A 72,089-nucleotide genomic window follows, 5' to 3' on the forward strand; every position below is an offset into this window, starting at 1 on the left:
AGTACTACTACTAGTACTAGTAGCACCACCGTCTGGATTTAGGAGTACTACCACATCCATCTGGATTTTAGTATTTGACTAGAAATATCTAGAAATGCATGTCACCAAAAATGTACTACTCCCTCTGTAAATAAATACATGGTGTTTTATTCCTATCGGCGAGAGAACTTAATGTTTTTTGCTACTCCTAACTAGAGTACTAATAGGATTACATGCAATGAACTAAACACTGCATGTCATGTTTGGTAGTCTCAAGTCATTGAAAGCATGCATGTCCCACATCTCTCATTGGTTGATATGTCACGAAATAAGAAACAAGGAGAGAGTTAATGCACCGTGCCTAAGTATTTTGGGATTATTTGGTTTTCGTAAGGTGACTTACACAACATTTTTGTTTACATGCATTAACATTTTATTAGTTAAATCAAAGGTCAAAACTTGGCGCAAAATGCAAAGGGGACCAATAAACCAGTAAACATCAAACTTCTCTCGTTTGGCCCCCACTAGAGGTCCGGTGAGATGACTATACTGCACCGGCACGGAGGGGGACGCAGCTTCATTGACTTACGTCAACTGCCTTTGGGTGAATGACATGTGGCCCTAGGGGGTGGCTGGCCCACCTATCATACAGCCAAAGGCAGGTGCAGTAGAGGGCCGAGGAGTAGTACGAAATCCTACGCACCTATGCACGCTAACCAAGGGATGAGTGATCACTCGAATCGCAAGATCAGTTGACTAGAAGCTACGCTAGACCCATGGAGGCGATGAGCGTGAGCATCAGCCGGCTGTGCCAGATGGTCCACGATGCCGGCCTGCGGCCCGGCACCGAGGAACGTCTCCAGATAGTATTGCTTGAGGCCGCCAGGGCGAGGGGCCGCTTGGATGACAACTTCGTCTCCTTGTTCGACGAGGTCCTCGTCGGTTTCCTCGACTAGTTCACTGTCGTCAAGACGCTTGCAGACGAATTTGACGTAAGCCTCCTGCCGACGCGTCCAGGCTCTGCGATGCCCGCCACCCTCAACGGCCACTATGGTAACAACCTCTTCGACGCACTGGTGGCCCTGCGATTGCCCGTCGTCGCGCCGGAGAATGTCCACCTCGAGGTCGCGCTCGCCGCGCAGCGCCTGGCGCAGCAAGACACCATCGACATAATCACCCACATCTACACGCAAATCATCCACAAGGACTACTACATGCAAGAGGAGGATGATAGGACGCTGGCCTTCTTGGAGCGCAGGGCAACCTTGGAAATCACTGTTCAGAAGCATGTTGAGCTCGCCGCCAACGCCGCTGCTCCTCACACGTCGGTTGGTGACCCGGCACACTAGGGCGTGAGGATGTCGTTGAATGTTGATGGATCCGTATGTATTTTTATATTTCCATAAAATCCATGTAGTAGTATATGATACTACAATAATTATCTTAAATTTCGCATCAACTTCATAATTTTCGTACGTACTCCATGCATGAACGGCGCCAGAACCAAAATTCTCATTACTCTAGGCAAAATCATCATTTTCTATCTATCGATCGTGCCATGGAGCAGAAACAAATTTTACAAGTTATGAGTTCAAAAGGAAAAGCCTGTCGTGTTCGCGTCGCACCCCCACATGGTTGGTCCGGCACGCCGCTCAAGCAGGAATGCGTGCGGTGTTGCATTTTCACTTACAAGTGGGACCGCAGTTGAGCAAACCGACTATCGGCAAACCCCCACCCCGCCCACCGTGCGATGGCTGAGAAAACAGGAGGGAGAAGAGATGGCTGTAGCACGGACTCCAAGAAAATTTGTGTCGGATGGGACTCATGTGGGTAGCGTGTGTCGTACTGCTAGACGTGAATGCTAGTTATGGCCCATGCCACCCCACTATATCGAGCCTATATCGTGGTACGTAGAACAAATTTCCTGCAGTCCGTGCTCAGCCCTCCTCTATCTCTCTTCTCAGCCAGCCAGCGGACACGCGGAGCCCATCGTCTGTTTGCTCACATGTGGCCCCACATGTCAGTGAAAACGCAAGAGGACCCACTGAACCTGCACATCTTTCACCTCGGCGTGCTGGTGATGAAAAACAAACCCAATAAAGATCTTCGGTGGCCGCTTTTGGAGTTACTCAAGAGTAGTAAGATTCTATTTACAGTTTAACCCAAGATGCACGTCTCGTGGGTTCAACTACCACTCTATTTTCTTTCATGACACGACCTGGATGCTGGATGTCCCACGTGTCAGCAAAAGGAGGAAGAACCCGAGAAAATCTTCGGTTCTGCTCTCGGATTAGACTAGTTGTGCTAACTTAACATTTTTATTGTGTACTCCCTCCGTTCCAAAATACTTGACTTCCATTTGTCCAAAAATGGATGTACCTATATACTAAGACATGTCTAGATACATATATATTTTGACAAATAGAAGGCATGTATTGGCAACGGAGGGAGTAGAATGGATGCAAGTTTTTGTATTGGGAAGAAGAGTACATCCATATATTGATAGAGCGCAATTTAGTAGATGTTCTATCACTTTTAGCTAGCACAGACGCAAGACCGAGCCTCCGCAGATCAACAATGAATGCATCGAGAAGGCACTAATCCAACTTACAGGAGTAGTAAAATGTATCCTTGTGGTTCTTGTTTTCTTTGGTCTTGCTTTTCTAGTCAAAATTATCGTTGGAGTTCGTGCAAAACGGAGGTGCGTTTGGGGTCGTGCGTTGGAGTTGGCCTTACAAGTGGGACCGTAGTTAAGGAAACCTACTATCGGCAAACCCCCACCTCGCCCGCCGCGCGATGGCTGAAGTTAGAGAAACGACGAGGTTGAAGAGATTGCTCTAGCACGGACTCCAAGAAATAATATGGTGTCAGATGGATGTCGTGGTGGTGGCGTGTGTTGTACTCCTAGACGTGAATGCTTGTTCTGGCCCATGCCACCCTACTACTCCTACTACTTACTCCTACTACTATATAGTGTACTAGTATCGAGGATTCGAGGTGCTGGTTACGTACAACAAACACATTAACATATGGCTACAGTAAAAACACCCGCCCGACGCGCGAAGCATGTGAAGCTAGTACAAATAGTGTACTACTATTGTTGATTGGCCTCATCCGATAACCTATTGCAATGCACGTACAATTATGTATTCGGAAAATATTTTTTGCCTCGTCGCACCACTCACTCAGAGAAGCGACTCGAAAGACATTCATAAATTTAGTAAGTTTGTCACAGGCATATCATTTTATTACATACAACAGGTCATCAACCCACATCGACAACGAGGATACATTATAAATACTAAAGTTTTCACCACACAACAAATAACAAGCCATGAAATGAACTTCAACTCAACCATTCCGCGGGTGTTGGAAACGCTTGCTTTGAACCACAAGTGATTCTCTGGGACGGGCCATCCGTTGTCGATCTGGAGACCAACGCAGGACTGATCATCCAGGCTGAAGCGGCCTACTATATCAGTACCAGGGTAGCAAACCACCCAAATGTCCGAGGTATAGACACAGTTGCTTCTCATAAATGTGTCAACAGTAGTTGGATCGCCTTTCACCATCATCGGATAGTTTTGTCCAAGGAAGAGCGAGTTTTCTCCAAGACTATCAATTCTGTGCCAGGGAGAAGGGGTTGGCGCTAGCACACTAGTATCCATCCCGAATACCATGCAACGGGTGTTGGAATAGGTCCGGAGAGTGCGACCATGGGAGACACCTGCTTCCTTAGCAGTAACATCATCAGTGGGTTGTATACACACAAGAAGAGGTGATCCATCGGAATTAGTTGACAGGCGCCATAGAGTATATGGGCGTTGCTTGTGATCATCACCATCGGCATCTCCCCCTTGGTTATAAAAATTTTCAAGTATAGGTGGTGGGATATTCACAGGACCTTGGAAACACAAGAAGAAGGTTAATTAGTAAAGGGAAACTTGCTAACCCACATGCATGTGGATGAAACAATTATAATTACGGTGGAAGAAAAACATACCGAAACTACTAGGATGCCATGCAAAAACAGTGCCACGAGTGGTGGCAGCAAACACATGGCCCTCGTATTGAATTTCATCATAGTACTCATCCGTGTACAGAAACTGATTTTTGAGCAATATCCATCGAGTCGAACAACGAAGGACGGCAACAAGCTTGTCGAAGATAGCAACAACTTGATAGTTGTTGTAATTCCAAGAGCGGTTGGGAACTCGACAAATTGCTATCTTCCGTAGAAGACAGTCACCATGATCGTATTTGAACGTGCGTACATTACCGGTGTGCTCAACCTCTGGGCAGTGTGCTGAGATTTTTGGAAGTGGAACCCGGTGACGATTGTACACATTAACAAGTTCCCACTCGCAGTTGGACCCAATGTAAACAACCCAATCTCCATTTGCGCCCACCCAAGCCTTGCCCTCAAGCGATGGCATCTTAACATCATGCGTATCATTATCAAGCGGCATCAACTGGCACAGGGCGAGGCCTCCGTCGTGCCGGCGCCAGTCATCAGGGTCACGGCGAAGAAGATAGGGGAGATCAAACCGCTCCTTGACTCTTGGGTTCTTTGTAATGATGTTATTAGTTGAGTCGAGAATGGGCTTGAACGAACCTGCCATGCTAGCCGAGGTGATGACGTCGCACTGATCAATGAGTTCCTCCACCACGTCATCTTTCAGATCGGGGCAAGAATAACGGGGTCGTTTCCGGCCTGTTCCTTCCATGGAGAAGACGATCGAACAATGGCAGAAGAAAGGGTGAAGGGCTGAAGGAAAATGGAGGAGGGAGAGGAAGAGCATGCGACAACAGTTCCAAATTGAGAGGGAAAGGCGAAGAGTCGGTGGACGGTTGCGAGTTTGCCACGGTTCACGAAGAGGCACCCCAGCCTACACGTCCGTTCGAAAATACTCCTACTACTCGCCGTCATCTCACTGATATGTTGGAACGGGAACACATGTCAACGAAACATGGTGTGTAATTTCTCGTGCAAAATGCGATCTGGCCGCGTTGGCCCGAGGTGCCGCATTAGTTATCGACCTTTATTTGTTTTAATGGCATGTTGATTAGTTTTGAAGCACGACTAACTGGTACTGTACATGGAGAGGATGACAGCAAGGACCCGCCAAGGTCATGGCAGTATGCAAGCAAGTGCCTCCTTATTTCAAGCCAATAAAAAAATGGCTCCTCCTAGTGGATTTCTGACATCTGGGTCCCATGTCATTGTCAACGTAGTCAATAAACGAGAGAATTGCACAACGAGCGGCTGACACCAGGGACCCAGCAGCTCGCCGAGTTATTTTTGTTTTGGGTTAATTTGATAAATGCCACTCCAAATCTGGTGTATCCGAGAAATGCCACTGCAATTTCCAAGTGGCATTTTTCAAAGTCTGGAGTGGCGTTTTTCAAAGTTTGCAAAGTGCAGTGGCATTTTTCAATGTTTGCAAAAATTGCAGTGGCATTTTTCAAAGTTTGGAAATTGCAGTGACATTTTTATGAATCGCCATAATTGGAGTGGCATTTATCTAATTTGTTTTTGAGATGGAAGCAGGGTGTCAACTGGGCTGTGCGGGACACTCTGGCCTGTCTAGACTGCGTTTTCTTTTATGTTTACCACAGACCAGCCCAGTAGTTTTTTTTCTTTCTGAAAATGGCTAGCCCAGTTCTTTTGTGATTTGTCAAGTAAGTCGCTTTATCAGGCCTGTTGGGCTGCAAATCTTTCAAGACGAGGAGAGCTTCATTCGGCTGGCCGAGAAAATGTCCTATCAGTAATGAGAAATGGGATGTACATTTTGAAAACACATCAAACCGGCAATTATTTTCAAATATCTTTTTTTCATTTCGAGATTTTAAATTGCATTGATTTTTATGCGTGGACAATTTATTGGATTTTATATTGATATACATTTATTTTTAAAATCAGTCTGAATGTGACTCAAAATTTTGGGATTAAAAACAGTTCAGACCGCACCGACATATGCAAAATTTCGTATAATTTTTTAACCGTGGCCACAATATGGGCTGTAATGCTAACATAAAGAATATGGGCTCCAAAAACCCGTAAGAATTAGCAAATGGGCTGTAAATTATTTGAAATAATGGCAGATGGGTTGTATGCTGTTTTCCACATATTTGAGGCTTTCCACGGATGGCCTGTATACTGTTGGATGTCCATCCAACGACCGTCGTGCTTCTTCAATCTCTGCTCTTCCTGGTCCAGCCGCTCAAACAAGCGCCGGAGGGACTGCCTGCTCCCTCCTCCCCGTGGCCGGCTATGCTGCCGCGCAGGCCTGACCGCCCCACCATACTCCCATCGCTGGCCAAGCCATCCCTCTATTCACCCACACCTGCTGTTATTCTCCGGCGATGGTAGATGAACCAGTAAACCCTCGTACAGTCGTACTCCCCTCCGCGTGGGAAACAAAAACAACGGCCGAGTCTACCCTGCCTCTGTGTTGTTCCCTTCCTAGGCCTCGCCGTCGTCCACCGCCCTGGTGCTCTCGGCATGGCGTGGTCAGCATGGTCAACGACCGACATGCATCTGAAGTGGACTGTATGTGGAGAGGATGACAGCTGGGTCCACGGCCACATGCAAGGAAATGCCTCCTTATTACACGCAAAATAATGATTTCCTCCACCTGACATCTAGGACCCACCGAAATGGCCTCTGTATTTCGCGAAAAAAATGTTACCGCCACTGACAGCTCGAACCCACCAGCTATATCTTCGCACGCAAGGAAGTGCCTCCTTATTATGCACAAAAAAAATTAATACTCCCCCAGCTAGCTGGGACCCAGTATAGTGGGCCTACTAAGTTGATGGGGACGAAGGGCTTTGTCAACTTAGTCAATATGCACGATTCTAGCTCGACTGATCGTACGATGTCCATCCAACGGCCGTAGTGCTTCTTCAACCTCTGGTCTTCTTGCTCCAGCCGCCCAAAGCAACGCCGGTCGTGCCGCCTGCTCTTGCCTCCCGTGGCCGGTTGTGCTGCCGCAGAGGCCTCACCTCCCCCATACTACTCCCACGGCTAGCCAGGCCATCCCTCCACTCCACTCACCCACACCCCCTGTTATTCTGCAGCGACGGCAGCGCAGCCAAACCAGTGAACCCTCGTACTCCTCTCCGCGTGGGCATCCACTGCCGCGTCTTCCCCGGCTCCATGTCGTCCCCTTCCTAGGCCTCGCCGTCGTCCACCGCCGTGGTGCTGTCGGCGCGGCGTGGTCAATGTGGTCAACGACCAAATTCCATTGGAAGAATACTGTACGTGGAGAGGCTGACAGCTGGGTCCACGGCAGCCGCAAGGAAGTGCCTCCTTATTACGCGGAAAATAATTATTCCTCCACCTGACAGCAGGGACCCACCGGATGCCCACCAGTATATCGTGGAAAAAACGTTTGCCCCTGACTGCTGGGACCCACCCGACGGTCCACCGTATTTCGCGAAGAAAACGTTCCCCCTGCTATCAGCTCGGACCCACCGAAAGTGCCTCCTTATTACGCATAAAAAATGAATACCCCCTGCTAGCTGGGACCCACCTTGGCGGGAGGCTGACTTGTGGGCATACTAAGTTGACGGGGACGGAGGGCTTTGTCAACTTAGTCAATATGCACGATTCTAGCTCTAGTGACCGTACGATGTCCATCCAACGGCCGTAGTGCTTCTTCAACCTCTGGTCTTCTTGCTCCAGCCGCCCAAACCAGCGCCGGTCGTGCCTCGTGCTCCTACCTCCCGTGGTCGGCTACGATGCGGCGAAGGCCTCACCGCCCCCTACTACTCCCACCGCTGGCCAGGCCATCCCTCTACTCACCCACACCCCCTGTTATTCTGCGGTGACGGCAGCCTCACACCGCAGTAAACCAGTGAACCCTCGTACTCCTCTACGCGTGGGCATCCACTGCCGCGTCTTCCCCAGCTCCGCGTCGTCCCCTTCGTAGGCCTCGCCGTCATCCACCACCCTGGTGCTCTCGGCGCGGCGTGGTCAACGTGGTCAAGGAACGGCTTCCATCGGACGTGGACTGTACATGGAGAGGCTGACAGCTGGGTCCACGGCCGCAGCAAGGAAGTGCCACCTTATTACGTGCAAAATAATTATTCCTCCACCTGACAGTGGGGACCCACTGGACGGGCCACCATATTTCGCGAAAAAACGTTTGCCCCTGACAGCTGGGACCCACTAGCTACATCTTCGCAGCAAGGAAGTGCCTAACAGTCGGGACCCATCTAGTCGAAGCGTACGTAGCGTTGTCATTCTGGTCACGAACGTGTACGTACATATATAGTGGTGGATGTAGAGGCACGCACGTGTCGTAGTAGAGGCGCGCACATAGCATGTACACGTACGTACAGTGGCCAGGGTGCAAGAAAGAAAATACGGCCACGTATCTGTACATACGGGCAGGGTCTCGAACGCCTACTCGCGCATACGTACAGCCAAGAATCATGGGGAGGCAACGGAATGCGTCGTGTTCATGGGGAGGCAACGGAATGCGTCATGTTCATGGGGAGGCAACGGAATGTGTCGTGTTCATCAGGAGGGCTTGGACAAAACAGGCGATGGAAACAAGGCCTGGCGTACCGCAGAACGGAGGAAACGGCCTTGTGTTCGACCGGCCATGTTCAAAACATGGTTCTGTTGATCGGGAGGGGTCTGGCGTACCGCAAAACGGAGGAAACGGACCTCCTACGATCGAAACAGGGGTCCTGTTCATCGGGAGGGGTGTGGCGTATCGCAAAACGGAGGAAACGGACTTGTGTTGGAGCGCTACGGTCGAAACGGGGGTCCTGTTCATCGGGAGGGGTGTGGCGTACCGCAAAACGGGACTCCACGGGATATTGTTCATCTCCACCGTCGACCCCCTCCAGCCTCCACGAGCTACTGTTCATCCACCGTCGACCTCCTCCAGCCTCCACCTGCGACTGTTCATCCACGGGCTCCTGTTCATCCAGCCTCCACCGCGCTACTCCACCGGCTACTATTCAACCAGCCCTCTCCACGGGCTCCTGTTCAACCACCCCTCCACGGGCTACTGTTCATCCTGCCCTCCACCGTCTACTGTTCATCCTGCCCTCCACGGGGTCCTGTTCCTCCAGCCCCAACCGGCTCGATCGATCGGGGTCCTGTTCATCCAGAGGCAATACCACGGGGTCCTGTTCATCCACCCCCACCGGGAACTGTTCACCCAACCCCCCCCCCCCCCCGCAACGCTCACTTTTCATCCAGAGGCAGCATCGATCGGCTTCGGTTAGCAGCAGTAGCGAAGAAATCGCTCGATCGGGTTCAGTTAACAGCCATCGATCGATCGCTCGGGTTCAGTAACGCGTAGCCTGTAGTGCAATCGCTCGGGTTCAGTTAGAGCCCAATGCCTTGCTCGGGTTCAGCTAGAGCCAACGCCTCGCACACACGCGCATACGTGTATGAGATAAGCGCGCATTACTCGGCCCCGACCTCCCACCGTAACCGGGAACTCCCCAAAATTTTCCTCCCCCTCGCTTCTACCATAGTTTTTTCCGTCATGGACAGCCCAAAGAATGTCATGCAGATGCGTCTCCGGCCTGCCCAGGATGAAAAGCCCATTTTCTGTCATGATTTTTTGTCATAGAAGTAGGAGCCCACCACATCTATGATGATACCGGGTTTTGTCACAATTATCGTCATAGAAGTGTCATATGTATGACAGGAAAAAAATTCGTTCGGCCCAAAATGTCACGGATGTGTCTTTTTTTGTAGTGTATCTATTTACTTTTATGTTGAGCCATCACCCTCTTATTAAAAGCACCAGTTGGAGAGCACCGCTGTCATTTGCATTCATTATTGTTAGTTTACATTGGGTGTGACTATGATTGGATCTCTTTTACCATGAATTACAATGTCTAGTCAGTCCTTGATCTTTAAAGGTGCTCTGCATTTATGTTTTGCGGTCTTAGAAAGGGCTAGCGAGATACCATCTTGTTATATCATATTATGATTGTTTTGAGAAAGTGTTGTCATCCGAGATTTATTATTATGGCTTGCTAGTTGATTATGCTATTGATATGGGTAATCATGAGACCTAAGAATTATTGCAAATATGATTAGTTATAATCTTTGCTGAAAACTTGAATGCTAGCTTGACATATATATAACAACAAGAGGAAACAGAGTTTGTAAAAGTTTTTCTTTATTTCTTTCAGTTTGTCAACTGAATTGCTTGAGGACAAGCAAGGGTTTAAGCTTGGGGGAGTTCATACGTCTCCGTTGTATCTACTTTTCCAAACACTTTTGCCCTTGTTTTGGACTCTAACTTGTATGATTTGAATGGAACTAACCCGGACTGACGCTGTTTTCAGCAGAATTGCCATGATGTTGTTTTATGTGCAGAAAACAAAAGTTCTCGGAATGACCTGAAACTCCACGGAATATCTTACAATAAATAATAAAAAATCCTCACCAAAGATGAAGACCAGGGGGCCCACACCCTTGCCACGAGGGTGGGGTGCGCCCCCCTAGGGCACGCCCCCTACCTCGTGGGCCCCCTGGAGACCTCCTGACTCCAACTCCAACTCTATATAACTGCTTTCGGGGAGAAAAAAATAGGAGGGAAGAAATCATCACGTTTTATGATACGGAGCCGCCCCCAAGCCCTAAAACCTCTCGGGAGGGCCGATCTGGAGTCCGTTCGGGGCTCCGGAGAGGGGGATTCGTCGCCGTCGTCATCATCAACCATCCTCCATCACCAATTTCATGATGCTCACCGCCGTGCGTGAGGAATTCCATCGTAGGCTTGCTGGACGGTGATGGGTTGGATGAGATTTATCATGTAATCGAGTTAGTTTTGTTAGGGTTTGATCCGTAGTATCCACTATGTTCTGAGATTGATGTTGCTATGACTTTGCTATGCTTAATGCTTGTCACTAGGGCCCGAGTGCCATGATTTCAGGTCTGAACCTATTATGTTTTCATCAATATATGAGAGTTCTTGATCCTATTTTGCAAGTCTATAGTCACCTATTATGTGTTATGATCCCTTAACCCTGAAGTGACAATAATCGGGACACTTACCGGTGATGACCGTAGTTTGAGGAGTTCATGTATTCACTATGTGCTAATGCTTTGTTCCGGTTCTCTATTAAAAGGAGGCCTTAATATCCCTTAGTTTCCATTAGGTCCCCGCTGCCACGGGAGGGTAGGACAAAAGATGTCATGCAAGTTCTTTTCCATAAGCACGTATGACTATATTCAGAATACATGCCTACATTACATTGATGAATTGGAGCTAGTTCTGTGCCACCCTATGTTATGATTGTTACATGATGAACCGCATCCGGCATAATTATCCATCATTGATCCAATGCCTACCAGCTTTCCATATACTGGTTTATGCTTATTTACTTTCCCGTTGCTATTGTTACAATCACTACAAAATACCAAAAATATTACTTTGCTTTCATTACTCTTTTGTTACCGTTACCATCACTATCATATTATTTTGCTACTAAACACTTTGCTGCAGATACTAAGTTTCCAGGTGTGGTTGAATTGACAACTCAACTGCTAATATTTGAGAATATTCTTTGGCACCCCTTGTGTCGAATCAATAAATTTGGGTTGAATACTCTACCCTCGAAAGCTGTTGCGATCCCCTGTACTTGTGGGTTATCAGTAATCCAGGAGTGGATCACGGGACAGCGGTCAAGAACATCCTGAAATACCTGAAAAGGACTAAGGATATGTTTCTCGTATATGGAGGTGACAAAGTGCTCATCATAAAAGGTTACGTCGATGCAAGCTTTGACACTGATCCGGATGAATCTAAGTCACAAACCGGATATGTGTTTTTTATTAAATGGTGGAGCTGTCAGTTGGTGCAGTTCCAAGCAGAGCGTCGTGGTGGGATCTACGTGTGAAGCGGAATACATAGCTCCTTTAGAAGCAGCAAATGAAGGAGTCTGGTTGAAGGAGTTCATATCCGATCTAGGTGTCATACCTAGTGCATCGGGTCCAGTGAAAATCTTTTGTGACAATACTGGTGCAATTGCCTTGGCAAAGGAATCCAGATTTCACAAGAGAACCAGGCACATCAAGAGACGCTTCAATTCCATCCGCGATTAAGTCAAGGAGGGAGACATAGAGATTTTCAAGATACATATGGATCTGAATGTTGCAGACCCATTGACTAAGCCTCTCTCACGAGAAAAACATGATCAGCACCAAGACTCCATGGGTGTTAGAATCATTACAATGTAATCTAGATTATTGATTCTAGTGCAAGTGGGAGACTGAAGGAAATATGCTCTAGAGGCAATAATAAAGTTGTTATTTATATTTCCTTATATCATGATAAATGTTTATTATTCATGCTAGAATTGTATTAACTGGAAACTTAGTACATGTGTGAATACATAGACAAATAGAGTGTCACTAGTTTGCCTCTACTTGACTAGCTCGTTGAATCAATGGTGGTTATGTTTCCTAACCATAGGCATGAGTTGTCATTTGATTAACGAGATCAGATCATTAGAGAATGATGTGATTGACTTTACCCATCCGTTAGCTTAGCACAATGATCGTTTAGTTTGTTGCTATTGCTTTCTCCATAACTTATACATGTTCCTATGACTATGAGATCATGCAACTCCTGAATATTGTAGGAACACTTTGTGTGCTACCAAATGTCACAACGTAACTGGGTGATTATAAAGGTGCTCTACAGGTGTCTCCGATCGTGTTTGTTGAGTTGGCATAGATTGAGATTAGTATTTGTCACTCCGATTGTCAGAGAGGTATCTCTGGGCCCTCTCGGTAATGTACATCACTATAAGCCTTGCAAGCAATGTAGCTAATGAGTTAGTTACGAGATGTAGCATTACGGAACGAGTAAAGAGACTTGCCGGTAACGAGATTGAACTAGGTATTGAGATACCGACGATCAAACCTCGGGCAAGAAACATACCGATGACAAAAGGAACAACGTATATCATTATGCGGTTTGACCGATAAAGATCTTCATAGAATATGTAGAAACCAATATGAGCATCCAGGTTCCGCTATTGGTTATTGACCGAAGACGTGTCTCGGTCATGTCTACATAGTTCTCGAACCCGTAGGGTTCGCACGCTTAACGTTCGGTGACGATCGGTTTTATGAGTTTATATGTTTTGATGTACCGAAGATAGTTCAGAGTCCCGGATGTGATCACAGACATGACAAAGAGTCTCTAAATGGTTGAGACATAAATATTGATATATTGGACGAATATATTCAGACACCGGATGAGTTCCGGGGGTCCCGATATTTATCGGAGTGCCGGGGAGTTATGGGAACCCCTGGGGGAACTAATGGGCCTACATGGGCCTTGTGAGAGAGAGGAGGGGGCCTAGGGTTGCGCCCCCCCCCCCTTGGGAGTTTGAATTGGACAAGGAGGGGGGCGGCGCCCCCTCTTTCCACCCTCTCTCCTCTCCTTCCTTTCCCCTTCCCCCTTCCTAGTTGGATTAGGAAAAGGGGAGTCCTACTCCTACTAGGAGGAGGACTCCCCCTCTCCTTGGCGCGCCCCCTAGGCCGGCCGGCCTCCCCCTTGTTCCCTTATATACGGGGGCAGGGGGCACCCTAGGACACACAAGTTGATTGTTTCCAGCCGTGTGCGGTGCCCCCCTCCACCATAATCCACCTCGGTTATATCGTAGTGGTGCTTAGGCGAAGCCCTGTTCCGGTAGCATCATCATCACTGTCATCACGCCGTCGTGCCGATGAAGCTCTCCCTCGGCACTCTACTGGATCGTGAGTTCGTGGGACGTCACCGAGTTGAACGTGTGCAGATCACGGAGGTGTCATACCTTCGGTGCTAGGATCGGTCGACCGTGAAGACGTATGACTACATCAAGCGCGTTGTCATAACGCTTCCGCTTACGGTCTATGAGGGTACGTAGACAACACTCTTCCATCTCATTGCTATGCATCACCATGATCTTTCGTGTGCGTAGGATTTTTTTAAATTACTTCGTTCCCCAACAACGACTTCCTCAATGACAGCCTTCTTCCCCAACCTCGGTAACCTCTTCATCAACGACATGAGTGACAACATCAACTACAGCGGTTCTACTCCTGTTGTATAGTATGTTATTCTGTCCTCCTGGATTAGTCCGCATCATTACTTTGATCTTTGCAATTGTCCTCATGATCTATTTACTATTGATTCAGATTAAATCTCATAGTAAATAGCTCATATATTCAACAATCCAATCCAAAAACTTGATTATAGGCAATTTACTCCGAGTGGTTTTGCTGCGCTTTTTAAGCCACCTACTTTTAAGGGGGTGCAATATAAAAGGTGGCACACAAGAGCAGTATATTGGTTTTAGATCATGTACTGCTATGACGCCACTAAGCGTAAGCTTGAGGGCGATCATAATCCTACACAGCAGGAAGCTTTTGAGAACATGGATACCCTCTTCAAAGCTGCTCTGCCGAGTGTTCTTGATGATTCCATCGTGGATTCATATATGTCATTTGACAGTGGCAAAGACATGTGGGCTACGCTCGAGGCCACATTTGGGGCCTTGGGCGCTGGCAATGAGTTGGACGTCATGGAGCAATTATGTGACTACAAGATGACTGATGAGCGCTCTATTGTTCAGCAGACTCATGAGATACAGTCACTCGCTAAGGAACTTAAGTACTTTAAGTGTGTGTTGCCGGACAAATTTGTTGTTGGGACCATCATTGCCAAGCTTCCACCTTCGTGGAACAATTATGCTACTTCTCTGAAAAACAAGAGACATGAGTTTTCCATTTCAGATCTCATTAGCACTCTTGATTTTGAAGAGAAGGCGAGAGCAAAAGACACATGTGCTCGGGTCGCTGAGGGAGCTTCTAGTGCCCACATGGTACACGAGAAGAACTTCCAGCCCAACCAGCCCCAAAACAACAAGAACAAATCTCAGGGGAAAGGAAAGTTTGATGTAAATAACAAGCCGTCACATTCTACCAACTTCAAGAAGAATTCTCATAACGGGAAGGGACACAAACCTCAATTTTGGTAGCACCGCACAGAATTATATGGCTGCATCTACCTGCTGTTAGCTAACCTCATGGTGCTCCAGGTATTCCTATATTCGTAACTAGGTACAATGACCACCACAAGATGAAATAAGCTTATTCGTATGTTGACTTGCTGATTGCAGTGTGGAATGATCCTGTCATGTGTGGAGGAGCAAACAAGCAGTGCAGCCGAAGGTGGAAATCAACTAAGGACTTATGAAATTATATATAATCTTCCTCAGGCAGGTCAGTATCCCCTTCGTCCAGATGATCGTGTTTTGTCATGCCAAGCTATTTTTGCAACAGCATTTAAGTATAGCTATTGTTTTCCTATCTTTTCAGATTCAGGACAATGAAGATGATTTCAGGGGAACTACACAATATGGACTAATGTTGAGTCATCTCTATTGCCTCACGTGTTTGCTGCAAATGTGTCAGCATCAATTGCAAGATGAGGCAGCTAGCTAGTTGTGGAGTTGCCAACATGCACTGGTGCGCGTCAGTCCTAAACAAATGGTTTTTAACCCCTTTCCGCGACGACATTGGAACCGTCGCCAAGTGAGTGTGGGTGATAGGGGGGTCCTTCCCACACGATCCAGAAACCTTCGGGGATAGGGAGCCTTCATGCATATAGTTGTCCCTATATAACCGTTTCCGATATCTCGAATATCCCAAACGCTTCATCCTTGCTACTCGTTTGTGCTCGCATTGCCATCGCAGTCGGAGTTTTGTGGTTCTGCCTAAAACCAGGCAGATTCCAGGCACGAGAGTTTTCCAGGCAGATTCTAGGCACGGGAGTTTTACGATGCCTGGCACATCAAAAATAGTTCATGATTATAAACCGTGTATGATAGGTAGACAAGCACACACATTTAGTTTTCCCGTGCCGTATGTGATAGTGTCTGACATCACACACGCTTTGCAAACGGCAACTGTGTGCATGATTGCACATGTTTCCTCTCTGTGAACCGTCTCGGATTATGGTGTATATCGCAAACGTTTGTGTTTTACCTGTCGACGTTCTGGGAACGGGGGTCCCCAGACTTGCCTGTTTGCGGCCCATGGCGTGGCTTTGCTGGTAGGCATGTATGACCCATCTTCATCAACAAGGAATCAAGACCCTCACGAGGGGCCAAGCCTCGCGAGGTGGACGACACAAGACCTCCTCAGGAGCGGCCTCACCAGGCTGGCTCGTGAGGGCCGGAGAGTTCAAGGCCGGGCAAACCTTGCGAGGTTCCCGTGACGTAAGCCATGACGATCGAGACTAGGCGGCCGCCAGGCGAGCGCCAGCGCGCAGTGTCCTTGTTTCCTCTTTAGTGCTAGGGGGGCAAGCGCAGGCGCGGAGTACCGAGGGATCCAGCAAAGGTTTCCACATTGGTGCAATGAGACCAAGACCAGAAGGACGGCAAGACGGAGGTCGCCATGGAGCCTAGGACGGCGTCACCGCTAGAACCTTTGGCAGGCGAAGACCACTTTTTTTCAGGATAGCTTGTACTAGCTGTCCCCTTTCAAATTGGCCATTGTTGGCTCCCTTCCCGCTCAATATTTGGGGAGAGGACCAAGGCCTCTATAAATAGGACTAGCCACCGCCATAGTAGACAGAGGAGAGATCCACCACATCCTTGGCAGCACACCCACCAAGCACAAGAACACCTCAACCTGAGGAGGTTGTTCTTCCCCTTGTACTGTTCGTCCACATCCCAAGAGGCAATCCACCACAATCACACTAGAGTAGGGTATTACATAACAACGGTGACCCGAACCAGTATAAATATTGTGTCCCTTGTGTTGCGAGTTTGTCGAGTTAGTTCGTGAGATCTAGGCTAAGTTAGGACGCGGATCGATAGGGGGGAGATCTTCACGCACACCCCAGTGTTCGAACCTCAAGGGTTTTGCCGGAACCCGTAATCCGACATTTGGCGCGCTAGGTAGGCGTGCGCCGGAGTCTTCCTTCCGTCGGCTCGTGCTCCACCACCTCCACGCCCGCTCCCCATGGCGGACGCCCCTCCAGCTGGATCTACCGGTGCCCATGGTGGCGCTTGGGGGTTCGAGCCCTTGCCCTGCCTTGCGGCAGGTGCAGTGGCCACCCAAGTTCAAGCCGGAGACACCGTCGTGCTACGACGGCGTGGCAGACCCGTCGTCTTTCCTGCTAGAATATGAGGAGGCCGTCCTGGAAGCCGGGGACGACGACAAGGTCATGGCCAACTGGTTCCCAATGGCCCTCGCAGGCGCGCCGCGCGCCTGGCTCCTCCACTTGCTGTAGTCTTCTGTCGCCACCTGGGAGAAGTTGCACAGCCTCTTCTTCACTCGCTTTGGGGAACCGGAGGCCCTCGTCGTCACAGCTCTTCTCGGCGGTTCGCAAGCACCACCCTCAGATCGGCACGTCAAGTCATACCTTCGCCAGATCGGCGTCGCTTCCAAGCACTCGGGGGCCCACCCGACTGGGCCGCGCCTGAGGCCAACCTCACCTTCGACTCGAAGGACCATTCCTCCTCCACCATCGGTTCAGGTGCACTCCCGATGTTGTGCGCACCCACCATCTGCCATGTATCCATCACCAAGACGCTCATCGACGGCGGCGTCGGCCTCAATGTGCTCTCCCTCAAGGCCTTCAGCCTCCTTCACGTATCGTTCGAGCGACTCCGCCCCAGCAAGCCCTTCTCGGGAGTTGGCGGGGGGCCTGCCCACTCCCTGGGGCAGATCCACCTCCCCGTGACCTTCAGCACGCGCGACAACTACTGCACCGAGCTCATAGACTTCGACATCGCCCGCATTGGCCTTCCATACAACGCCATCCTCGGGTACCCAGCTTTGGCCCAGTTCATGGAAACAACTCATCCTTCTTACAATCACATGAAGATGTCGGGGAGCCAGGGTGTCCTCACCATCAAGGGGGACGCCAAGGAGGCCCTAGCGGTGCTCAAGCTCGCCCTCAAGGCCGCCGCAACAGCATGACCCACTGACGTGGATACCTCCAAGGCCAAGGGAGCCATACCAACCAAGAAGAAGCAGTTCTTCACTCAGGCTAAGGCAGAAACCAAGCAAGTGTTGGTCGAGGAGGACGGGTACTCATGGCAACCTTTACCACAGGCGCCAACCTCGAGCCCGCTTAGGAGGAGGCGCTAGTGAAGTTCTTGCGTGCAAACGAGGAAGTGTTCGCCTGGGAGCCCGATCAGCTGGTAGGGGTCCCAAGAGAGGTAATAGAGCACCACCTGAAGGTGTGCCCCAACATACGCCCTGTGAAGCAGAAGGCGAGGCGGCAATCCACGGAGAAGCAAGCTTTCATCATCTAAGAAACCCGCAAGTTGGAGGCTGCGGGTGTCATTCGCGAAGTTCGTTACCCCGAGTGGCTGGCAAACCCCGTCGTCATCCCCAAGAAAGGACGGAAGGAGTGGATGTGCATCGACTTCACCAACCTCAACAAGGCCTGCCCCCAATATCTGTTCCCGCTTCCATGCATCGACCAGATCATCGACTCCACCGCCGAGTGCGATTTGCTATGCTTCTTGGATGCATTCTCAGGATATCACCAGATCAAGATGGCGGCAGAAGATGTGGAGAAGACGGCCTTCCTGACCCCGTGTGGGGTGTACTGCTACACCTGCATGCCGTTTGGACTGCGCAACGCGGGCACAACCTTCCGGCGACTCATGCACATTGCCTTAGGGCGGCAACTCGGGAGAAACGCCGAAGCCTACGTCGATGACATCATGGTGAAGTCCCGGGAGGCGGGGACCTTGATCCAAGACCTAGAGGAGACCTTTGAAAGCCTTCGCCAGGTGGACTTGCGGCTCAATCCGGAGAAATGCATGTTTGGCGTCCCTTCCGGCAAGCTGCTGGGTTTCCTGGTGTCCCATAGGGGGATCGAGGCCAATCCAGAAAAGGTGAAGGCCATTGAAGACATGAGTCCACCACAGACCCTCAAGGAAATGCAGAAGCTGGCTGGTTGGGTAACTGCATTGGGGCGCTTCATCTCCAAGCTGGGAGAGCGTGCCCTGCCCTTCTTCAAGCTGATGAAAAAGAAGGGCCCGTTCGATTGGACCCCGGAGGCCGACCAAGCTTTCCAAGACCTCAAGAGACACCTGACCAGCCCTCTAGTGATTGTGGCTGACGGTGTCCTGGACTAGGGGGTACTCACCACATCATCTCCCGATCTGTTAGATTGGGCCGAGGTCCCCCATGGCCATATACTCATGGGCCAGTTCGGGTAGCTACCGCATACAAGGAAGATTCCACAAGACTTGGGGATCAAGACAAGGACTCCTCCCCACCGGCGTATTCGGCTAGGACTCTTGTTATCTTAGGACTCTGGTGCATTATATAAACCGAGGCCAGGCTAGTCGATAGAGGATATACATACAATCATACCATAGGCTAGCTTCTAGGGTTTAGCCTCTCCGATCTCGTGGTAGATCTACTCTTGTACTATCCATATCATCAATATTAATCAAGCAGGACGTAGGGTTTTACCTCCATCAAGAGGGCCCGAACCTGGGTAAAACATCGTGTCCCCTGCCTCCTGTTACCATCCACCTTAGACGCACAGTTCGGGACCGCCTACCCGAGATCCGCCGGTTTTGACACCGACATTGGTGCTTTCATTGAGAGTTCCGCTGTGTGATCGGCAAAAGGATCGATGGCTCGTCTGCAGGTCAACTGCGATGCCGGCATCTTCGTCGCCGGCTCGACTGGTCACCTTGGCTCGACCGAGGACCGTGCTCCATCTCCGATCGTCATGTTCAGACGAGGGCCTTCATCAACATCAACTCCAATCTCTATCAAGATCATGGAGGAATCATCCATGGAGCCCGGGGGCTCAACGTCAACATTGCCCTCGGGCGACCGTGCTATTTTTCCGAACAGCAAACTTGTGTCTGCCGCCACCGCCTCCTCAAGTGTCTTTTTAACGATCGCTTTGGTGGAATTGTGCAAAATTGAGTCTACAACAACCTTGGAAAATTTCGTCGAGTTCCGATGGAGGAATCTCTGGCAATCCACGATATACCAGAGCCCTGTCAAATCTAGATGGGAATCTGGATGAGTTTAGGGCGTGGTGTCCAGCTTCTAGCTCGGATGTCCTTTGGAAGATCCAACCGTTGATCGGCTGCGGAATTCCTATATCTACCACCTCTCAAAATTTCAGCTCGATCCGACCGTCCAAACTCCGGGAACCTTCCGATTAGTGCATCACTTTTCGGATTTGTTTTCTGCGTGAAAACAAATCCGACCCGAATTCGTCTTTTTTATGAACGGGATTTCGGACATCCCTTTTGAAGGAAGTTTTGTATGGGGTATTGTGTTTCGTTTCTGAACACATCCCACTAACTTTACGATCTTTTGAACACGATCTTCAACATCATGCTGGTGTCAAACCAGTCCGGCAATATTGTTCCACGGTTGCCGACCTGCGCTAGACACGTCGTCACTTTGTTGAACCAAACTCAACTTCTTCAGATCATCATCTCGGCAAGCCGAATAAGAGTCCGGCATCACGAAGGATAAATCATCATCAACATCGCCGCCTCATGGATTACACGGAGCGGGAATACCGGCATCACCGCACGATCGCTTCATCAAGCCGGCATCGACCACGTCACGACCTGCATTGGCAGGGCCGCACTATTGCTTCTTCAAGCTGGTGTCCATCACGCCAACCTACTTCGACTCATCGGCTGACATCGAGGCTTCGACATCTCGGATGGACCGGTGGCTTCGCCATCTCTTCATCAACCTACTCCGGACACTTCGGCGTCACTAGCCGACCAGCTCCGTCACGTTAGCTGGACCGAGGGCTTTGCCTCGGTGAGCCAACCTTTGCCAGCATTGCCATGTCGTCGTTTTATCGCCCATCAGGCAATGGGTGTGCAGATCGAGTCCCAATTTTGGGAATCACCTTCCTTCGAATTGCAACAACAAATAAAGCAGGTGCTATTAATCCCAGTATTTTTTGCTTGTTTGGGTTCATTTTCGCAAGGAATTATTACTCTGGCTTGTTCATCATATGTATATAGGTCTATCAAATGGTGGCCGCATTAACAATGGTTGCATGGTGGTTCAGTCAGTCTTCGTACATAGTCCGGCGAATGCCGCATCCGGAACTCGGACCGACCTGTGACTTCAGGCTTTGCCACACCTTTACCGCATCACGCCAACGCCCTGCATCGACATTGACTTCGGCGCCAGTCCATATTTATTTTATTACTCACTTTGCATAAATTATTTATTATGCAATGATTTTTTTTTAATTATCATTATTACTATTATCTTTGGTTTGCACTATTTTTTGTGCACAGGAAAATGATCTGGGGACTTCGGCGTCACTCTGCCGGTCTGCATTGACCGTGCTATGTCACCAGTTCGGCGTGTCGAGCTCTCCGCTCGGGCACCTCGGGACCGGCTTGGGGGATGGAACCTTGCCCCGCATCAAGCTCGGACCGCGTCATCAATACCGAACACGTTAACTAGCTAAGTCGCTTTCATGATCAAAGCTTTAATTTCTAACTTGTGTTCGGTTCGACCAAGAATTATACTTTTTTGGAAAAAAGTTGCTTGTAAAAAATTTCCTTCTCCAAACTTTCTTTGTGACGCATAAATTCAAATACCCCATTTACTTGGGGGCTTCCTTTATGAAGCTTTTCCTCTTGCATATGATTATACTTGTACGGCTTCGTTCTTTGTTCGTGTATTACGCCACAATATGCACCATATTGACTTAAGAGATTTGCAAGCTAGGTTGCCTCGCTCCTGTGTTTACCCCTATGTTCCCGATTGTTCGGCTAGGGAATAAACGGAGCACCTCTGCGATTGTCACGATCGGATCACCCGAGCCGGACCTCAGACTGGGTGAAGCCGAAAGCTAGCGCTCTTATTGTTTTCAATGATGGTCGGCACATAACGGAACTCATGAGTACAAAAAATCTATTGCACAAGTCTCATAATAACAATGAGCACTGAAGAAAGGTATCGGTGGGGGTACTATTTTCTTCGAAGATGCTTCTTACACTTTGCAGTAATATAGCATAAGTTCCCTGAGCGCGCTTTGTCTGTTACAGCCTTATGGCCTGATTGCCTGGTTATTGGAAACACCATCGATATTCTCGACAGATGGAGTACATAACACTTTTCGGTCCTTGACGGAAGAGGGAGAAGCCGACGGTCAGTTAAGACGCGTTTAAAGTTCGGTTGAACATAGATATGATATAAGTACTTCGGTACATGGAATCATTCTTTTACTCAAGTCACTTGGGGGCTCTTAAGTTTATTTGAGCCGTTTTATAATAAGTGTTCTTCTTCTTAGTTGTTGCAAAGTTTTATTATTATTATTATTATTATTATTTATCACTCCTTTTTTCGACACGAGTGTGTGGTCACTAGCCGGGGAGCCTAATTTCTCTCTCAAAGCTGCTAGAGTTTAGTTTGCTAAGCTGGCCTAATGAGAAGTACTCCGCCTTCGGGATAGGAGGTTGAAGCCGTAGGCTGACCCGCTTGAAGTCTTGAGATAAGATGTGTCATGTTAAAGCACGACAGAAGCACTTTTTTCTAAGGCCAATTTTCGGATTGGCACCGAACACTTGATCTTGTTCGGACGTCAAGTTTTTACTGACATTTTTTGGTTTTCCAAGCTTGTGGCACTTTTAAACTATTTGTGTGTTTTCAGCACAAGTCTCGTAGTGCAACGTCGGACACCTTTAGAGATTCGGCAAAAACATTCTCGGATATTGCTATATATGCATTGGTTTCGAATTGTGTCTTCGGTCAATAGTTGGGTTGCCCGGCTCCTGTGCTTGCCTCCTACGTTCCGCTTTGTTCGGCTAGGTGTGCAAAGGGAGAACCACTGCGATTGTGCTTCCAGCTCACATGGTTAAGCACCTCAGTGGAGAAAGCCGAAAACTGACTGTCACAATAGGCGTAAACTGGTCAGCGATCCGATGACGGTGTTAAATGACGGGCCATTCATAACAATGGCCGAAGTGTTTACAGCTTGACCTCGACTGTCGCCGAACACTACTGGGGGCTATTAACTGGCCTCCCAAACTAAATCCTCGATATTTTGCTCTTACATTCGAGCTGAGGGTTCATGATCATGCTTAGCATGACAACTCAAAGAAAGGAACCCATAGCGGGATTATTTTCTTTGGAAGACATTTCTTCTGTTAAACAGTAATATAACATATCTCTCTACGTACCTTTGTTTATAAAACCGTATGGCCAGTTTGCCTTGTTTGTCGTAAATCTTTGCCCTCATAAAGGCTTTATAAAGTAGGACAAACACTCCTCGGCTACTGGCCGAGGAGGTGGAAGCCGATGGTCGGTCAACAAAGTTTTGTACAATGCGGATCCGAGCATTAATGACGTAAAGTACTTGGATACATAGAGTCATTACACATAATTTGTGATTTTACTATGGATATCGATCCTTAATTTGGCCACCCGTGCCCGCATTAAGGCTCGGGGGCTACTGGGCTTCGGGCTTATTATTTACAAATATTAAAGGGGCACATCGATCCCCTGATCTGGTGTTGCCACCCGACTAGTGTCTCGGGGGCTACTGCATTGCCTGTCCAATGCAGAAAATTTTAAGTGTAATACAGTTTCTGAGGAGATTTTGATCCTCAGGTTGGTCGGCCGCACCCAACCTGAGTCTCGAGGACTGAGCACGCCGCTTTTTGTGTCCAGAAGTATTCTGCCGAGCTAGGACTTGATCCTCAGACCGATTTTGCAAATCAACCTGAGTCTCAGCGGCTACTGGGATCAGCGGTCTTATGTCATCCTTCATGTGCATCTCGGGTTTTAGACCGATACCCACCTTGAGAGCTACTGGCTATATATCTCGGCAGAGAATAAATTGCACCAATCAAAAATATTGGCAAAAATCGGACCACATTCGGGGTGGTGCACCACCTCGGAAGCAGTCCGGCATAAAGCTCGGGCACTAGTGGCTGGCTCCATAGAGGGCATTTCCGGCATTAAGCTCGGCTAAACTCCTTCAAACTTCTTTGAACCAAGGTGATTTACGACACCTCAGATACAGTCCGACATTGCAGCTCGGATACAGTCCGGCGTTGGAGCTCGGATACAGTCCGGCGTTGGAGCTCGGATACATAGTCCGACGTTGGAGCTCGGATACAGTCCAGCATTGAAGTTGGGATACATAGTCTGGCGTTGGAGCTCGGATACATTCCGGCGTTAGAGCTGGGAAGCGGTCCGGCGTTGGTGCTCGGCTGCAAAACATACCTCGAATGTAGTCCGGCGTTGGAGTTCGGACGCAATAGGACGCTGCCGCCCGGGAACAACTTCAAACCCGAGGTGTGGCATAAAAATAACAAGGCATTGATAAAGGCCGGAAACTTAAAGGGGCTCCTCAGATACCCGACGTGTAAACTCGTCGAATGCATTTCAGCGATCCTCAAGATCGAAGATGAGAAGATTTGTTGAACCAGTTTTCAAGACCGACGACCGAAGATGAAGAACGGTTCGGAAGAATCGAGGAGCGTGCCTAACTTGAAGACCGGTTCAGGGGGCTACTGACGGTGTCCTGGACTAGGGGGTACTCACGACATCATCTCCCGATCTGTTAGATTGGGCCGAGGACCCCCATGGCCGTATACTCATGGGCCAGTTCGGGCAGCTGCCGCATACAAGGAAGATTCCACAAGACTTGGGGATCAAGACAAGGACTCCTCCCCACCAGCGTATTCGGCTAGGACTCTTGTTGTCTTAGGCCTCTGGTTCATTATATAAACCGAGGCCAGGCTAGTCGATAGAGGATATACATACAATCATGCCATAGGCTAGCTTCTAGGGTTTAGCCTCTCTGATCTCGTGGTAGATCTACTCTTGTACTATCCATATCATCAATATTAACCAAGAAGGATGTAGGGTTTTACCTCCATCAAGAGGGCCCGAACCTGGGTAAAACATTGTGTCCCCTGCCTCCTGTTACCATCCACCTTAGACGCACAGTTCGGGACCCCCTACCCGAGATCCGCCGGTTTTGACACCGACAGTGGCGCCACGACCTCGCGAGCCACTGGTGCTCTACCTTGCTGCCACCCCGTACTCGGCCAGTGTGGCCCTGGTGGCGGTTCGGGAAGAACACCAAGCCAAGGGCACATTGCGTCGTACCACGCCCCCAGCAGAGACGAGGAAAGACCATAAGGGCGCCACAAGGGACGCAGCAGTAGCGGCAGAGGATCAGGCTCGGCGGGGCGACGCCCCCAAACCCGCGAAGACTTCGGCAAGCGACCAAGCATCGGGGGCTCTACCCCCTCAGGAGACTCCCCAGCTTCCAGAAGACGCAAACCTCGTCAGCACACCAACCCTCATCGCGCACCCGGTATACTTCATCAGCACAGTGTTGAGGGACGCACGAGCGCGATACCCCATGCCTCAGAAGCTCCTACTTGCACTCCTAGTGGCCTCGCGAAAGCTGCGGCACTACTTGCAGGGCAACCCCATCAAGGTCGTCTCAGCTTACCCATTGGATAGAGTTCTTACGAGCCCTAACTCTGCCGGAAGAGTCGCTGAATGGAACATCGAGTTACAAGCATTCCAGCTCGAGTTTAGTACCACCACGGTCATCAAGGGGGCTACGCTTGCTGATTTCTTGGCAGAGTGGACAGATGCCCCAGCGTTTGAAGAAGGTGAAGACCGGTCCCTCTCGCTGGTGCCTTCGCGCGTCAGGGTGTGGGGACTGGAGCAGTACTCATCTCGCCCACTCAGGACAAGCTCTACTACGTCGTGCAGCTCTGCTTCCAGCAGGGCGAGAAGGTCTCCAACAACATTGCAGAATACAAGGGCCTCATAGCTGGCCTGAAGGCTGCAGCGGCGCTGGGGGTGAAGCGTCTCACCATTAGGGGCGGCTCACAACTCCTCGTCAACTTCTCCAACAAGGTATACGAGCCGAAGGACGAGCACATGGAAGCATACCTCACGGAGGTGCGCAAAGATGGAGAAGCAATTTCTAGGCCTGGAATTGCAGAACGTGCCCCGAGGCACCAACAAGGAAGCATACGGCATCACTAGAAGAGCATCAAAGCGACAGCCCCATGAGCCTGGTGTCTTCAAGGAGCGGCTCTTCAAGCCATCAGCAACGCCGCCGCTTTCGAGAGCAGCTCAGCCGCGGGAGGAACTCCCATAGCCGCCATCCTCAGGAGCCCCAGCCTGCGGCCCGACCTCAGGAGCGCGCCTACTCCTGGCGCTCGAGCCCTAGGAGGGATGCTGGACCAAGGAATTCAAGGAATACCTAATACAAGGGGCGTTGCCAGAGAAGGAGGAGGACGTGGAACGCTTGGCCCGTCAGGCCACGACATACTGCATCCAGGACGGTGAGTTATACAGAAAGCGACCAAATTACATTTCATTGCGTCGCATCTCCAGGGAACGGGGGAAAGAGCTGATAGCTGACATACACGGCGGAGACTGTGGGCACCACTCGTCATCACAAACCTTCATCGGCAAGGCATTCCGAAGTGGATTCTACTGGCCTACGGCGCTCAACGCCGCGGCTGAGCTGGTGAGGTCCTCCAGACCATCCCACTCTCATGGCTATTCACGGTCTGGGGGCTGGATATTCTGGGCCCGTTCCCTCGGGCGCCTGGGGGCACTACAAAAAAATACACTTATGTGATAATACGTGTTTGTCATAGTAGGTCACGTTTTCTGTCATGCATGTACATCCATGACAAATTTATGACAGAATCAAGATAGTCATACTTGTGCTGTCGTAGAAGTGTTCCATGACATTGCCAAAATTATCATCACGGAAGTGTTCACTTCCATGATGATAAATCGCGCGTCACAGAAGTGCTTTCATCAAGGGTGACCGACATGTGGCATCCACCGTAACGGAACGCCATTAAGCTATCGGGTCGGATTTTGGATCCGATAACCCGTTAACAGCCACGACCAATGCCGATTTTCCACGTGTAAAATTCTCATTGACTGATGGATCCACGCGTCAGCTCTGCGTTGGCACAGGTGTCACTCATCCAACGGTTGAGATGGGCCTATGATATGTTGACACGTGGACCGGCCCAAAAGTGGCCCACAAAGATTAAATGGGCCGGCCCAACCGAAGGCCAATAAGATTTAGCGGACCATAATGGGCCGGCCCAGCTAAAGGCCCACAAAATTTAGCAGACCATAATGGGCCGGCCCAGCTAAAGGCCCACATGATTTTGCAGACCATAATGGGCCGGCCCGGCAAAAATCCCACAAGATTTTGTGGACCACAACGGGCCGGCCCAGCTAAAGGCCCACAAGATTATGCCGACCATAATGGGCCGGCCCAGCTAAAGGCCCAACATTCTCTGTCAAATCGGCCCGTCAACGACCTATCCTTAACTTGTCATCAACGCGGCCCATGGTCACTTCTGGCCCGTTAACAGTCCGCTAAGTAATTGGGCCGAATTACGGCCCGGTGTATTTCCGGCCTGTTAAAGGTCCGGCTTCATTTGGACCCATTTACAGGCCATCAAAACTTTCGGCCCATAAACGACCGTGAAGGATTTAGGTCATATTCGGCCATGTCTGACATTCGGCCTGTTAGAGGCCCACTATAGCTTTGGGCCACTTTCGGCCTGTTGTCATTTTTGGCCTGTTAACGCCGGACGTAAACCATGGGCCATATGTGGCCCAACGTCATATAGGGCCCATTAACGACCCATATAAAAATGACGATAATCTAGCCCGACCGAAGTTCTGGCCTGCTAAAGGCCCGTGTATTAGGTTGGCGCATTTACGGCCCGTCCAAATTTCGGCCTGTTAAAGTCCAGTGGGTTATTTGGCACAATCAGGGCCTAATCTCACTTTCGGTCTATTAAAGGCCCATGTATTTTATGGGCTCGAGATATTTACACCTGTAAACGGCCTATTTTTACTGAGGGCTCAAATTATGTTTAGGCCTGTTAAAGGCCCACTATGGGCACAGGCCTACCAGAAAAATATGAAAGCTTATGCTGATTTAGGCCCAGATATTTTTAGTGGGCTGCATGCCAATTTCGGCCCGTAATCGTTTTTAGCCCAATTGGAAAGGGCCCGACGAATGTTGGCATGTTGGGTTCCTATGAAGCTTTCGGCCGAATACATTACTAAGATAAACCTACACTATACAAAAATAGCGTCGTAATTACTACAGCCTGAGGCAGCATCATAAATGTTGTATCACAACAAAATAAATTCCAACCATACAACAAAAGGCCTGTTGGCATAAAGTTTACAGTCCTTCCAGATAAAAGCACCATCAGATGTATAGAAGCACAGATCATTTGACCTGAGTGCTAATGTTTCAAGCTGTAGAATCTGATGGAGCAGCACGATCTCCACCTTTTTCCGCCATTGCTCTTGAACAACGAAGCGAATGTCTGATATCTGGTTTCAAAACCATTCATATCTTGACGACATTTCTCAACCACTATTCTTGTTTCCAAAACAATGTCCATTAGGGATTGGACTTGTGTCTGGAGCACAGATATATCACTCTGTCTAGCAGGAAGATTTTGTTCAGTAGGCGATTTGGACGAGGTTACCTTGACAACCAACCCAGAATTACGCAGGAAGGTGTTTTTTGCAATGTTAGTGGAGAGATACTGACACACTACAGCAAGAGGTGACATTGTGCCTGTAGTAGCCTCGTCACCTTCAGGTGGTTGTGGCTGTTCAATCATTTGTTCCATAGCTTCTTGAATGTTTGAACTTGTAGATTAGTGTACCAGATAAGTTACTAATGAGACAAAAACAAACAAAGTAGGTTAAACTTTTATACATAACTTATTTTGGTGAACTATTGTAATACATTAGCATGTATTGTAGTGCCAACTATATAATAAAATCACTTTTGGAACATATGTCCATGTAGCATGCCTACTGTATTGTCTATTTCCTCACATTCGTTGACATCTAAGGATAAAGAGACATGGTTTAAAGTAGGATGAACATAGTATGACATCATTCATATCATGGGCAAACAGATATAAAACAAACAGGCTATTTTATCATTATGTGCGCACGTGAACATAACAACTAGATTACAGATCAAGACCAAAAGAATATCCTTCATCTCTTTTAAACCATGTAAGGTGAAATGATACGTTAAGACAACTACGAATAAAAGTGAATAGAGTAACTGACATTGGCTGCAAACCAAGTAGTTAAATGAACACATCACAGTACCAATCAGTTCAAGGCAGGAGGAGTAAGGACTTCCAACAGTGGCTTGAACCGGTGTGCGCATGCCCTTCATCTTGCTGGTGTGGCAATCCTTGAAGATTTGCACTGCATTCGGTTCAGGTTCTTTTTGGTCCGCACGGGATTTCCTCTGTATTTGGAACAAGTCAATATAGATACGATAATATGGCACAAAAAAGAAGGAAGTAGCAGCTATTTACAAGAGCCTCGCAGTGTGCAATATAGCTACGAGATCCTGTGGTATGTTGGAATTTCACTTTAGAATGGTTGGTTTTGTTCTTGTCACATCCCTACTTCTGGTCTGCTCTGGGTTAGCTAGTCTTGTGTTGCATCATGTTTAAATTTCTCTTAAACCTGAAATGGGGATCAATAAACCCCAGCACCCCCTGAAAATACCAGGTTCAACTGAAAAACATTTCAATGAATCCAAAATGCCCTTCACAAAAGTTCATCATTTTTGAATTGGTCTAGAACCTCTCCCAAAAATGGTGCACATTTTCTAGGCCATTCTGGATTTTTGAATTAAATTATATAGTATTTGCATTTGGGCATTTAATTGCTAATAATATTTTAAATGCTCAAATAATCACAAACTGAACTGTTTGCTGTTGGAAATATTCCAAACAGTGACATGGAGTAGTTTCATGAATTTTGGAGATACCCTGTCATTTTTAATAAAGCCAAACACAATTACAGAAAATAGAAAACACAAAAGGAATGTTAGAGAGAGGAGAAAACCTTACCTGGCGCTTACCTCCTATGCAGCCCACCAGACAGTCCAGCCACCTGGCGGCCCAGCCCACCCGCAGCAGCCAGTCACCCCCTACCTCGCGCCAGAAGGCAGGGGCGCGTGCTCGCCGCGCGCCGGCCACGCGCCGGCCACCTCCTGCCTCCCTGCCTGTCTCCCCGTCACCCTGAGGACGCCACGCGACCCCCTTGACGCTCTCTCACTCTCCCTCGTCCTCACCCTCTCCCCTGGACCTCTCTCTCTCTCACCATTGAACGGAGCCGCCGCCACCGTCGTCGTTCGCCGCTACCACCGACCTCCCCACGCCCATCCGGATATGCCACGAGCTCCACCTCAACCCCCGCATCCTCTGCACCAAGCCAGGAGCCGCCAGGAGCTCCGTGACGACGTCCCCGACCCCTTCTTCCTCCTCGGGTCGCCGGAGATCCCCTTCGCCGCCCGCTTGCTCCGACGCTTCCCCGAGCCATCCGACACCGCCAAACGACACGCTATGAGCCCCGCCGCCTTTCCCCCCTGTTCTCCCTCACTCGTTCGTCCCCTAGTCGTACTTGCCACCACACCCGTGAGCTCCCCGCCGCCATCCATGACGCTGCCAAGCCCAGAGCTTGATTCACCCGAAGCCAAGCACGTCTGCGTGCTCAGCAGCCCCCCAGAAAGCGAACGCCACCACCCAAGCCTCCCACCGTGCACCCTAGCCTCGTCCCACTCGAGCCCGTGGCTCCGGCCGCCGCCAAGCTCCCCGCCGACGGTGTTACCAGCCACCCCGCGACCAACGGCCTACGCGGTTGGACGCGGTGCACCTTCAGCTACCCATAGATGCAAACTACGCGCAAAACCGAGCCCCGTAGCGGGTTTCGGGCAAACTTCCACCGCCGATCTGGTCGTCGCCGGCCTAAGTCCGACGATGATGACATGGCGATGTTATTAGCGGCTAATCCCCCAATTAGCAGCCTAGCAGACACTGACAGCGGGCCCCACCACAGGGTCAAACCCCAGTCAGCGCTGGATTTGACCGTGGGTTAGTCCCTGTGTCAATGACATGCGGGTCCCACCAGTCAGGTTTGACCCTGGTCAATTTGGCTGACCTGCTGACGCAGTAGCGACACAATCCTGATGTCATTAATGATTTTCTGGATTTAAAATAGTCCATAAAATTCTAGAAAATAGCCAAAACTTCAAAAATTCATATAAATTCTACCGTAGCTCAGATTGAAATAATTTATATATGAAAAATGGTCAGAAAAATCCAATCTATCCATCTGTACCATTTTCATGCATGTTAGAACAACTTATGGCTGCTGTTTAGGACAAACTAAGTGAATGGCATTTGAATTTTAACATATGGGGTTTGAATTTGAACCTAGGGTTCAAACCAACTTCATTTAATATGGTTGCTAGTTGCATTAGTTCAATCAACAACATATTGACATGTCATGAGCATGCATCATATTGTTGCATTGCATTGATTGTGTTTCTTGCTTGTTTGCCGGTATTGTGCCCTCTCAGTAAACGTCGTTCCGACGATGAGTTCGATGACACCGATGAAGAGCTATACTATCTTCAGAAGTGCCAGGCAAGCAAAACCCCCTTGTTCATTCCGATACAATCCCACTCTCTCGCTCCTGCTCTCTTTTACTGCATTAGGACAACAACGATTCATCTGTTACTTGCTGCGGTAGTTGAACCCCTTATCCTCTGCATGACCTATCATTGCCACAATAAATAGATGAAACCCACTAGCATGAGTAGGAGTTGTTTGAGCCCTGATGTGCCTACTCATTCATGCTTGTTTGTCATGCCTGTTACTGCTTAGAGTTGAGTCAGGTCTGATTCATCAGGGATGAATTGGAACAGTGATGAACATGTCCTACTGTGTGGGAGCTAAGTGTGTGAACACGATTTGGTAAAGGTAGCGGTGAGAGGCCATGTAGGAGTACATGGTGGGTTGTCTCATTGAAACCGTTCTTAGGAACTGAGTTTTGTGTTTGTGATCCATGAACAGCTACTACCACGCATTGGGCCCGAAACCAATGGACCCTCTCGACTTATTAACTGCCCTTGTCCTCTGTCCAGGAGTTGCAACTAGTTTCTCGTGTTTGTAGGATATGTGTTGGTGGCCGTGCGTAGCGCTGACCCTAGTGGTGGGCTATGATGCAGTAGATACACCGTGGCACGGTGTACCGGGCGCCCGTTTGGTGTCTCGGGAACCCTGCACACATCATTTGGGGCTGTGAGCGAAACTCTGGCCAGATCTCCTCGCGGATGGAACCCGAATAGGCGATAAACCTGGACTACAGACTAGTGTGGTTAGTCAGGTCGTGGTCGACTCCCTCGCTAGGCTTCCGCTTGAAGGTTGCCGAGATACACGACGTGTACATGGTGGTAAGTGGCGAGAGCGTGTGTGAAGAAGTACACCCCTGCAGGGTTATAAATGATCTATTCGAATAGCCGTGTCCGTGGTAAAGGACTTCTGGGTTGCCTATAACAGTTCATAGACAAGTGAAAGTCGATACTCTAAAACTCGCAAGATAAGTGTGAGTGCTATGGATGGCCTTCTCGTAGGGAGACGGGAGCAGATCCATAGTGGTGTATTGAATGGTGAATATGTGGACTCGTGTGCACCACCTCAAAGAGTTGCTTGCAGTCGTAGTTCAGGTTAGCCACTGAGTCAAAGCTGGCTTGCTGCAGTTAAACTCCACCACCCCCCCCCTTTGTTGATACCGATGCATATGTAGCTAGTTCTGATGTAAGTCTTGCTGAGTACTTTTGTACTCACATTTGCTTAATTTATGTTTTGCAGAGAGATTTCGGTCTCGCTAGTGGTTCCACGTGGACTTCGACGTTTAGCTTGATACCTCAGCTACGATATTGTGCCCTCGGCAGGATCTGGTAGATAGTCAGGCTTCTTAGCCTTTTCCATTTGTAGATGTCTGTACTCAGACATGTTAAGCTTCCGCATGTGTTTGATTTGTATGCTATGATTGTTGGGTCATGAGACCCATGTTTGTAATATCTCGCTCCTCGGAGCCTAATGAATAAATACTTAAGTTGTAGAGTTATGTTGTGATGCCATGTTGTATTTACACATATCGAGCATAATGTGTGTATGATTGAAATGCTTGGTATGTGTGGGATCCGACAATCTAGTTGTTTATCCTTGGCAGCCTCTCTTATGGGGAAATGTAGTCTAGTGCTTCCAAGAGCCATAGTAGTCCGCTACAGCCCGGTTCACCGGAGTCCTGTTAGCCCAGCACTACTGCTCAGGACACTTGACTGGCCGGCATGTGTTTCACTTCGTTCTTGTGTCTGTCCCTTCGGGGAAATGTCACGCGGTGACATCCGGAGTCCTTCCTAGCCTGCTACAGCCCGGGTTCCCGGAGTCCTGTTAGCCCAGTGCTACAGGCCGGATTCACATGCCGCTGACCAACATGCTCGATGTGATTCATGTATGCCTGTCCCCATAGGTTAGTGCCGCTTTGGTTTCACGACTAGCCATGTCGGCCCGGGTTCTTTGTCATATGGATGCTAGCGACACTATCATATACGTGAGTCAAAAGGCGCAAATGGTCCCGGGCCATGGTAAGGCGACACCCGTGGGAATACCGTGCGTGAGGCCGTAAAGTGATATGAGGTGTTACCGGCTAGATCGATGTGACTTGGAATCGGGGTCCTGACAGCTTTGGTATCAGAGCCTGACTGCCTGTAGAATTACCAAGCCAAAATGGTCGAAGTTGAGTCTAGAAATGCTTTAGTTATATAAGGGAATTGATTGTGGGAGGGAACGTAAGGCTCTTTTTACTCCTTATACCCTATGTCCTTCTGATCTGAGTCAACCTCTTCCTTTCTACGGGGGTTAAGAACTAGGCTTCTCTTCTATCTCTCAGGATGACGTGTTACTAAATGGTAGTTGCCTAGGATTGTTGAGTTCAAGCCTCAGTTCAGTTCCTACTACTTCCATATGTTCATAGCTGGCCTCAGAACCTTGATATTGTGATGTTAAGTGGATATGCCACCATTTTAAAGGATGTCTCAAATCTTTTTGAGCATTTACAGCCGTTATGCTGTCCGAGTCATCCCAGGTTTCTAAATAGTTTGATGCATTTGCAAATTCCTTCCTCCCGTTCTCGATGTTCCTTTGGGCCAGATTAACCACACCAATAGCCGACTTGAGCTACTCTATTGCCTCGACATATATGTTGGAGCTATTATTATGACCCTAGGTGTTTTAGGGAATCACCTAGTAATATAGCCATGTTTTGTGTTCCCGGTGTGATGATTCTGGCCACCATTCTGGAAAGCATCCCGTGATGCCATTTAGTAGTAGGTATTCTACTCCTGGGTTCTTGACCCAAGATTCACTCTACTTACCTCGTGTTGATAGTGTTGCTCGTATCTTTAGGATACTAGTAACCTTTGTGATAGTCTTCGAGGTCCGTGGTATATCATTCTTCCAAATACCATGAACCATCCTTGGCAGAAGTTATCTGAACCAAAAGATCACAATCAGAGTACTCTTGAGGAGTTCTCCATTCATAATTGTGACTCTGCCAGTCCTACCTCTCTGCATGGGTTATCCGAAAGAAACATGTTGAACTTGATTCGACATACTAATCTATGCATCCACAACTCAGAAAGTTATATGTTCCTTTGAGTTGTCCCCCTTCAGTTATATCCCGACCTCGTCCATCAATTGTTGGTCAAGAGTAGTTGTGCATTGGTGTTATCGATGCCTATTATTCTTGTGATCCGTCAAGCCATTCTATTCCGGAATGACTAGGAGAAACCAAATCCAGTACCTCATCCATATCTAGGATTGGGTCAAAGCAGTTGTATTCCGCAGATCAAAGTGCCAATCCAGCTTTTGTTTTGTTCTACCTTGGAGTGTTGCCTCCTTATGTCAGAATTGTCATGAGAATTGCACCACCTCTTATGAACTCTTGATGCAGTGATATTTCTCTCCATCATTATTCATTCCTCGGTTCCATGTTGTTGCAACCGGAGTACTGACAAGTGAACCGTGATGTGTGAAATCAATACTCCTAGCAACTAGTTGCTTGGCAGTAAATGGAAAATATTCTCATTCTTAGCGTGTTGGTTATTGAATCCTCATTCTAAGATAGATTGTGCTACCTAGTCCTTATTTCCGGTGCACTCTTCGATCAATGAGTTAGGATTATTCAATCCCTTGCTTATTTGATCATATCGTCTTGCTCTGAAAAGCAAGATTGTTCTCGAGCTTAGTAACATATCGGTGGTTCGTGATTTTCCGAATATCTTCTCGGAAGTATTACCTGGCTGTCACCTGACCGCTATGTTGAGTTCGTGATCAAGTTGGTTTTCTTATAAATCACCCCTTCTCCAAGAATCTGTGTTGGATATTCCTGAGCTAGTGGGTTGAGCTAGACAACAACTTGGAGAATTGGAAGATAAAAGCTTGTCTGACTTAGTTCATGTTAAGGGATATGTTCCGTGTGTGTGTGTGTGTTGAAGAAAGATGATATCTCCATCAATTGGTCCTTGTGATCAGTTGTTGGATCAATTGCCTTGTCAAAACTTTGAATTGAGTATGGGCTATCGTCAAGTCAAATTAGAACCAACGATGTTCGTAATGTTGTCTTACCCGTGGTTGATCCCTCGAGCATACACCATTACATCTTGTGGTCTGACCAATACTATCATCGTGTTCACATGATGGTGGAAGTCTAGTGATATGGAAATTCCGATGAGTTGTTGTTGAGCCCATCAGCAGCATTTTGTCTCCACCATGATTCATGTTGAGCATCAACCTAGTGTTGGAAACTTTATAAGCAATGCCTTCGTGTTCCGTTCATGAAGCTTATGCTTGGATGGAAGAAGTGACTTCCTCGAATTCATGTGCATTTGGTGCAAGTTGCCGCCGTGAGTTCGAGAAAGATTGTTTTTGTTTCTCCTGGTACCATCCCAAGTCAGTTATGCATGTGTGAATGTATTCTATGGTTTGGTAGATTAATTACCTCCACTCCATATGTATTCCCTAGCACACCAAGCCACTGATTGACTTGTTCAAGGCAAAGATGTATATGCTTGGGATCTAATCCATGGACTTGCGTAAGACATCAAAATCCTTGATGATGGTTCCCCACCTGAACTCGATAGTGTTTTACTATAAGACTACTACGTGGTCATGCTCGTCTTGGATAGCGTGTCCACAGGTTTGTAGCAGAACCAGCTCATGTTTTGGAGCTTGCTATCGCAGTTCATTCCCCGAGAATCTCGGAACATCATCTCGTAAAATTGTGTTGCAAATTCTCATTTCCTTTCTAGACTGGATGGGTCTGGAATATCCTAACACCAACCAGATCTGAATCTCAGGCAGATATGATGGTTGGAACGTACCCCAAGAACTATAATGTTGGTCTCTCTGTAACCGGTAACGTGGATATCGTGGCCAACACACCTAGCCGGAAGGCCTATTATTGTAGTATCTTGGTTGAAGAAGTTGGTCACCTCCCCATAAGGATCTCGCAGGATCTGCCTCCGTAGTTATTCCTTATGGATTCTTGAGCTTCCGAAGTCCGACCTTTTACTTGATGTTCTAGATATCAAACCATATCTATGAATGCATTACGCTAGCACATCAAGGAGAACATTAGAAGCGGAGTGCTAAATGTCTCTCGGTCGACCGTCCAGATTCTGTTCCCTTAGCCTCGCTAAGGGAAGATCTGAGAAGGTGTTATCTTCCTTTGTATCCGCATCATCCATCACTAGTCATCATGGCAGTATGTCATGTTGCCAGGATCCTTGCCACGGATGTTGGTAGAACCTTGATGAATATGGAAATGCTCAAGTTCTTGAGAGCACGCGCAAGCAAAATCATCCCTTGCGTTGTCTTCAACAAGGTAGTCCACATCATCCATCCTAGTCCGGGTATGCCATTTCTTCGAGCTATTTCAAACAATCAATTGTAAATTGCCTTAAGCTAGTATGAAGAGTTTCAATGATTTATGGATCAAAAGTAATTCTTTTTGCCACTTAAGGGAACAGTTCAACGAGTCACCTTCTCCGTGGTGCCCTGTTATGGGTTCATGACAATTATCTCCTCGCAACTTTGAAACCTTGCACCACCTTACTCAAGCGTGGAATTGCTGCCTACCAACTTGAATCCTCATCGTCTGATTTCCATCACCCTGATGTGAACTTTGTGTCTCAATTGGAGAGATGTTCCTATGTCTCACTCCATGAGTTGATCCTGAGTTGTTCGATCTTTGAGAAGATCGATCCTTCTAGAGTTTTCCCTTCCCTCTCGTTGTCATGTTGGTTGGAGTTCTCAGAGCAAGACATCAAGAAAAAGATGGTGATCGAATCAACGTTCTTATGAAGTGCAACTTGGATCGTGAAGATTGGGTTAAGTTTGCGTCCCCCTTCATCTTACCCTACGCTTGAATCTCGGGACGAGATTTTTTTTAGTGGGGGTGAGTTGTCACATCCCTACTTCTGGTCTACTCTGGGTTAGCTAGTATTGTGTTGCATCATGTTTAAATTTCTCTTAAACCTGAAATGGGGATCAATAAACCCCAGCACCCCCCTGAAAATACCAGGTTCAACTGAAAAACATTTCAATGAATCCAAAATGCCCTTCACAAAAGTTCATCATTTTTGAATTGGTCTAGAACCTCTCCCAAAAATGGTGCACATTTTCTAGGCCATTCTAGATTTTTGAATTAAATTATATAGTATTTGCATTTGGGCATTTAATTGCTAATAATATTTTAAATGCTCAAATAATCACAAACTGAAATGTTTGCTGTTGGAAATATTCCAAACAGTGACATGGAGCAGTTTCATGAATTTTGGAGATACCCTGTCATTTTTAATAAAGCCAAACACAATTACAGAAAATAGAAAACAAAAAAGGAATGTTAGTGAGAGGAGAAAACCTTACCTGGCGCTTACCTCCTGTGCAGCCCACCTGACAATCCAGCCACCTGGCGGCCCAGCCCACCCGCAGCAACCAGTCACCCCCTACCTCGCGCCAGAAGACAGGGGCACGTGCTCGCCGTGCGCCGGCCACACGCCGGCCACCTCCTGCCTCCCTGCCTGTCTCCCCGTCGCCCTGAGGACGCCACACGACCCCCTAGACGCTCTCTCGCTCTCCCTCGTCCTCACCATCTCCCCTTGACCTCTCTCTCTCACCATCGAACGGAGCCGCCGCCACCGTCGTCGTTCGCCACTACCACCGACCTCCCCACGCCCATCCGGATATGCCACGAGCTCCACCTCGACCCCCGCATCCTCTGCACCAAGCCAGGAGCCGCCAGGAGCTCCGTGACGACGTCCCCGACCCCTTCTTCCTCCTCGGGTCGCCGAAGATCCCCTTCGCCGCCCGCTTGCTCCGACGCTTCCCCGAGCCATCCGACACCGCCAAACGACGCGTTGTGAGCCCCGCCGCCTTTCCTCCCTGTTCTCCCTCGCTCGTTCATCCCCTAGTCGTACTTGCCACCGCACCCGTGAGCTGCCCGCCGCCATCCATGTCGCCGCCGAGCCCAGAGCTTGATTCACCCGAAGCCGAGCACGTCTGCGTGCTCACCAGCCCCCCAGAAAGCGAACGCCACCACCCAAGCCTCTCGCCGTGCACCCTAGCCTCGTCCCGCTCGAGCCCGTGGCTCCGGCCGCTGCCAAGCTCCCCGCCGACGGTGTTACCAGCCACCCCGTGACCAACGGCCTACGCGGTTGGATGCGGCACACCTTCAGCTACCCGTAGATGCAAACTACGCGCAAAACCGAGCCCCGTAGCGGGTTTCCGGCGAACTTCCGCCGCCGATCTGGTCGTCGCCGTCCTAAGTCCGACGATGATGACGTGGCGACGTTATTAGCGGCTAATCCCCCAATTAGCAGCCTAGCAGACACTGATAGCGGGCCCCACCACAGGGTCAAACCCCAGTCAGCGTTGGATTTGACTGTGGGTTAGTCCCTGTGTCAATGACACGCGGGTCCCACCAGTCAGGTTTAACCCTGGTCAATCCGGTTGACCTGCTGACGCAGTAGTGACACAATCCTGATGTCATTAATGATTTTCTGGATTTAAAATAATCCAGAAAATTCCAGAAAATAGCCAAAACTTAAAAAATTCATATAAATTCAACCGTAGCTCAGATTGAAATAATTTATATATGAAAAATTATCAGAAAAGACCAATCTATCCATCTGTACCATTTTCATGCATGTTAGAACAACTTATGGCTGCTGTTTTGGACAAACTAAGTGCATGTCATTTGAATTTTAACATATGGGGTTTGAATTTGAACCTAGGGTTCAAACCAACTTCACTTAATATGGTTGCTAGTTGCATTAGTTCAATCAACAACATATTGCCATGTCATGAGCATGCATCATATTGTTGCATTGCATTGATTGCGTTTCTTGCTTGTTTGCCAGTATTGTCCCCTCTCAGTAAACGTGGTTCCGACGATGAGTTCGATGACACCGATGAAGAGCTATACTATATTCAGAAGTGCCAGGCAAGGAAAACCCCCTTGTTCATTCCGATACAATCCCACTCTCTCACTCCTGCTCTCTTTTACTGCATTAGTACAACAACAATTCATCTGTTACTTCCTGCGGTAGTTGAACCCCTTATCCTCTGCATGACCTGTCATTGCCACAGTAAATAGATGAAACCCACTAGCATGAGTAGGAGTTGTTTGAGCCCTGATGTGCCTACTCATTCATGCTTGTTTGTCATGCCTGCTACTGCTTAGAGCTGAGTTAGGTCTGATTCATCGGGGATGAATTAGAATAGTGATGAACATGTTCTACTGTGTGTGAGGTAAGTGTGTGAACACGATTTGGTAAAGGTAGTGGTGAGAGGCCATGTTGGAGTACATGGTGGGTTGTCTCATTGAAACCGTTCTTAGGAACTGAGTTCTGTGTTTGTGATCCATGAACATATACTACCACGCATTGGGCCCGAAACCAATGGACCCTCTCGACTTATTAACTGCCCTTGTCCTTTGTCCAGGAGTTGCAACTAGTTTCTGGTGTTTGTTGGATATATGTTGGTGGCCGTGCGTAGCGCTGACCCTAGGGGTGGGCTATGATGCGGTAGATACACCGTGGCATGGTGTACCGGGCGCCCGTTTGGTGTCTCGGGAACCCTGCACACATCGTTTGGGGCTGTGAGCGAAACTCCGGCCAGATCTCCTCGCGGATGGAACCCGAATAGGCGATAAACCTAGACTAGAGACTTGTGTGGTTAGTCAGGTCGTGGCCGACTCCCTCGCCAGGATTCCGCTTGAAGGTTGCCGAGATACACGACGTGTACATGGTGGTAAGTGGAGAGAGCGTGTGTGAAGAAGTACACCCCTCCAGGGTTATAAATGATCTATTCGAATAGCCGTGTCCGTAGTAAAGGACTTTTGGGTTGCCTATAACAGTTCATAGACAAGTGAAAGTGGATAATCTAAAACTTGCAAGATAAGTATGAGTGCTATGGATGGCCTTCTCGTAGGGAGACGGGAGCGGATCCATAGTGGTGTATTGAATGGTGAATATGTGGACTCGTCTGCGCCACCTCAAAGAGTTGCTTGCAGTCGTAGTTCAGGTTAGCCACTGAGTCAAAGCTGGCTTGCTGCAGTTAAACTCCACCACCCCCTTTGTTGATACTGATGCATATGTAGCTAGTTCTGATGTAAGTCTTGCTGAGTACTTTTGTACTCACGTTTGCTTAATTTATGTTTTGCAGAGAGACTTCAGTCTCGCTAGTGATTCCGCGTGGACTTCGACGTTTAGCTTGATACCTCAGCTACGATATTGTGCCCTCGGCAGGATCTGGTAGATAGTCAAGCTTCTTAGCCTTTTCCTTTTGTAGATGTTTGTACTCAAACATGTTAAGCTTCCGCATGTGCTTGATTTGTATGCTATGATTGTTGGGTCATGAGACACATGTTTGTAATATCTCACTCCTCGGAGCCTAATGAATAAATACTTGAGTTTTAGAGTTATGTTGTGATGCCATGTTGTATTTACACATATCGAGCATATTGTGTGTATGATTGAAATGCTTGGTATGTGTGGGATCCGACAATCTAGTTGTTTATCCTTGGCAGCCTCTCTTATGGGGAAATGTAGTCTAGTGCTTCCATGAGCCATAGTAGTCTGCTACAGCCCGGTTCACCGGAGTCCTGTTAGCCCAGCACTACTGCTCAGGACACTTGACTGGCTGGCATGTGTTTCACTTCGTTCCTGTGTCTGTCACTTCAGGGAAATGTCACGCGGTGACATCCGGAGTCCTGCCTAGCCTGCTATAGCCCGGGTTGCCGAAGTCCTATTAGCCCAGTGCTACAGGCAGGATTCACATGCCGCTGACCGACATGCTCGATGTGATTCATGTATGCCTGTCCCCATTGGTTAGTGCCGCTTTGGTTTCATGACTAGCCATGTCGGCCCAGGTTCTCTGTCATATGGATGCTAGCGACACTATCATATACGTGAGCCAAAAGGCGCAAATGGTCCCGGGCCATGGTAAGGCGACACCCGTGGGAATACCGTGCGTGAGGCCGCAAAGTGATATGAGGTGTTACCGGCTAGATCGGTGTGACTTGGAATCGGGGTCCTGACAGCTTTGGTATCAGAGCCTGACTGCCTGTAGAATTACCAAGCCAAACTGGTCGAAGTTGAGTCTAGAAATGCTTTAGTTATATAAGGGAATTGATTGTGGGAGGGAATGTAAGGCTCTTTTTACTCCTTATACCCTATGTCCTTCTGATCTGAGTCAAGCTCTTCCTTTCTACGGGGGTTAAGAATTAGGCATCTCTTCTATCTCTCAGGATGACGTGTTACTAAACCGTAGTTGCCTAGGATTGTTGAGTTCAAGCCTCAGTTCAGTTCCTACTACTTCCATATTGTAACACCCCGGATATGACTTTCCCAATTTGTACTCCAACTCTTGTCGTTTCCGGCGTTAAGTTATTTTATTTTCTCGGGTTCGGGTTTTTGTCTCCATGTGTTGTTGTCGGTGTCATTCATCTCATATCATGTCATCATGTGCATTGCATTTGCATACGTGTTCATCTCATTCATTCGAGCATTTTCCCCGTTGTCCGTTTTGCATTCCGGCGCTTCGTTCTCCTTCGATGGTCATTTCTACCTTTCTTTCGTGTGTGGGGATTAAACATTTCCGGATTGGACCGAGACTTTCCAAGCGTCCTTGGTTTACTACCGGTAGACTGCCTGTCAAGTTTCGTACCATTTGGACTTCGTTTGATACTCCAACGGTTAACCGAGGGACCGAAAAGGCCTCGTGTGTGTTGCAGCACAACACCCCTCCAAGTTGGCCCAAAACCCACCAAAACCCTCTCCATCATCTAGAGCGTTCGATCACGATCGCGTGGCCGAAAACCGCACCTCATTCTGAGTCTCCTAGCTCCCTCTACCTATAAATAAGTGCCTCCCCATCCAAATCCGGACAAAACCCTAGATCCCTCCCTCTCCTCGCGCGCCGGACAAAAACCCCGCCACCGGACATGTCCGTTTCGTCCCGCCGCCACGCCCAGCCAGTCCGCACGTGACGCGTGTCCCTCCGCCACCGTGGCCTGCGAGGCCCACGGCCGGCCCGCCCGCGCCCGCGCCGGGCCCGAGCCGCGCCCCGCGCGCCGCACGCCTCCGCCGCCCGTGCCCGCCGGCGCCGCCCCGCTCACCTCGCCGCGTCGGTCACCGTTCACCGCCGCCGTCCTCCCTCTGCACCGCCGCCTCCACCGTGCGCCTCCCCGCCTCGCCAAGTCACCGACGCCGCCCTCCGCCGTCGTCCCAGCTCGCCGCCGGCCGGATCCGGTCAGATCCGGGCCAGGACAACCTCCCCGCGCCGCCTCTGCCGCATCTCCGGTGAAGGTCCGGCCTCGCTTCGTTTTGCATGCCCGGGTTAACCCTAGATCCGCGGGTGATGATTTTCTTCTAAGTCCTCAATTTCCCAGATCCATATGCCCATGTTCATCGTGCCATTACTTTGCATCCGTAGCTCCGTTTTGGGCATATAGCATATTAAAATGTTCGTCTTAGTGAGCACATCATTTCAGTCCATTGCATCATTTTCATTTGAGTTCATCTTGATGCCCGAAATGCTGTTAGAAGAGTGCTACTTGAGATAATTGTCAGATCTGCTGCTCCATTTAGATATTTGTCATTTTTGCCATGATTATTGTGTGCATGAAATGCCCATGAGCTCTACATATGTTTTGTTAAGGGTTTTGCCATCTTTCCAGAGGTGCAACCCATGTATTTTTTTGATGTGTGTGGGGACTAGCACAAGCTTGCCAAGTGAGGCACTTGGTTATGCTGATTTCAGGGACTTAGCATTTCCACTAAGTCCTTGAGCTGTTTATTTCATATGGCCATATGTTCATGTTGTTTCCTAGTGATCCGTGCCTCTTTTGAGGATGATCAGTAAGGATGTTTTGTTAATCTTGTAGTGCTCTATCCATCCATGTCTTTGTTTGCAATTATGGAGAACCCAAGCTTGAGTCAATCGAGCTCTACGTTTGCTACTTCATGAATCTGGGCAGATTGTCTACTTGTTAGCGATTTTGCCGAGGATGTTGTAGTTGATCCGTGCATGCTATGCTATTGTTCTTTCCATGTCTAGCTTGCATTTTGTGTATTCTTGATGAGTGTAAGCTTAGTTTATCATGACTTTCTCTGTAGTGAGTGCATCGAGCTCGTAAACATGCCTACTTGATATCTGTTTTCAGCATGCTCCAGTTTTCACTGTCTGAGAACTGATTATGTTTTTGCCATGTTCACATGCTTGCAATTGAATTTTCTGATCACTTTTGGCTCAAGGTCACTAAGGGTCTTTTGTTAAGCTCTTTGAGTAGCTCCATGCCATGCTTTATTTTGCCATGTTCAGGTCCTGTAGCATGTAGTTTTGTTGCTCCGAAGTGTGCTACCTGATCTGAAATTCCAGACAAGTGTTAATTTCACTAAGTCTGAGATCTGTTTGCCATATGCATTTTTGCCATGCTTGTTTGAACCTGTTAATGTATGATTTGGCCGTAGCTCAGTGCTAGAATTTTGTTAAGCATCATGAATTCATACCTTCCATGTATTTTGTTGTCATGTTTGGGTGCTGTAGCTTATTCATCTCTTTGCATTTAGATGGCTACTTGCTGTAAATCGCAGACCGGTGTCATATTTGAATCGCTTGCCATTTCCAAACCGTAACTCCGATTCCGGCGTTCTTTATATCGTTTTCAAGCGATTTCATCTCATCTTTCCAGTGAAACACTTGGATTTCCAGGTTGAGGCCAGGTTCATGCATTCCTTATCAAATCTTGCATATGCATCCCGCATCGCATCCCGCATAGCATACCATCCTTGCATCATATTGTTTGAGCTTTGCACGTGGTTGATTGTGTCCTTGTTGCTTGTTTGTCTTGTTTGGGTAGAGCCGGGAGACGAGTTCACTAACGAGGAGCCCGTTGAGTTTGCTTTCGAGGATCCAGTCAACTCTGACAACTTTGCAGGCAAGAGGATCATACCCTCGAAATCACTACTATCTTTGCTTTGCTAGATGCTCGCTCTTTTGCTATGCCAATGCTATGATGCCTACCATTTTCTTTCAAGCCTCGCAAATTGCCATGTCAAACCTCTAACCCACCTTGTCCTAGCAAACCATTGATTGGCTATGTTACCGCTTTGCTCAGCCCCTCTTATAGCGTTGCTAGTTGCAGGTGAAGATTGGAGACTGTTCCTTGTTGGAACATCTTTTACTTGTTGGGATATCATTATATTGCCATGTTATCTTAATGAATCTATATACTTGGTAAAGGATGGAAGGCTCGGCCTCTCGCCTAGTGTTTTGTTCCACTCTTGCCGCCCTAGTTTCTGTCATATCGGTGTTATGTTCCCGGATTTTGCGTTCCTTACGCGGTTGGGTTATAATGGGAACCCCTTGATAGTTCGCCTTGATTAAAGCTTTTCCAGCAATGCCCAACCTTGGTTTTACCATTTGCCACCTAGCCTCTCTTTCCCTTGGGTTTCCGGAGCCCGAGGGTCATCTTATTTTAGCCCCCCTGGGCCAGTGCTCCTCTGAGTGTTGGTCCAACCGAGTAGACTGCGGGGCCACCTCGGGGCAACTTGAGGGTTGGTTTTACTCGTAGGATGTCTCATCTGGGTGTGCCCTGAGAACGAGATATGTGCAGCTCCTATCGGGATTTGTCGGCACATTCGGGCGGTGTTGCTGGTCTTGTTTTAACCTGTCGAAGTGTCTTGAAGAACCGAGGTACCGAGTCTGATCGGAACGTCTCGGGACGAGGTCTATTCCTTCGTTGACCGTGAGAGCTTGTCATGGGCTAAGTTGGGACTCCCCTGCAGGGATTTGAACTTTCGAAAGCCGTGCCCGCGGTTATGGGCAGATGGGAATTTGTTAATGTCCGGTTGTAGTTAACTTGAACCTTAATTTAATTAAAATGAATCAACTGAGTGTGTTACCGTGATGGCCTCTTCTCGGCGGAGTCCAGGAAGTGGACACGGTGTTGGAGTAATGCTTGCGCAGGTTGCTCTCTAGTTTCTCGCTCGCGCTTTGCCTCCTCTTCTCGCTCTCTTTTGCGAACAGGATAGCCACCATATTTGCTAGTCGCTTGCTGCAGCTCCACATATTTACCTTGCCTTACCTATAAGCTTAAATAGTCTTGATCGCGAGGGTGCGAGATTGCTGAGTCCCTGTGGCTCACAGATTACTATTACACCAGATGCAGGGCCTGATGATTCCGCTCCAGGTGATGCGATTGAGCTGAAGTGGGAGTTCGACGAAGGCTCTCAACGATACTATGTTTCCTTCCCTGATGATCAGTAGTGGTGCCCAGTTGGGGGTGATCGGGACCGTGTCGCATGTTGGGTTATCTTCTATTTTGGCACTGTAGTCGGGCCATGAGTGTTTGAATGATGTAATGTTATTTATGTACCTTGATTGACGTGGCGAGTGTAAGCCAACTATGTTATCTCCCCTTTTATTATTTATATTACATGGGATGTTGTGAAGATTGCCTAACTTGCGACATATGCCTTCAATGCGATTATGCCTCTAAGTCGTGCCTCGACACGTGGGAGATATAGTCGCATCGAGGGTGTTACAAGTTGGTAATCAGAGCCTTCCCCGACCTTAGGAGCCCCATTGCTTGATCGTTATTAGCGGCCGAGTTGTGTCTAGAAAAATGTTTTGAGTCATTTAGGAATTATATATCGGAGAGTTTAGGAATTCTTTTTACTTCCCAGTCTCCTCATCGCTCTGGTAAGGCATCCTGACGTAGAGTTTTGACTCTTCTCTTCTCAAATTTCACTAAAAAAATTTAGGATCACGCAGGTATCTTGGAATCGTTCCGATAGTTTTATGATGAGAACATTGTCTTGGTGCCTCCTGTCAGGGGTTTTGTGGAAGTGTCCCGGGGAGTTGAGCTCTGAGGTGTTGTCATCATAATTTTATCATTGCAGTTCTGGAATACCTGAGTTCAGTACGCCGACATCGAAAATCTCTTTTATGCAGTTCGTTGGTGAGATAACTTCGACGCCACCCAGTACTGGGGCGGGAGTTCGGGAGTATCGCCATAACTTGTTTAACGGATGCTTTTCGAAGGTTGAGGTAGATGGTTTCCGAAATTTTTCTCGGTTATGTGTTAAAGGATGGATACAGCTAGATGTAGGATTTGCTAGATTTGGGTGAGATATTATGCTTCCCCTGTATCCCCAACACCTGATTGCATAAACGGAAAGGTTCGGGAGTTTCATAGGTGGGAATTCTAGTAGCTCTAGTTCTTCTTCCACGGATAGTTGGTTTGAGATTGGGATTTCTTACCGATTATTCGTTCTTGATCCGTACCTTGTTGATTTATTTCTCTACCTTAATTCTAAGTGGCTTCTCAATTTATGGATATGTGACCATTTCAAGAGGAATGCATTCGTTCATTTTGTTCGGATGTGAAGACTATATGTTGCAATTTTCATTCCGTTGGATTCAGCTTCAATATTTGTCTATCAATGTGCTAATGGATGTCAACCTCTTCAGGATGGCTCCTCCAACGCGCACGACTCCGAATCCTGATCCGCCACCACCTCCACCTCCTCTGGAGGCATGGCAAGCTGTGATGGCCGCAACCAATGCAAACACACAGTTGATCATGCAAATTCTCCAGGAGCGCAATCAAGGCAACCAACGGAACCAAGGCAACAATCAGAATCACTTTGCTACACTCAACCAGTTCCTTGCTAATGGGCCAAAGACTTTCAGCAATTGTGTTGAGGCAACCGATGCTGATGATTGGCTTGTGGATCTGTGCAAGCATTTCGAGTGCAGTAACGTCAGGCCTGAGGACTTTGTCAAGTTCGCTTCCTTCCAACTCAAAGACCAAGCTGCAGAATGGTTCCAGCAGTACAAGGATTCCAGAGGTGGACGTGTTGTCACTTGGGATGAATTCCGTCAAGATTTCAGAGCTCACCATATCCCTCCGAGCGTGGTTGAAAGCAAGCGTGAGGAATTCCGCAACCTGAAGCAAGGCTCTTTGTCTGTCTATGACTACAACAAGTTGTTTCAGAAGCTCGCCCGCTTTGCTAAGCAGGACGTTCCTGATGAGAAGAGCATGATATACCAGTTCAGGGGTGGTCTCAGAGAAGAAATCTAGCTCGCTCTTGTCCTCTTTGAGCCCTTGAGATACGATGAGTTCTACAACATGGCATTGAAGCAAGAGGCTGCTCAATTGAGGTGTGATGCTTCCAAGAAGCAAGTCAGAGATGTTACTACTTCTTACACTACTCAAGTGGCCAAGCAGCAGAAGTATTGGCTTCCTCCTCCTCCGTTTCGTCAGCTGTATCAGCAGAAGAGCAAATGTGGCAGTGGATCTTCCCACCCACCCAACCCTAGCTTTCAGAACAAGACTTCGTCTCAAGCTCCAAGATCGAGTGCTCCGTACCACCGTCCGCTTTCAGAGGTCACGTGCAACAAGTGCCAACAGAAGGGTCACTATGCCAACAAGTGTTTCAACCAGAGGCGTCTTCCTCCTCCTCCTCCTGTCAGATCGGCAAGTACAACTGTGGTCAAGGATAACCCCAAGCACGCCAAGGTCAATTTGATGAATGCAGCTCAGGCAGAGGACTCGTCAGATGTCATCATGGGTAACCTTCCAGTTAACGATATTCCTGCAAAAGTTCTTTTTGACACTGGTGCATCGCATTCTTTCTTGTCATGCCCTTTTGCATCGAAGCACAATGTTGATACTGAGATCATGCCCAAAGTCATGGAAGTTGTTTCTCCCGGCAAGCTTTTGACTTCTAGTTTGGTTGCTCCCGATATCTCTATCACGTTGGGCAATTACAAGTTTCTTTCTTCTCCGATGGTTCTTGGTAACTCGGATATTGATCTTATTCTCGGAATGGATTGGCTTTCTAAGCATAAGGCGCATCTTGATTGTGCAGCCAGGCAGATTCAATTGACTCATTCGTCTGAGGATGTAATTGTGTTTGCCGCTCGTGATGATACCATCCGTCTGTTTTCTCTCAATGAGAAGGGTGAACTCGATGCCATCTCGCAAATTCCAGTCGTTTTCGAATATCAAGATGTCTTTCCAGAAGAGCTCCTGGGAATGCCTCTGCACCGGCCAGTTGAATTCGTCATCGATCTTGAGCCTAGCACAGAACCAGTGTGCAAGCGTCCTTACAAGCTCGGACCTGAAGAGTTGAAGGAGCTGAAGAAGCAACTCGATATTCAAGAGGGAATGGGTCTCATCCGGCCTAGTTCTTCTCCGTGGGGTTGTGGTGTTCTTTTTGTGAAGAAAAAGGATGGAACGGACCGACTTTGTGTTGATTACCGTCCATTGAACAAGAAGACCATCAAGAACAAATACCCACTTCCCAACATCAATGAGCTGTTCGAACAACTCAAAGGTGCCCAAGTATTCTCCAAGCTTGATCTCCGTATGGGTTATCATCAGATTCGTATCGGTGAGCAAGATATTGCCAAGACGGCTTTCAGGACAAGCTATGGTTCATACGAATACACTGTCATGTCTTTTAGCCTCGTCAACGCTCCTCCGACATTCTCTCGCATGATGAACTTCATCTTCAACGCCTACACCAATGACTTTGTTTTAGTCTATCTCGACGACATTCTGGTTTTCTCGAAGAACAAGGAAGATCATGCCAAGCACTTGCGTTTGGTACTCGATAAGTTGAGGGAACACCAGTTCTATGCCAAGTTCTCCAAGTGCGAATTTTGGCTCGATGAGGTTCTTTATCTTGGTCATATCATCTCTGCCAAGGGCATTGCAGTGAATCCTGAGAAGGTGTCTGCAATTGTGAATTGGGAACCTCCTCAGAACGTGAAGCAACTCCGTAGCTTCCTCGGTCTCGCAAGCTATTGCCGAAGATTCGTTGAAAACTTTTCTAAGATCGTGAAGCCTCTCTCAAATCTTCTCCAGAAGCACGTCAAGTATGTTTGGTCTTCGGAGTGTGACATTGCTTTCAACACTTTAAAAGAGAAATTGATCACTGCTCCAGTTCTGACTCCGCCTGATGAATCCAAGCCGTACGAGGTCTTTTGTGATGCCTCTCTCCAAGGTCTTGGTGCAGTGTTGATGCAAGAGAAGAAAGTTGTTGCTTATACCTCTCGCCAGTTGAAGCCCAATGAGAAGAACTACCCCACTCATGATCTCGAGTTGGCGGCAGTTGTGCATGATCTTTTGACTTGGAGACATCTCTTATTGGGAAGAAAAGTGGACATTTTCACTGATCACAAGAGTCTCAAGTACATCTTCACTCAGCTTAATCTCAACCTCAGGCAAACTCGATGGGTCGAAATGATTCAAGAGTATAATCCGAGTATCGAGTATACTCCAGGCAAGGCCAATGTGATTGCTGACGCATTGAGCAGGAAGGCTTACTGCAACAGTCTTATTCTCAAGCCTTATCAACCCGAGCTTTGTGAAGCTTTGCGCAAACTTAATCTGCAAGTTGTTCCTCAAGGTTTCCTCGCCAACCTTCAAGTCTCTCCTACCTTGGAAGACCAGATTCGCCAAGCTCAACTTCTCGATGCTATGGTGAAAAAGGTGAAGATTGGGATTGCCAAGAGTCAACCCAAGTACAAGTGTTACCGCCTTGATGACAAGGATACTCTCTTCTTCGAGGATCATATTGTTGTGCCCAAAGGTGAACTTCATAAAGTGATCATGAACGAGGCTCACAATTCTCTCCTCTCCATCCACCCTGGGAGCACGAAGATGTATCAGGACCTCAAGCAGGCTTATTGGTGGACTCGATTGAAGCGCGAGATTGCTCAATTCGTGAATGAATGTGATGTCTGCAGAAGAGTGAAGGCAGAACATCAAAGGCCAGCGGGTCTCCTCCAACCTCTTGCCATTCCAGAATGGAAGTTTGACCACATTGAGATGGACTTCGTGACTGGGTTTCCAAAGTCCAAGCGTGGCAATGATGCTATATTCGTTGTCATCGACAAACTCACCAAAGTGGCTCACTTTCTGCCTATCAAAGAGTCAATCACTGCAGCTCAATTGGCAGAACTCTATACCTCTCGAATTGTCTCTCTGCACGGTATTCCACAAGTGATCTCTTCAGACCGTGGCAGCATCTTTACCTCCAAGTTTTGGATTCTTTTCAGAAGGCCATGGGCACCAACATCCGCTTCAGCACAGCTTTCCATCCTCAAACTAGCGGTCAAGTCGAGCGTGTCAACTAGATTCTTGAAGATATGCTCAGGGCTTGTGTGATCTCCTTCGGCATGAAGTGCGAGGATTGTCTTCCTTATGCTAAATTCTCCTACAACAACAGTTTTCAAGCAAGTTCGGGCAAGGCCCCATTTGAAATTCTGTATGGCAGGAAGTGCCGTACCCCTCTCAACTGGTCTGAAACCGGTGAACGTCCGCTTTTGGGAAATGACTTAATCACAGAGGCAGAGGAAATGTGCAAAGTCATTCGAGATAACCTCAAAGCAGCCCAATCCTGCCAGAAGAGCTACTATGATAGTAAGCACCGTGATTTGGCTTTCGAGATCGGAGATCATGTTTACCTCCGCGTCTCTCCTATGAAAGGTACTCGTCGCTTCGGTATCAAAGGGAAGCTTGCCCCTAGATATGTGGGACCTTTCAAGATTGTCAGCAAGAGAGGCGATCTCGCCTATCAACTCGAGCTTCCTTCAAACTTTGCAAATGTTCATGACGTGTTGCATGTCTCTCAGCTTCGAAAGTGCTTCAAGACTCCTGACCGCACCGTCAACTTCGAGGACATTGAGCTCCAAGAAGATCTCTCCTATCGTGAGCACCCCGTTGCTATTCTCGAAGAGACTGAACGCAAGACTCGCAACATGTCAATCAAATTCCTCAAAGTCAAGTGGTCACACCATTCCGACCGTGAAGCTACCTGGGAACGCGAGGATCACCTCCGTTCTGAGTACCCGGCGTTCTTTTAGTCCTAGATCTCGGTACGAGATCCTTTCGTAGTTGTGGAGTGTTGTAACACCCCGGATATGACTTTCCCAATTTGTACTCCAACTCTTGTCGTTTCCGGCGTTAAGTTATTTTATTTTCTCGGGTTCGGGTTTTTGTCTCCGTGTGTTGTTGCCATTGTCATGCATCAGATATCATGTCATCATGTGCATTGCATTTGCATACGTGTTCATCTCATGCATTCGAGCATTTTCCCCGTTGTCCGTTTTGCATTCTGGCGCTTCGTTCTCCTCCGGTGGTCATTTCTACCTTTCTTTCGTGTGTGGGGATTAAACATTTCCAGATTGGACCGAGACTTGCCAAGCGGCCTTGGTTTACTACCAGTAGACCGCCTGTCAAGTTTCGTACCATTTGGACTTTGTTTGATACTCCAACGGTTAACTGAGGGACCGAAAAGGCCTCGTGTGTGTTGCAGCCCAACACCCCTCCAAGTTGGCCCAAAACCCACCAAAACCCTCTCCATCATCTAGAGCGTTCGATCACGATCGCGTGGCCGAAACCCGCACCTCATTCTGAGTCTCCTAGCTCCCTCTACCTATAAATAATTGCCTCCCCGTCTAAATCCGGACGAAACCCTAGATCCCTCCCTCTCCTCGCGCGCCGGACAAAAACCCCGCCGCCGGACATGTCCGTTTCGTCCCACCGTCGCGCCCAGCCAGTCCGCGCGTGACGCGTGTCCCTTCGCCGCCGCTGCCCGCGAGGCCCACGGCCGGCCCGCCCGCGCCCGCGCCGGGCCCGAGCCGCGCCCCGCACGCCGCACGCCTCCGCCGCCCGTGCCCGCCGGCGCCGCCCCGCTCACCTCGCCGCGCCGGTCGCCGTTCGCCGCCGCCGTCCTCCCTCTGCACCGCCGCCTCCACCGCACGCCTCCCTGCCTCGCCAAGTCGCCGGCGCCGCCCTCCGCCGTCGTCCCAGCTCGCCGCCGGCCGGATCCGGTCAGATCCGGGCCGGGACGACCTCCCCGCGCCGCCTCTGCCGCATCTCCGGCGAAGGTCTGGCCCCGATTCGTTTTGCGTGCCCGGGTCAACCCTAGATCCGCGGGTGATGATTTTCTTCTAAGTCCTCAATTTCCCAGATCCAAATGCCCATGTTCATCGTGCCGTAACTTTGCATCCGTAGCTCCGTTTTGGGCATATAGCATATCAAAATGTTCGTCTCAGTGAGCACATCATTTCATTCCATTGCATCATTTTCATTTGAGTTCATCTTGATGCCCGAAATGCTGTTAGAAGAGTGCTACTTGAGATAATTGTCAGATCTGCTGCTCCATTTAGATATTTGTCATTTTTGCCATGATTATTGTGTGCATGATATGCCCATGAGCTCTAAATATGTTTTGTTAAGGGTTTTGCCATCTTTCCAGAGGTGCAACCCACGTATTTTTGTGATGTGTGTGGGGACTAGCACAAGTTTGCCAAGTGAGGCACTTGGTTATGCTGATTTCAGGGACTTAGCATTTCCACCAAGTCCTTGAGCTGTTTATTTCATATGGCCATATGTTCATATTGTTTCCTAGTGATCCGTGCCTCTTTTGAGGATGATCAGTAAGGATGTTTTGTTAATCTTGTAGTGATCTATCCATCCATGTCTTTGTTTGCAATTATGGAGCACCCTAGCTTGAGTCAATCGAGCTCTACTTTTGCTACTTCGTGAATCTGGGCAGATTGTCTACTTGTTAGCGATTTTACCGAGGATGTTGTAGTTGATCCGTGCATGCTATGCTATTGTTCTTGCCATGTCTAGCTTGCATTTTGTGTATTCTTGATGGGTGTAAGCTTAGTTTATCATGACTTGCTCTGTACTGAGTGCATCGAGCTCGTAAACATGCCTACTTGATATCTGTTTTCAGCATGCTCCAGTTTTCACTGTCTGAGAACTGATTATGTTTTTGCCATGTTCACATGCTTGCAATTGTATTTTCTGATCACTTTTGGCTCAAGGTAACTAAGGGTCTTTTGTTAAGCTCTTTGAGTAGCTCCATGCCATGCTTTATTTTGCCATGTTCAGGTCCTGTAGCATGTAGTTTTGCTGCTCCGAAGTGTGCTACCTGATCTGAAATTCCAGACAAGTGTTAATTTCACTAAGTCTGAGATCTGTTTGCCATATGCATTTTTGCCATGCTTGTTCGAACATGTTAATGTATGATTTGGCCATAGCTCAGTGCTAGACTTTTGTTAAGCAGCATGAATGCATCCCTGCCATGTATTTTTTTGTCATGTTTGGGTGCTGTAGCTTGTTCATCTCTTTGCATTTAGATGGCTACTTGCTATAAATCGCAGACCGGTGTCATATTTGAATCGCTTGCCATTTCCAAACCGTAACTCCGATTCCGGCGTTCTTTATATCGTTTTCAAGCGATTTAATCTCATCTCTCCAGTGGCACACTTGGATTTCTAGGTTGAGGCCAGGTTCATGCATTCCTTGTCAAATCTTGCATATGCATCCCGCATCGCATCCCGCATAGCATACCATCCTTGCATCATATTGTTTGAGCTTTGCACGTGGTTGATTGTGTCCTTGTTGCTTGTTTGTCTTGTTTGGGTAGAGCCGGGAGACGAGTTCGCTAACGAGGAGCTCGTTGAGTTTGCTTTCGAGGATCCAGTCAACTCTGACAACTTTGCAGGCAAGAGGATCATACCCTCGAAATCACTACTATCTTTGCTTTGCTAGATGCTCGCTCTTTTGCTATGCCAATGCTATGATGCCTACCACTTGCTTTCAAGCCTCCCAAATTGCCATGTCAAACCTCTAACCCAACTAGTCCTAGCAAACCGTTGATTGGCTATGTTACCGCTTTGCTTAGCCCCTCTTATAGCGTTGCTAGTTGCAGGTGAAGATTGGAGACCGTTCCTTGTTGGAACATCTTTTACTTGTTGGGATATCATTATATTGCCATGTTATCTTAATGCATCTATATACTTGGTAAAGGGTGGAAGGCTCGGCCTCTCGCCTAGTGTTTTGTTCCACTCTTGCCGCCCTAGTTTCCGTCATATCGGTGTTATGTTCCCGGATTTTGCGTTCCTTACGCGGTTGGGTTATAATGGGAACCCCTTGATAGTTCGCCTTGATTAAAGATTTTCTAGCAATGCCCAACTTTGGTTTTACCATTTGCCACCTAGCCTCTTTTTCCCTTGGGTTCCTGGAGCCCGAGGGTCATCTTATTTTAGCCCCCCTAGGCCAGTGCTCCTCTGAGTGTTGGTCCGACCGAGTAGACTACGGGGCCACCTCGGGGCAACACTTGAGGGTTGGTTTTACTCGTAGGATGTCTCATCTGAGTGTGCCCTGAGAACGAGATATGTGCAGCTCCTATCGGGATTTGTCGGCACATTCGGGCGGTGTTGCTGGTCTTGTTTTAACCTGTCGAAGTGTCTTGAAGAACCGAGGTACCGAGTTTGATCGGAACGTCTCGGGAGGAGGTCTATTCCTTCGTTGACCATGAGAGCTTGTCATGGGCTAAGTTGGGACTCCCCTGCAGGGATTTGAACTTTCGAAAGCCGTGCCCGCGGTTATGGGCGGATGGGAATTTGTTAATGTCCGGTTGTAGTTAACTTGAACCTTAATTTAATTAAAATGAATCAACTAAGTGTGTTACCGTGATGGCCTCTTCTCGGCGGAGTTCGGGAAGTGGACACGGTGTTGGAGTAATGCTTGCGTAGGTTGCTCTCTAGTTTCTCGCTCGTGCTTTGCCTCCTCTTCTCGCTCTCTTTTGCGAACAAGATAGCCACCATATTTGCTAGTCGCTTGCTGCAGCTCCACATATTTACCTTGCCTTACCTATAAGCTTAAATAGTCTTGATCGCGAGGGTGCGAGATTGCTGAGTCCCTGTGGCTCACAGATTACTATTACACCAGATGCAGGGCCTGATGATTCCGCTCCAGGTGATGCGCTTGGGCTGAAGTGGGAGTTCGACGAAGACTCTCAACGATACTATGTTTCCTTCCCTGATGATCAGTAGTGGTGCCCAGTTGGGGGTGATCGGGACCGTGTCGCATGTTGGGTTATCTTCTATTTTGGCACCGTAGTCGGGCCATGAGTGTTTGAATGATGTAATGTTATTTATGTACCTTGATTGACGTGGCGAGTGTAAGCCAACTATGTTATCTCCCCTTTTATTATTTATATTACATGGGATGTTGTGAAGATTGCCTAACTTGCGACATATGCCTTCAATGCGATTATGCCTCTAAGTCATGCCTCGACACGTGGGAGATATAGTCGCATCGAGGGTGTTACACATATGTTCATAGCTGGCCTCAGAACCTTGATATTCTGATGTTAAGTGGATATGCCACCATTTTGCAGGATGTCTCAAATCTTTATGAGCATTTACAGCCGTTATGCTGTCCGGGTCATCCCAGGTTTCTAAATAGTTCGATGCATTTGCAAATTCCTTCCTCCCGTTCTCGATGTTCCTTTGGGCCCGATTAACCACACCAATAGCCGAGTTGAGCTACTCTATTGCCCCGACATATATGTTGGAGCTATTATTATGACCCTATGTGTTTTAGGGAATCACCTAGTAATCTAGCCATGTTTTGTGTTCCCGGTGTGATGATTCTGGCCACCATTCTGGAAAGCATCCCGTGATGCCATTTAGTAGTAGGTATTCTACTCCTGGGTTCTTGACCCAAGATTCACTCTACTTACCTCGTGTTGATAGTGTTGCTCGTATCTTTAGGATACTAGTAACCTTTGTGATAGTCTTCGAGGTCCGTGGTATATCATTCTTCCAAATACCATGAACCATCCTTGGCAGAAGTTATCTGAACCAAAAGATCACAATCAGAGTACTCTTGAGGAGTTCTCCATTCATAATTGTGACTCTGCCAGTCCTACCTCTCCGCATGGGTTATCCGGAAGAAACATGTTGAACTTGATTCGACATACTAATCTATGCATCCACAACTCAGAAAGTTATATGTTCCTTTGAGTTGTCCCCCTTCAGTTATATCCCGACCTCGTCCATCAATTGTTGGTCAAGAGTAGTTGTGCATTGGTGTTATCGATGCCTATTATTCTTGTGATCCATCAAGCCATTCTATTCCGGAATGACTAGGAGAAACAAAATCCAGTACCTCATCCATATCTAGGATTGGGTCAAAGCAGTTGTATTCCGCAGATCAAAGTGCCAATCCAGCTTTTGTTCTATTCTACCTTGGAGTGTTGCCTCCTTATGTCAGAATTGTCATGAGAATTGCACCACCTCTTATGAACTCTTGATGCAGTGATATTTCTCTCCATCATTATTCATTCCTCGGTTCCGTGTTGTTGCAACCGGAATACCGACAAGTGAACTGTGATGTGTGAAATCAATACTCCTAGCAACTAGTTGCTTGGTAGTAAATGGACAATATTCTCATTCTTAGCGTGTTGGTTATTGAATCATCATTCTAAGATAGATTGTGCTACCTAGTCCTTATTTCCGGTGCACTCTTCGATCAATGAGTTAGGATTATTCAATCCCTTGCTTATTTGATCATATCGTCTTGCTCTGAAAAGCAAGATTGTTCTCGAGCTTAGTAACATATCGGTGGCTCGTGATTTTCCGAAGATCTTCTCGGAAGTATTACCTGGCTGTCACCTGACCGCTATGTTGAGTTCGTGATCAAGGTGGTTTTCTTATAAATCACCCCTTCTCCAAGAATCTGTGTTGGATATCCCTGAGCTAGTGGGTTGAGCTAGACAACAACTTGGAGAATTGGAAGATAAAAGCTTGTCTGACTTAGTTCATGTTAAGGGATATCTTCCGTGTGTGTGTGTGTGTGTTGAAGAAAGATGATATCTCCATCAATTGGTCCTCGTGATCAGTTGTTGGATCTATTGCCTTGTTAAAACTTTGACTTGAGTATGGGATATCGTCAAGTCAAATCAGAACCAACAATGTTCGTAATGTTGTCTTACTCGTGGTTGATCCCTCGAGCATACACCATTACATCTTGTGGTCTGGCCAATACTATCATCGTGTTCACATGATGGTGGATGTCCAGTGATATGGAAATTCCAATGAGTTGTTGTTGAGCCCATCAGCAGCATTTTATCTCCCCCATGATTCATGTTGAACATCAACCTAGCGTTGGAAACTTTATAAGCAATGCCTTCATGTTCCGTTCATGAAGCTTATGCTTGGATCGAAGAAGTGACTTCCTCGAATTCATGTGCATTTGGTGCAAGTTGCCGCCGTGAGTTCGAGAAAGATTGTTTTTGTTTCCCCTGGTACCATCCCAAGTCAGTTATGCATGTGTGAATGTATTCTATGGTTTGGTAGATTACTTACCTCCACTCCGTATGTATTCCCTAGCACACCAAGCCACTGATTGACTTGTTCAAGGCAAAGAAGTCTATGCTTGGGATCTCATCCGTGGACTTGCGTAAGACTTCAAAATCCTTGATGATGGTTCCCCACCTGAACTCGATAGTGTTTTACTATAAGACTAATACGTGGGCATGCTCGTCTTGGATAGCGTGTTCACAGGTTTGTAGCAGAACCAGCTCATGTTTTGGAGCTTGCTATCGCAGTTCATTCCCCGATAATCTCGCAACGTCATCTTGTCAAATTGTGTTGCAAACTCTCATTTTCTTTCTAGACTGGATGGGTCTGGAATATCCTAACACCAACCAGATCTGAATCTCAGGCAGATATGATGGTTGGAACATACCCCAAGAACTATAATGTTGGTCTCTTTGTAACCGGTAACGTGGATGTCGTGGCCAACACACCTAGACGGAAGGCCTATTATTGTAGTATCTTGGTTGAAGAAGTTGGTCACCTCCCCATAAGGATCTCGCAGGATCTGCCTCCGTACTTATTCCTTATGGATTCTTGAGCTTCCGAAGTCCAACCTTTTACTTGATGTTCTAGATATCAAACCATATCTATGAATGGATTACGCTAGCACATCAAGGAGAACATTAGAAGCGGAGTGCTAAATGTCTCTCGGTCGACCATCCAGATTATGTTCCCTTAGGCTCGCTAAGGGAAGATCTGAGAAGGTGTTATCTTCCTTTGTATCCGCATCATCCATCACTAGTCATCATGGCAGTATGCCGTGTTGCCAGGATCCTTGCCATGGATGTTGGTAGAACCTTGATGAATATGGAAATGCTCAAGTTCTTGAGAGCACGCGCAAGCAAAATCATCCCTTGCGTTGTCTTCAACAAGGTAGTCCACATCATCCATCCTAGTCCGGGTATGCCATTTCTTCGAGCTATTTCAAACGATAAATTGTAAATTGCCTTAAGATGGTATGAAGAGTTTCAATGATTTATGGATCAAAAGTAATTCTTTTTGCCACTTAAGGGAACAGTTCAACGAGTCACCTTCTCCGAGGTGCCCTGTTATGGGTTCATGACAATTATCTCCTCGCAACTTTGAAACCTTGCACCACCTTACTCAAGCATGGAATTGCTACCTACCAACTTGAATCCCCGTCATCTGATTTCCATCACCCTGATGTGAACTTTGTGTCTCAATTGGAGAGATATTCCTATGTCTCACTCCATGAGTTGATCCTGAGTTGTTCGATCTTCGAGAAGATCGATCCTTCTAGAGTTTTCCCTTCCCTCTCGTTGTCATGTTGGTTGGAGTTCTCAGAGCAAGACATCGAGACAAAGATGGTGATCGAATCAACGTTCTTATGAAGTGCAACTTGGATCATGAAGATTGGGTTAAGTTTGCGTCCCCCTTCATCTTACCCTGCGCTTGAATCTCGGGACGAGATTTTTTTTAGTGGGGGTGAGTTGTCACATCCCTACTTCTGGTCTGCTCTGGGTTAGCTAGTCTTGTGTTGCATCATGTTTAAATTTCTCTTAAACCTGAAATGGGGATCAATAAACCCCAGCACCCCCCCCCCTGAAAATACCAGGTTCAACTGAAAAACATTTCAATGAATCCAAAATGCCCTTCACAAAAGTTCATCATTTTTGAATTGGTCTAGAACCTCTCCCAAAAATGGTGCACATTTTCTAGGCCATTCTGGATTTTTGAATTAAATTATATAGTATTTGCATTTGGGCATTTAATTGCTAATAATTTTTTAAATGCTCAAATAATCACAAACTGAAATGTTTGCTGTTGGAAATATTCCAAACAGTGACATGGAGCAGTTTCATGAATTTTGGAGATACCCTGTCATTTTTAATAAAGCCAAACACAATTACAGAAAATAGAAAACATAAAAGGAATGTTAGAGAGAGGAGAAAACCTTACCTGGCGCTTACCTCCTGTGCAGCCCACCTGACAATCCAGCCACCTGGCGGCCCAGCCCACCCGCAGCAGCCAGTCACCCCCTACCTCACGCCAGAAGGCAGGGGCACGTGCTCGCCGCGCACCGGCCACCCGCCGGCCACCTCCTGCCTCCCTGCCTGTCTCCCCATCGCCCTGAGGACGCCACGCGACCCCATTGACGCTCTCTCGCTCTCCCTCGTCCTCACCCTCTCCCCTGGACCTCTCTCTCTCACCACCGAACGGAGCCGCCACCACCGTCGCTGTTCGCCGCTACCACCGACCGCCCCACGCCCATCCGGATATGCCACGAGCTCCACCTCGACCCCCGCATCCTCTACACCAAGCCAGGAGCTCCGTCATGACGTCCCCGACCCCTTCTTCCTCCTCGGGTCGCCGGAGATCCCCTTCGCCACCCGCTTGCTCCGACGCTTCCCCGAGCCATCCGACACCGCCAAACGACGCGATGTGAGCCCCGCCGCCTTTCCCCCCTGTTCTCCCTTGCTCGTTCGTCCCCTAGTCGTACTTGCCACCACACCCGTGAGCTCCCCGCCGCCATCCATGTCGCCGCCGAGCCCAGAGCTCGATTCACCCGAAGCCGAGCACGTCTGCGTGCTCAGCAGCCCCCCAGAAAGCGAACGCCACCACCCAAGCCTCCCACCGTGCACCCTAGCCTCGTCTCGCTCGAGCCCGTGGCTCCGGCCACCGCCAAGCTCCCCGCTGACGGCGTTACCAGCCACCCCGCGACCAACGGCCTACGCGGTTGGATGCGGCGCACCTTCAGCTACCCGTAGATGCAAACTACGCGCAAAACCGAGCCCCGTAGCGGGTTTCCGGCGAACTTCCGCCGCCGATCTGGTCGTCGCCGGCCTAAGTCCGACGATGATGACATGGCGACGTTATTAGCGGCTAATCCCCCAATTAGCAGCCTAGCAGACACTGACAGCGGGCCCCACCATAGGATCAAACCCCAGTCAGCGCTGGATTTGACCGTGGGTTAGTCCCTGTGTCAATGACACGCGGGTCCCACCAGTCAGGTTTGACCCTGGTCAATTCGGCTGACTTGCTGACGTAGTAGTGACACAATCCTGATGTCATTAATGATTTTCTGGATTTAAAATAATCCAGAAAATTCTAGAAAATAGCCAAAACTTCAAAAATTCATATAAATTCAACCGTAGCTCAGATTGAAATAATTTATGTATGAAAAATTATCAGAAAAATCCAATATATCCATCTGTACCATTTTCATGCATGTTAGAACAACTTATGGCTGCTGTTTAGGACAAACTAAGTGAATGGCATTTGAATTTTAACATATGGGGTTTGAATTTGAACCTAGGGTTCAAACCAACTTCATTTAATATGGTTTCTAGTTGCATTAGTTCAATCAACAACATATTGCCATGTCATGAGCATGCATCATATTGTTGCATTGCATTGATTGTGTTTCTTCCTGGTTTGTCGGTATTGTTCCCTCTCAGTAAACGTGGTTCCGACGATGAGTTCGATGACACCGATGAAGAGCTATACTATCTTCAGAAGTGCCAGGCAAGCAAAACCCCCTTGTTCATTTCGATACAATCCCACTCTCTCGCTCCTGCTCTCTTTTACTGCATTAGGACAACAACGATTCATCTGTTACTTGTTGCGGTAGTTGAACCCCTTATCCTCTGCATGACCTGTCATTGCCACAGTAAATAGATGAAACCCACTAGCATGAGTAGGAGTTGTTTGAGCCCTGATGTGCCTACTCATTCATGCTTGTTTGTCATGCCTGCTACTCCTAGAGTTGAGTTAGGTCTGATTCATCGGGGATGAATTGGAACAGTGATGAACATATCCTACTATGTGTGAGCTAAGTGTGTGAACACGATTTGGTAAAGGTAGTGGTGAGAGGTCATGTAGGAGTACATGGTGGGTTGTCTCATTGAAACCGTCATTGGGAACTGAGTTCTGTGTTTGTGATCCATGAACAGCTACTACCACGCATTGGGCCCGAAACCAATGGACCCTCTCGACTTAATAACTGCCCTTGTCCTCTGTCCAGGAGTTGCAACTAGTTTCTGGTATTTGTAGGATATGTGTTGACGGCCGTGCGTAGCGCTGACCCTAGGGGTGGGCTATGATGCGGTAGATACACCGTGGCACAGTGTACCGGGCGCCCGTTTGGTGTCTCAGGAACCCTGCACACATCGTTTGGGGCTGTGCGCGAAACTCCGGCCGGATCTCCTCGCGGATGGAACCTGAATAGGCGATAAACCTGGACTAGAGACTTGTGTGGTTAGTCAGGTCGTGGCCGACTCCCTCGCTAGGCTTCTGCTTGAAGGTTTCCGAGATACACGACGTGTACATGGTGGTAAGTGGCGAGAGCGTGTGTGAAGAAGTACACCCCTGCAGGGTTATAAGTGATCTATTCGAATAGCCGTGTCTGCGGTAAAGGACATCTGGGTTGCCTATAATAGTTCATAGACAAGTGAAAGTGGATACTCTAAAACTCGCAAGATAAGTGTGCGTGCTATGGATGGCCTTCTCGTAGGGAGACGGTAAAGGATCCATAGTGGTGTATTGAATGGTGAATATGTGGACTCGTGTGCGCCACCTCAAAGAGTTGCTTGCAGTCGTAGTTCAGGTTAGCCACTGAGTCAAAGCTGGCTTGCTACAGTTAAACTCCACCACCCCCTTTGTTGATACCGATGCATATGTAGCTAGTTCTGATGTAAGTCTTGCTGAGTACTTTTGTACTCACGTTTGCTTAATTTATGTTTTGCAGAGAGACTTCGGTCTCGCTAGTGGTTCCGCGTGGACTTCGACGTTTAGCTTGATACCTCAGCTATGATATTGTGCCCTCGGCAGGATCTGGTAGATAGTCAGGCTTCTTAGCCTTTTCCATTTGTAGATGTCTGTACTCAGACATGTTAAGCTTCCGCATGTGTTTGATTTGTATGCTATGATTGTTGGGTCATGAGACCCATGTTTGTAATATCTCGCTCCTCGGAGCCTAATGAATAAATACTTAAGTTGTAGAGTTATGTTGTGATGCCATGTTGTATTTACACATATCGAGCATAATGTGTGTATGATTGAAATGCTTGGTATGTGTGGGATCCGACAATCTAGTTGTTTATCCTTGGCAGCCTCTCTTATGGGGAAATGTAGTCTAGTGCTTCCAAGAGCCATAGTAGTCCGCTACAGCCCGGTTCACCGGAGTCCTGTTAGCCCAGCACTACTGCTCAGGACACTTGACTGGCCGGCATGTGTTTCACTTTGTTCTTGTGTCTGTCCCTTCGGGGAAATGTCACGCGGTGACATCCGGAGTCCTGCCTAGCCTGCTACAGCCCGGGTTCCTGGAGTCCTGTTAGCCCAGTGCTACAGCCCGGATTCACACGTCGCTGACCGACATGCTCGATGTGATTCATGTATGCCTGTCCCCATAGGTTAGTGTCGCTTTGGGTTCATGACTAGCCATGTCGGCCTGGGTTCTCTATCATATGGATGCTAGCGAATGTGAGCCAAAAGGCGCAAACGGTCCCGGGCCATGGTAAGGCGACACCCGTGGAAATACCGTGCGTGAGGCCGCAAAGTGATATGAGGTGTTACCGGCTAGATCGATGTGACTTGGAATTGGGGTCCTGACAGTTCTTCAAACAGTTAGCCTAGAAGAAGATACACTTGTAAGGCACATACATAAATACAAGTTCAATATGTGGTCTGATCAAATACATATAGCCTACCTGATACTTTGGATCAGACCAGTGTTTAACGAGGGCTGTCCAGTCTTCATCTGTAATATATTCCACTAGAGATGTATGGGCGATTTAATTGTTAGCCTTGCCTTCAAAGTGAGATTTTCTAAGGTGGTACCGATACTGTCGCAGAGCAGACTGAAAAACATGAGTGCATGCTTGTCTAGTTGCATCATCTTTCGGATCCAACTTGAACCTCATATGTTGAAAAAAGAATGTGAGTCTTATTTGGAGGAAGCTAGAAAGTATGGGACAGAGCAAGACAATATTACTAATTGCGATGAATAACATTACTTACGGATAAATGGTCAAGGAAGGTGTTAACCTGGGTATTGTCTTTCTCATTCCTGTACTGGATCCACATTGGGAGGATACGTGCATGACACCTAACGGCAACGGCTGCCTCTGATACTAACTTGGCTGACTCTGTAGCATCACGTGGCCTTTTTAAACCTGCCTCAAAATGGATCTCCATTCTTCCTCCTTTAGATTTTGTTAATCTGTCAAGCATTATCCCTGATGTCTGTTTCCGCTTGCGCCGTGGTGCTAGTTCAACAACGAATATGGAAAGTGTTAGTGTACATCAAACTGTGAGAGTACATATAAAGGAGCATGCAACTGCAACTTGACTCGGTCAGGTACCGTCTTGGTGTTGATGCTCATGAGGTTCATCTGATCTTGCCAAGTCCTGTTGTGTCAGCAGTGCTTTGGAAGTAGTGTTAGGTGTAAAGGCATCTTGGGAACTGGCCAGTTCTGAAGCAAACAAACGAGTAACTGGTTTAGATGCTGGTACAGTTGAAGAGGATGCTGCAGCTAGTGGAGCAGGTGATAGTGTGTTTGTAGATTTAGCCGGTGGACTTGGACCTTCTACTGCACTATAAGTACCAGCAGAATCTCGACGGCAGAACCTTTTCCGTTTCAACCGATGAGTAACAGAACTCCCTACTATATTATTTTCCTTGCTCTTTTTTGACTTTGCCATGTCAAGCTATACCCACAACACAAAAGAATAAAATCACTCTTCAGAACTCATTGATGCATGATACAGACAAGTAACACTTTCATGTAAGACAACCGTATGAGGATGGAATATGTAAAAAAACAGGACGACATGACATATTCACAGCTACGATGTGCAAACTAAGCAGAAGGATTTTCAAGAAAATAGAAGTAATGCAAGCTAGACACCATATGAAAGATGCAACCAATATTACTCTGCCTAGTTAAAAGTGTCTTGTCATAAGTGGCAATTCGAAAAATTAGAAGCAGTACAATGTAGAAATCAATGCAAGATGCAACCACTATCAAACTATCATGTTAAAAGCGTCCAATCATGAGTGACTAATGCGGGATACACAAAAACAGTACTTTGATGTAAGAACATGGTATGATAGATAGATGCAGTGTATTCTAGACACAGAAAGCCATGTCATATGCACATGTATAACGTATAAACTCAGCAGGTGCAATTTAATCAAAATAGAAGAAATACAGGCTAGACAACATATGCAACATGAAACCAATTATCACACTGTCAACTTAGAGCAAGCACCTGCGATGGTAGAGTACGGGAGATGAACTCATCATGTAGACTTGGGACTTCAACTTCATTAGCAGTAGCAGTGGCAAATCTAGAGAGTCTCTGTTTGCGTCGGTGCGGAGAACCACCAACATCCCCTAACTTACTCTTTTCCTTCCTATTTTCTGCCTTATGAAGTCAAAACCATAAGAAGATGAATAAAATTAGCTCTGCATAACTGGTTGATGCATGATACAGACGAACACTACTTTGATGTAAGGCAAGCGCAGGATAGGAGGATGGAATATATACAAAAAAAGACAGCGTTTCATATTCACACGTACGATAGGAGGATGGAATATGTATGAAAAAATAGTAAGCGGAAGGCATTTCAACAAAATTAAAAGAAATGAAAGCTAGGCACCATATGAACATGCAACCAATATCACTCTATCAGGTAAAAAGTGTCTCGTCGTAAGTGCCATTTCAAGAAATTAGAAGCAGTACAAGCTAGAAGACAATGCAAGATGCAACCTACATCACAGTCCCAAGTTAAATGTGTCTTATGGGTAAGTGATCGTTGCAGGTATAAGTTGTAAGATACGTAGATGCAATTCAACATAATCAGAAGCAATACAAACTAGACATCATACGGAAAACGCAACCACGTATAACAGTTCCAAGTAAGAGCAAGCACCTGTGATGGTGGAGTAGGGGAGATGTGCTCGGCATGTACACGTATGTTCTAGAAACAGGAACAGTGTCATATTCATAGGCATTATGTGTAAAGTAAGCAGATGCAATTCAAGTTAGAAGCAATACAAGCTAGACATCATACGCAACATGCAACCACATATAATAGTGTCAAGTTAGAGCAAGCACCTGTGATGGTGGAGTAGGGGAGATGTGCTCATCATCTACACAGCTACGTTGACTTTCCAGCCTTGTATTGTCTTGCGAATCTTGTTGGGAGGATGGCGGAGTAGAATCTGTAGAGACCCCCTATTTGAGTTGCTCCGAAGGACCGCCATCATCCACTGCCGGACTAATTTCCTTCAGCTATAATGATTTTGCATTGTGAAGTCAAACCGATAAGAAAAAGGAATAAAATTCGCTCTTCAGAACTCATTCATGCATGATACTGATGAACACTACTCGGATGAAAGGCAAACACATGATGCGAGGATGGAATATGTATGAAAAACAGGATGGTGTGACATATTCACACCTATGATGTGGTAACTAAGCAGAAGGCATTTCAACAAATTAGAAGCACTGGAAGCTAGACACCATATGGAAGATGCAACCAATATCACTCTGCCAAGTTCAAACTATATGGCGTTTCAACAAATTAGAAGCAGTACATGCTAGAAATCATATGCAAGACACAACCAATATCACAGTGGTGACTTAAAGGTACCTTATCATAAGATATAGTATGTACCAAAAACAGGAAAGCGTGTCATATTCACATGTATCATGTGTAAGCTAAGCAGATGCAGTTTACACTAATTAGGAGCAATACGAGCTAGACACCATATGCAACATGCAACCAGATATCACAGTGCCAAGTTAGAGCAAGCACCTTGGATGGTGGAGTAGGGGAGCGAAGACTTGGACCTTGTAATGCACTATCAGTACAAGGAGAATCGGTATAGATGCTCTGTTTACGTTGCTGCAGAGGACCACCATCATCGCCTTCCTAACTCTTTTCCTTCCTCTTTCTTGATTTTGCCTTGTCAAGTCAAACCCACAAGAAAAAGGAATAAAATTTTCTCTTCAGAACTCATTGATGCATGATACTGACGAACACTACTTTCATGTAAGACGAACACTACATATCACACTGCCAAGTAAGAGCAAGCACCTGCGATGGTGGTGTGGGGGAATTGCGGTGATCAACTAGAGAGCTACGTTGACTATCTTCATTTAGCCTTGCTGTTTCTTGAGAATCATGTGGGGAGGATGACACTGCACTCTTTAAACGAGTATGGCGTCTCACAGAAACCCACCCGGGTGACTGTCTCATCATAAGTGATTGACGATGGATACAAAAGAGCATTAGTTTGATGTACGAACATGGTTAATAGACATATGTAGTATGTATCAAAAACAGGAAGGCATGTCATTATCAAAGGTATAATGTGTAAAGTAAGCAGATGCAATTTAACCAAATTGGAAGGAATACAAGCTAGACACCATATGCAACATGCAACCACATTTGACAGCGCGAAGTTAAAGCAAGCACCTGGGATGGTTGTGTGTGGCAATTGAGATCATCAACTGCAGAGCTACGTTTACTATCTCCAACTGCTGACACTGCACCCGTTTGAGCGCTGGAATGCTTAGTGCTTATCTTTGAATTACACTGGAGTGACTTCTGTCTTTTCTTTTCTGCATTCATCAACACTGCGTCAGAGTCTGAAATACCCATGCATAAAAAAACAATAGTGTGAGTATGGGTGAAGTGTGTGCACAATTAGTATAGTGTAAAGGTAGCAGATAGCAGGTCGGTGAGAAATAAATGACGGGAGACATATGATAGCTCTACAACATGCATGGCACACTAAATTACTACAGGATTCTATGAAAATAATAGTCGACTGAAAGCAAATAGGTCTGTCCATTTTTTCTGCACCGTCCGATGTACAAAGAACGGGCAGATCGCCTTCATCTACCTCCAGCGAGTCAGTGTTGCCGATCTTCCTCGAAATGCCAGCGACCATCGGCCCAGTATTCCTCCCTTGCATGCGCCCTCCCCTCGACCTCACCGCACCGCCGTGCTTGGCACCGCCCCCCGACCATCCATTCAAGCCCCGCCGACCTCCAGATCGGGCGCAAGCAGCTCCTGCGCCCCACACCCCTATGATAGACACCGATGCGCCGCTTCCCCGGGGAACAGGCGGACTAGGTGCTCCGCGCGCCTAAGCGGGTGCTGCTTCTTTTAATTGCCGTTCGACTGACTCTGAATTGAAATCCAGGCGGGCTAATGACCTCTAGCAAAGGTAAAATAGTAAAAGGGAGGAAACCTTGTGCATTTAGTATCACAAAGAAGATGGAGTAAGAAGCGCTCAACTAGTTTCTTTCATGGGATGAATACGGTGTGAGCAAAGACGTAAGATTTGCACGAATAAGGGAAGAGGAGTACCTCTTTCTGCTGGAAGTGTTGTGTCCTCCTTCTGTTTTTCCGACGATCTTCTTGTTGTTCGCCGGAAACCAGAAGTTGTGGAGGACGGTGCAGCCTTGGACGAACCCATGGCCAAGTTGTTGAGTGTGGTGCGGTGGCCGTCTGTCGGCGGCGGGGAAGCAGATTCGAGGCGGCGAACAATGGCGTAGCGGGAACAGCTCCGGTGGAGTGGACGGTTGCGACAGTGGAGCCGTAGCAGTGAGGCGCGGGATGACGTGGTCGGAGTGGTTCTGGTATGGCGCACGTCGGCGTCGGTGTCGTGGAGGCAGCTTGGCCTCGGCTTCAGCTGCTAAGTCCTTGAGGGCGTTGCGGTTGCGGTTGCGGTTGCGTTGGACGACGACATCGGGGTACCGACTCCGGCGTGATGTAGGAGGGCGGCGGTGGATTGGCCGCTATGGGGTGGAGGACGGAGGAGGCTGGGGTTTCATGACTGGTGGAGAGGGCGTTTTCATGCCCAGGGAGTATGAATGGGGAAACGGAGGGAGGCGGGGAACTAAGGGGGAACAATGTTTCGGTTTGAGACGCGCTTGTTTGAAATTTGGGGAAAGTTACAAACTTTCCCCCCATCTAAAATTTCGGACATATTGTGGGTTGGGGGTAGGACAGTCATGTTAGGTGTCCCAAATGTGGGTGGGATAGATTTCGGCCGAGCGCATGGGTAGCCGCCCATGGCGTATGAATGCATCTCTAGCGTCTTGGTGAAGTTACAAACCTACCCCGGTTTAGACCTTTGGACATCGGGCCGATAGGCTACACGGGCCAGAGTCAGGACAGTAATTTCCTACCACCAAAACATTAGTCTCGCGCGATTTCAGGTGACCAGAGGCCTATTTGGCCCTTCGTTCAATATTTGGGAGCAGAAGCATTAACGTTTTCGGTTCTCTTGAATTGAACTTTCAGGATTTGTCAAACTTCACAAATCTTTACTCTTGAAAATCCTAAAGCTACGATTATTTTGGAATGGAGGGGGTACATTTGAATATACATTGTACACGAGTATATATTAAAAAAATATGCAACTTACCTCAGTTCATGCATGGTTCCAGATATAATCTCCTTGGTTGCAAAAAAGTTAGATATGCGTATGAATATATATATAGCATGTTCAAACTCACAACAAAGATTGATGCCCCCTTTTACATCTGATTTACAAATGCCATTATCTCGGGTTCAAATAGATGAATGCACTTCCTATGAATTCAAATCTTCGAAACCCCCTTTATGTTGAATTCGACATGTATTCTATTTCGTAGCTAGCAATTTGGAATGTATCCAGGCAAGTGACAAATGTATAAAGTGCTTCACACTAACAACATGGAGTGCACTAATTAATGTTTATATATGAATTGCAAAAGCATCCATTACCTGTATTTCAAACTGCTGTCACTCTATGGATCGATTATATGAAATAAACACATGCACATGCTAGAATTCAATTGCAGTTGAAGAAAGAGCCTACTCCTGGTACTGTATATTAGTGATAGGGGTGTGTACAAAGTACATGTGAATACCAGGCATTGTGTGTGTGTGTGTACTATCGACGAACTAGCCCCCAAAGCTTGTATAACATACTAAGGGCCTAGGGTCACAAATCATATATAGTCGGCTTATCACCAGTGGGGATAGAGTCCTCCGCGACTCTGGTAGCTTCGTGTTGTACGCCAAGTCCTCCACATGGGTCTTCGTATAACATGTCTCGGTCCAACCTATATGTGCCGCAGGATGGAACCGACCCATGAGTCTTCATGTTGACCCACCACAACTAGAAATGATGTGCCCACCACACCACACACGCAATCGGCCACTAAGAAAATAAGCATATACAATAGTACAACGGTATCTAGCTCACGATACGTCTCCATATTTTGTTGATGACACTGACGGACTTTGCATTTGATGTGTGCTCCGTATTTTGTTGACGACACTTACGATCATTGTATTTGAAGCGAAAGCACGATATGGTCACTGGACTTCAGAATAAGCTCATCACGGTCACCACATACATTTTGTCATGCTAACCAACATGTGGTTGGATGGTTAGAGGACAGTGGTTTCTCGAGCCCACCAAGGTTAAAGTACCGGTGCTCGCATTTATCTTGTGTTAATTTCAGTATTTTCCGGCGACGTACGTTCAGTGGGAGGAGACGTTCCACTCAACTATGAGGCACCTATGGTGACTTTGTAAAATCTCAAGATCATATATGCTGGCCCACTCTCTCGAAGGTGCTCATAGGGGTAGGGTTCGCGTGTGTGCGCTTATAGCGGTGAGTGCTTGTGCGTATATATGAGCCCTTGCGTCTGTACCGTGTTAAACAAATACATATCATGATTATACGGTCACTGGCTCACCCGTACAACTCCGTATTTTGTTGATGACACAATCAATTAACCAATCAAACGTTCCACGCGGCGCAACTAGTGTTGCACCATCGGGGCGCGTAACCGTGGGGCCCACCTGTCAGCCCGTATATGAAAGAAAGAAATGGTAGTTTGAGTCTGTACTGTGTTAATAAAACAGGAGTACATTTTAGGGTGATCATACGGTCACTGGCTCACCATACAGCTCCGTAATTTGTTGATAACACGATCAATTGACCAGTCAAACGGTCCACATTCAGCAGTGCACATTACCATAGGGCCCACCCGTCAGCGCGTATATGAAGGACAGAAATGGTAATAGATTAGTGGTCGGTGGGTATTCGAAGTCCTGAGACCTCTGGTTGGCAGTCACCGGCGGTTGGGGGGCGTTCATTATGCGGTGGGGTGGGGATCCCCGGAGAAAAAGCTTGGCGGGGGGGCTAGAGGGATGGCCGATGCGGCGGCGGACCGGCGGTGGGGAGTGGTTTTGGGGAAGGCGGGCGGCGGGGGCTGGCGGTTTGGCCGGTGGTGGCTGGCGGCTCAGGGGGGTGGAGTTTGATGATAAACTGGAGGCCCTTGATTTCGTATCCAACGGCTGGAAAATCTAATGACCAGAGATGAAAAAGTCAGTCGACTGACGTGTAGCCTCACCCCGCACGTACACATGCACGCACGCAAGACACGCACGCATGTAGGCGTGCAACACTGACACGTACACATGCATGCATGTTGGCGTGCAACACTGACACGTACACATGCACTCACGAACACACGCATGTACGCACCCATGCATGCAACACTGAAACGTACCCTTGCACGCACGCAACACTCGCACGCCTGCATGCACACAGCACACGATGCAAGACACACATTCAATCTATACGTGCATGCACCCTTTGTTAAGGACATGGATTGTTACGGGTATTAATCAATCTTATCTGTGATAAGCAGAACATTGATGTTTGTAGCGGTCTTTATGAATCACAATGTATCGAACGGGCTATCAACATAGTAGGCTTATCTACATGAAAAAGATGATGTCACACTCAATGAACAATCATCGGTTTATGAAATGCCCGCTTCTGACTACCCTGGCCCACCAAAGGTTCCTCTGTTGTGCGCTGCCTGCGTTGGGTCACTGACATGCATGCCATGCACCAAAAGAGCCCACATGTCAGTGGAAGAACGGCGCGGTGTCCTAGGTCAGAGTCGAGGGCGCCACTCGCGGCACGCCCGGCTGAACACGCCTCCATGCCGCATTCAAACGCCTCCATGAAACCAGCCCGTGTGGAAGCCGAGAAACCCACTCTGGACGCACGTCCATTCATGACCGGGCCGGCGTTAAACGCAACGCCGCCGAGCTCCTCCCGTCCGTCATCTATTTAATCTCCTATTTAAACGAGGCCAAACGCCGGCCAAGAATCGCACACCTCCGCTGGTCCCCTATCTCCTCCACCATTTTGTCCACTCTTACAATGGCTTACGAAGAGTAGTTATTCCGCATCCAAGCCGGCTGGGTAGCCCGCCGGATACGAGCTATGCAGCTCGCTGATCCACCTCCCTCCCTTCGCCTGACGGAGCCAGTTGCCGCCCCAAGCCGGCGCGCAGTTTAGCAACTCGCCGCTCCAGGCCAGCTCGACGAGGAGCGGCGCAC

Source organism: Triticum urartu, chromosome 7A (genome assembly GCF_056163025.1).
Source record: "Triticum urartu cultivar PI428250 chromosome 7A, HENAU_Tu73, whole genome shotgun sequence".
In the NCBI taxonomy this organism is placed as follows: Eukaryota; Viridiplantae; Streptophyta; class Magnoliopsida; order Poales; family Poaceae; genus Triticum; species Triticum urartu.